This window comes from Salmo salar, chromosome 09 (genome assembly GCF_965601325.2).
Source record: "Salmo salar chromosome 09, fSalSal1, whole genome shotgun sequence".
In the NCBI taxonomy this organism is placed as follows: domain Eukaryota; kingdom Metazoa; phylum Chordata; class Actinopteri; order Salmoniformes; family Salmonidae; genus Salmo; species Salmo salar.
In genome coordinates, this window is record NC_138299.1 from 92,150,912 (window position 1) to 92,205,000 (window position 54,089).

Genomic DNA, 54,089 nt, shown 5'->3' on the forward strand with positions numbered 1-54,089 from the left:
TTTTTCACAATTCCTGACATTTAATTATAGTAAAAATGCCCTGTCTTAGGTCAGTTAGGATCAACACTTTATTTGAAGAATGTGAAATGTCAGAATAATAGCAGAGAGAATGATTTATTTCAGCTTTTATTTCTTTCATCACGTTCCCAATGGGTCACAAGTTTACATACACTCAATTACTATTTAGTAGCATTGCCTTAAAATTGTTTAACTTGGGTCAAACGTTTCGGGTAGCCTTCCACAAGCTTCCCAGAATAAGTTGGGTGAATTGTGGCCCATTCCTCCTGACAGAGCTGGTGTAACTGAGTCAGGTTTGTAGGCCTCCTTACTCGCACCCACTTTCAGTTCTGCCCACAAATTTTCTATAGGATTGAGGTCAGGGCTTTGTGATGGCCACTCCAATACCTTGACTTTGTTGTCCTTAAGCCAAACATAACGATGGTCATTATGGCCAAACAGTTCTATTTTTGTTTCATCAGACCAGAGGATCTTTCCAAAAAGTACGATCTTTGTCCCCACGTGCAGATGCAAACCGTAGTCTGGCTTTTTTATGGCGGTTTTGGAGCAGTGGCTTCTTCCTTGCTGAGCAGCCTTTCAGGTTATGTCGATATAGGACTCGTTTTACTGTGGATATAGATACTTTTGTACCCGTTTCCTCCAGCATCTTCACAAGGTCCTTTGCTGTTGTTCTGGGATTGGTTTGCACTTTTCGCACCAAAGTACGTTCATCCCTAGGAGACAGAACACATTTCCTTCCTGAGCGGTATGACGGCTGCGTGGTCCCATGGTGTTTATACTTGCATACTATTGTTTGTACAGATGAACGTGGTACCTTCAGGCGTTTGGAAATTGCTCACAAGGATGAACCAGACTTGAGGAGGTCTACATTTTTTTCTGAGGTCTTAGCTGATTTCTTTTGATTTTCCCATGATGTCAAGCAAAGGTACACCTCCAATTGATTCAAATAATGTCAATTAGCCTATCAGAAGCTTCTAAAGCCATGACATCATTTTCTGGAAGTTTCCAAGCTGTTTAAAAGGCACAGCCAGCTTAGTATATGTAAACTTCTGACCCACTGGAACTGTGATACAGTGAATTATAAGTGAAATAATCTGTCTGTAAACAATTGTTGGAAAAATGACTTGTGTCATGCACAAAGTAGATGTCCTAACCAACTTCCCAAAACTATAGTTTGTTAACAAAACAATTTGTGGCATGGTAAAAAAAAAGAGTTTTAATGACTCCAACCTAAGCGTATGTAAACTTCCGACTTCAACTGTAGGTCCTGGATGTCAGGAAGCTTGGCCCCAGTGATGTACTGGGCTGTAAGCCCTACCCTCCGTAGCGCCTTACGGTCAGATGCCCAGCAGTTGCCATACCAGGCGGTGATGCAACCAGTCAGGATGCTCTCGATGGTGCAGCTGTAAAACCTTTTGAGGATCTGGGGACCCATGCCAAATCTTTTCAGTCCCTGGGTGGGAAAAGGTGTTGTCGTGCCCTCTTCACAACTGTCTTGATGTGTTTGGACCATGATAGTTTGTTTGTAATGTGGACACCAAGGAACTTGAAACTCTCGATCCACTCCACTTCAGCCCCGTCTATGTTAATGGGGGCCTATTCGGCCCTCCTTTTCCCATAGTCCACGATCATCTCCTTTGTCTTGCTCACATTGAGGGAGAGGTGGTTGTCCTGGCACCACACTTCCAGGTCTCTGACATCCTCCCTATTGGCTGTCTCATCGTTGTCGGTGATCCGGCCTACCACTGTTCGGTCGTCAGCAAACTTAATTATTGTGTTGGAGTTGTGCTTGGCCACGCAGTCGTGGGTGAACAGGGAATAAAGGAGGGGACTAAGTACGCATCCCTGAGGGTCCCCAGTGTTGAGGATCAGCATAGCAGATGTGTTGTTGCCTACTTACCACCTGGGGGCGGCCCCTCAGGAAGTCCAGGATCAAGTTGCAGAGGGAGGTCTTTAGTCCCAGGGTCCTTAGCTTAGTGATGAGCTTTGTGTGTACAACAACAATACACTGAAGTTATAGACTACTTATTAAATCTGTTTGCCATATCCAGGTAGGATGCACAAGTGGCACAAATTGATTTGCAATGACTCCAGTGATATTGTAATTTCAACATATGTATTGTATCAAATGGTAGCCTACAACAGGGGTTCCAAAAGGTTTTCACTTAGGGCCCCCCTCTCAGCATCGGGGAACATCCCCCACACGTGCCACGTCTATTTCTATGGGTACAAGCACTGTTCATGACACAAAATGTTCACACCCCTCTTGTTGGTGGAGAGTTTTGCAGGGTTAAAGCTTATTTCCTGCAGTTCTACACATTTTGCCATGGGTGCAAAGAAAATGTTGCCGTTTTAAAGCTAGTTTTCTTATATATATTTTGCCATGTCTAATGTGTATTCATTTGATATTTGAGTGAGTAAAAAATTACAACAATATCTATGGGCTAATAAAGCTGAATAAAAAAAACCTTAGCTGACATGGGCTAGTTGATCTGGACATTTCTGACAAGTTATAAATAGCTCTCTAATGTATGCAATGACTAACATGACGAGAGGAACTGATGATGCACTACCCAATTTAGAAATGGGACCTTGTGCATTCTACTATTACAACTTCTACTAGCCGGACTGAGTTCCTTGAAAAAAAAAAAAAAATGTGGGGGGGAACCCTCGTGCCCTACAATGGTATATAAATGAATAGGCTACTTGATGGCCAACAGATGCAAATGTATCATTCTCCACATTTAATGTCAGTTTCACTGAGGACTTTTTCCCCAAAACAGAAGCACCCAAGGGAGTTCCATAACTTCCATTTCAAATTTCCACTCGCACATAATGACAAGTTAAATAGCCTACCTACAACTGGTAAAAAGTAATGATGTGAGTGTGTGCTGCTGTCTCCTCTCACTCACATGACTCAGCCAATAGAGGACTAAGCTGCATGCTGCAGTGCTCTCTCAACACAAAAACACACACCTCTGGCCCTCCCCACCACTCACTCACTCAGCAACAGCTTGCCTGATAAATCAAATCAAATAACATTTTATTGGTCACATACACATATTTGGCAGATGTTATTGCGGGTGTAGTGAAATGCTTGTGTTCCTAGCTCCAACAGTGCAGTAGTATCTAACAATTCACAACAATACACACAAACCGGTGCCCCCACACATTGACTCTGTACTGGTACCCCTGCATATAGCCTCGCTATTGTTATTTTACTGCTGCTGTTTAATTATTTGTTACTTTTCTTTTTTCTTTTTTACTTATCTATTTTTTATTTAACACTTATTTTTCTTAAAACTGCATTGTTGGTTAAGGGCTTAAGTAAGCATTTCACTGTAAGGTGTACACCTGTTGTATTCTGGGCATGTGATTTTTTTGTTGTTGATTTGATTTGAAATCTAAAAGTAAAAGAATGGAATTAAGAAATATATATGAGCAATGTCAGAGTGGCATTGACTAAAATACAGTACAATAGAATACAGTATATACATATGAAATGAGTAAAGCAGTATGTAAACATTATTAAAGTGACTAGTGTTCCATTATTAAAGTGGCTAGTGATTTCATGTCTATGCATATAGGGCAGCAGCCTCTAAGGTGCAGGGTTGAGTAGCCGGGTGGTAGCTGGCTAGTGATGGCTATTTAACAGTCTGATGGCCTTGAGATAGAAGCTATTTTTCAGTCTCTCGGTTCCAGCTTTGATGCACTTGTACTAACCTCGCCATCTGGATGATAGCAGGGTGAACAGGCCGTGGCTCGTGTGGTTGATGTCCTTGATGATCGTTTTGGCCTTCCTGTGACATCGCGTGCTGTAGGTATCCTACAGGGCAGGCAGTGTGCCCCCGGTGATGCGTTGGGCAGACCGCACCACCCTCTGGAGAGCCTTGCTGTTTCAGGCGGTGCAGTTGCCGTACCAGGTTGTGATACAGCCCGACAGGATGCTCTCAATTGTGCATCTGTAAAGGTTTGTGAGGGTCTTGGGGGCCAAGTTGAATTTCTTCAGCCTCCTGAGGTTGAAGAGGCACTGATGAGCCTTCTTCATCACACTGTCTGTGTGGGTGGACCATTTCATACTGTCAGTGATGTGTACACCAAATAACTTGAAGCTTTTCACCTTCTCCACTGCGGTCCCATCGATGTGGATAGGGGCATACTCCCTCTGCTGTTTCCTGAAGTCCACGATCAGCTCCTTCGTTTTGTTAACGTTGAGGGAGAGGTTATTTTCCTGGTACCACTCCGCCAGGGCCCTCACCTCCTCCCTGTAGGCTGTCTCATCATTGTTGGTAATCAGGCCTACTACAGTTGTGTCATCTGCAAACTTGATGATTGAGTTGGAGGTGTGCGTGGCTACGCAGTCATGGGGCTGAGCACACACCCTTGTGGGGCCCCTGTGTTGAGGATCAGCGAAGTGAAGTTGTTGTTTCCTACCTTCACCACCGGGGGCGGCCCGTCAGGAAGTCCAGGACACAGTTGCACAGGACGGGGTTCAGGGCCTTGAGCTTGATGATGAGTTTGGAGGGTAGAGGTGATATGATCCTTAACTAGTCTCTCAAAGCACTTCATGATGACAGAAGTGAGTGCTACGGGGCAATAGTCATTTAGTTCAGTTACCTTTGCATTCTTGGGCACAAGAACAATGGTGGACATCTTGAAGCAAGTGGGGACAGCAGATTGGGATAGGGAGAGATTGAATATGTCCGTAAAGACTCCAGCCAGCTGGTCTGTGCATGCTCTGAGGACGAAGTCACGGGTGATAGTTAGTAGCAGTGGTGGAAAAAGTACCCAATTGTCATACTTGAGTAAAAGGAAAGATACCTTTATAGAAAATGACAAATAAAGTGAAAGTCACCCAATAAAGTACTACTTGAGTAAAGTGTAAAAGTATTTGGTTTTAAATATACTTAAGTATCAAAAGTAAAAGTATAAATCATTTAAAATTCCTTATATTAGCAAACTAGACTGCACAATTTTCTTGTTTTTATAATTTACACTCCAACACTCAGACATCATTTACAAACTAAGCATTTGTGTTTTGTGAGTCCGCCAGATCAGAGGTAGAAGGGATGACCAGGGATGTTCTATTGATAAGTGTGTGAATTGGACAATTTTCTGTCCTGCTAAGCTGTCCGGCTAAATGTAACGAGTACTTTTGGGTGTCAGGGAAAATGTAAAAAGTACATTATTTTCTATAGGAATGTAGTGAAGTAAAACTAAAAGTTGTCAAAAATATAAATAGTACAGTAAAGTACAGATACCCCAAAAAAACTACTTAAGTAGTACTTTAAAGTATTTTTACTTAAGTACTTTACACCAATGGTTAGCAGCAGCAGGTTACAGTGAAATATTGTTTTAATATTTATTTATAGAAATTCCATGTTGGCTGCAGTGGAAAGTAGCCCAAAAACCTGCAACCCGCGACCAATACATTTTCACCCGCGACATAGTTTTCAAAGTAGCCCAATTTCAGGAGAACCGCGGACATGGCAACCATGTGGGGTAGGTTCCCTCCTTAACACTGGGCATGGTAAGGATTGAGATAGAGTAAACTGATCCTAGATCAGGAGAGATTTGCCTTAACCCGGCCTAACCCTTCCCCATTTGATAATCTGTCTAAGACAGATGTAGCTGGTATTTACGCAATATTTTTTTCTGGGTTGCCGAGATTACCCATCTGGTAATGGAGGAGGTAAGAGATAATGTGTAGAAGTGTATAATTGAATAATAATTTGGTAAGTGCTTATATTTGTCCTATATCACATGTGTGAATTGGAAATGTGTTTTTTACTCCCCTTGAGACACCCATGGAGAGTGGGGTCACGGCCAGGGTCAGCCATTATCAACAGCGACCCTGGAGCAATGGGGTTAAGTGCCTTGCTCAAGGGCACATTCAATCTGATCATCTGTGAAGTGTGCCTGGCCATGAAAACAACCTATACTAGAACATGCCTTAAATCTCCACCTTCCGAGTTCACAGATTCACAGAGGAACACAAATCTAACTCAAGTAATTTAGTTGAAGGCCCAATGCAGCCGTAAAAAAACAAAAACAATATAAAATATTTTCTGTATAACAATTAAGTACCTTAGTGTAATAGATTTCTATTTAAATGGACAACGATAGCTTTTTAGCAAAAACGACATCTCAAGCAAGAATTTTCCCATGACTGTCTGGGAGAAGTTTGAGTGGGGAGGGGGAAACCGAAAACTAGCTGTTCATGAGGCGATTCGATTAATCTGGCCCTGGCCCGGCCAGGGTAGGCGTGTTTTGCACCAGGGTGAAAGTTGATTGCATTCATTTTGAAACCGGTCTGCCACCCAGGCATTAACCAAGTGCCCGTTCAAAGCCCACGCGAAGTCGGCTCAAAACAAAAGTGACCTAATTAAGCACGAAGTGTAATGAGTAGGATTCTGTGACTACACATGCAAAAGTGATTGCTTTAAATAAAAACCCTTTATCTGCCTTCCCAATGAAAACTATACTGAACACAAAAATAGGCCCACCCACTTGGTAGCCAGGCCCACTCACTGGGGGAGCCAGGCCCAGCCATTTTCCCCCCAAAAAGGTCTTTATTACAGACAGAAATACTCCTCAGCACCACTTTTTGTTCAGTGTAGTTAGAAAACTAAAACATGTATTTTGTAGAAAATAGATGTATGTTTCTGGACGATGCACCATGCTGCCTTGTTGACAACATGAATGAGCAATACAGATTAATGTTCAATTTGAGAAGGGCGCTCCTCCCTCACCGCTCAGCATAATCGAATCCGCCCATTAGCAGAGAGGTTTGGAACTCTCTTTGTTATTGGTCTATTAACTCATTTACTGCATGGTGATGTCACCATGGAAAGCCAAAACTTCTACCCATGCAAACCTGCTAATTAGTTCCTTGGTAGATTGTATTTTCAACCAGTCAACTATCAGGAAATAAATAACACTGATAAATGTTTTAAAAACTTGTCCAGTGTTAGTTTCATCAGCTGTTGTACAATAATATACAAAACACAGGACAACATTTTTTGAACTGCACTGGGCCTTTAATGTTTAAATGTACATTTATAAGTTTTAGATTAGGAATGTACCTTAGCGTAATGTGAGTGCATTTTTTCTCAAGAGCAATGGAAAGCAATGTAAATGTTGAATCTGACAGCAACAAATAGCTTTCCAAGTTTCCTAAGAAGCTTGCTAGGTGTCATGCAGTCTACAGCAGTAATACCGTTCAGTTTTCACCACAGTTTCCTCAGTAAAATGGGGCCACAGATAAAGGGCCCAGACAGGCTACGTCATACTTTTAGGGCGTGGACCTAGTTAGCGAGATAGGCGCTAGCTAGCAGAAAAACACCGACCTGATACCGATGCACAGCTAGCTATACTAGCAATCCTGGTTGTGATAATATTGCCACTGTATCCAAATTAACAGGTAGCTATGTCTATTTTTCAGCGAATATGATTTGTGATATTACCTTTACCTTGTGAGTCCTTGCGGTTTATGCCATCCAATTTGATCAAGCTACTGGTAGTAAGCCAGGTAGCTAACGCCAGGCCTGCCATTTGTGTATGACTGTCTAAGGATCAAATTGTGATCTAATAACGTTAGCCAAATTAACTTAATCTAGCTATTTTGTTAGGTGCAATCATATGTTTCATAATAATGAATTTAGCTACTGTAGCCAGTTAAATTTATTTAACTAACGTTAGCTACTAGCAACAATGCGCTAGCTAAATTCACAATGTGCTCGCATTGTTAGATAGCTACCAGCTAGCATTTGCAGCAATTTAAAAAGTCGAACGTTACGAGACATGATTAGCTAGTTAACTGCATTCACTTACCTAAATGTAAAATACAATTTGGATGGCCAGCTAGCTAACTAGTTACGTAGTTAAATATTATTAGCCAAGTAACGTAGGCTAGCTGAGTAAAGGTAGCTAGTTAATTTACGTTTTTTATTTATTTAACTAGGCAAGTCAGTTAAGAACAAGTTATTATTTACAATGACGGTCAAACCCGGACGATGCTGGAACAATTGTATGCCGCCCTATGGGACTCCCAATCACGGACGGATGTGATACAGCCTGGATTCGAACCAGGGACTGTAGTGACGCCTCTCTCACTGCGATGCAGTGCCTTAGGAGCCCCATTACAAACACACCAATATGCTTCTTTATTTTCCTCAGGTTTAAAATAATACCAACCATGTCTGATGGAGAGGGTTTTGTGGTGCGTGTGAGAGGCCTACCATGGTCCTGCTCTGTGGATGAAATGCAGAGGTTCTTCTCAGGTAACACCTTTACGATAACACCTGTATAGCTTGAAACTACACGTTTATAGCCTCTCACAGCTGAGATAACTGTGAGTCCCTCAAACCTCTTCTTGGTATATAGATTGTAAAATCGCCAACAATGGCACCAGCATCCATTTTACCTCCACACGTGAGGGCCGACCCAGCGGAGAGGCCTTCGTTGAGCTGGAGAACGAGGATGACCTTAAGATCGCTGTGAAGAAGGACAGAGAAACCATGGGCCACAGATATGTGGAAGGTGTGTGTGTGTCTCTGTGTGTGCGTTTTTGTGTCACTGCAAGTCTTGAAGTTTCAATGTTCGCAGCAGAAGCATATGTTCCTTGGGACTTCACTTTGGGCTACATTTCTCAGCTGTTTACATTGTGTAGCACTATCAGGAGTGACTGTATGTGTTGACTTGACTTGTATTTTCTCAGTGTTCAAATCCAACAATGTGGAGATGGACTGGGTGATGAAGCATTCTGGTTCAAGCAGCCCAGAGACGACTGGAGACGGCCTGGTCAGGCTCCGAGGCCTCCCCTTCGGCTGCAGCAAGGAGGAGATTGTCCAGTTCCTCTCAGGTACTAGTAGCTTGGTTCACATGAACAGCCCCATAACATCCTGTAGGACTAGGTAACCGTCCTCAGCCCTCAATGATCCAGGATCATTTACATTTAGCAGACAGTCTTAACCAGAGCGACTTACATTATACAGGCTATAGTTTGTCCAGGATTTCCCCCATCACCTAATTTTCTCTATCACTGCTTTGGTTCCAAAATGAATTATTCTGTACAATAATTTGACCAATCAGGCCTGACATGCTAGTCTCTGTCACTCTCATTGACAGTGGTCCTTTAATTCATCCCATTGGGACAATTATAGAATGGGTGGGTACTAAAGGTAACGCAAGTACCGCCAGAGCCACTCCTTTTCATTCCTTCACACCTACAGTCTCTTCTGTATCCTCTTCTCTCTCGCTCACTCTTTCCTCTCATCCTCCTTTATGTTGCAGTAAAATTAAGTACCATGAATGGTCATTGACTCATTGGTTAAAAACACTCACCAGGTGTGTACATTACATAATGTATGGTTTTCATTATCTCTTAAAAAGTTTTTTTTTAATCTATCATACAAAATAAATAAAGCAACAGCAGAGAAAGCTATCTTTCTGTAACTGGGCATGTGATTTACTGTGTCCCCCACTGGGGTTATCTGTCCTTGGGTTGAAGGGTTGGAAATCGTGCCAAATGGGATAACATTGCCGCTGGACTTCCAGGGGAGGAGTACGGGGGAGGCCTTCGTGCAGTTTGCTTCACAGGATATAGCTGAAAAGGCTCTAAAGAAACACAAGGAAAGAATAGGGCACAGGTGGGGATGGATGGTTGGTTGGCTGGATAAAGTTGCATTTCTTATGGTGTACAACTTACAAACATTAACCACAGGTATAACTGACTGACACTCAACAGAACAGTAAAAAGTGATATCTGTTCATTTAAGACAACACATACTCAGATATTGACTGCAAAGACACATAGTTACAATATTAGATCAAAACACACTAACACTCATTCACTCACAGCAGTCGTTGGGAAAATGAAGCACATTCTTTTTGTTCTTAAACCATTGGGAGATGGATCATATTCTGAGTTTAGTGCCGAGGTGACTTGTAAGCTCTCAGGTTCGTCACTGAGTTTGGTTGAGAGTGCAAAGTAAAAATTGCAGTTTAATTTGGCATATCCATTTTACCCTGATTCTTAAGAGTGAAACTGATTGGATCCTGGGCACTAAACATCAATACAGGTAGCCAATGGACAGACAGATACAATTCTCCCAGGTGTTCTAACTCACTGAGGGCCATTCAACATGAGGACAAGGATCCCGCCCACTGTCACTCACAGGTAATGCTCAGAGAGTGTGTCTCCATGGATAACAACAGGACAATGACCACAGCAGGGACACAGATTGTACTGTAACCTCAGTGTTAACTGTATTGAGTACCTGCAGGTGACCATAAGAAAAGTGTCTGTTGTACTGTCAAGGCTTTATACTACCCAGTATACTGTTACCCACTAGATCAAGTCTCACCTACCTACGGAACAGTAGTGCACATGGCAGCACCTGGCCTGAATAACCCAACTTTATCAGTACCCTCAATGACCAGCAACTACAGAAAAATGTCAACTGAATATTGAACATCCAACTTTATTGGTGCCCTTTCCATTTGAACACACATTGATTCAGCCTTAGGAGCTGTACAGTAGCTAGCTCTAGTCTCCCTCCTCCTGTGTGGTGGGCTCTTCATGGTGTGTGTACTGTATGCATCTCAGGTACATTGAGATCTTCAAGAGCAGCCGTGCCGAGGTGAGGACCCACTACGAACCCCAGAGGAAACCTATGGGGATGCAGAGACCGGGGCCCTATGACAGACCGTCTGGGGGCCGTGGGTACAACATGATGGGGGGCCGAGGAGGGGGCTCTTACGACAGGGCCAGACGCGGAGGCTATGGTGGAGGTGTGTGTAATGTCTTCCTGGTGTAAGAAGACAGTGTTTGTTTTTGATCATCTAAATGGATTAAGAGGGAACGATGATCAGTCAGAAGGGTCATGATTATGGATCATAACATAATGGTCTCCCAGTCATACTCTTCCTAGCCCTCTATGTACATTTCTATCATGATGAGAGACTGTATATGCCTCAATGTCCCAGACCAGTGTCTCCATAACTAAGGTGTGTGTCTAACCTCAGGTGTGTCTGATGGGCGGTATGGTGACAGTAGCTCCTCCTTCCAGAGCACCACGGGTCACTGTGTTCACATGAGGGGTCTGCCCTACAGAGCCACAGAGACTGACATCTACAATGTGAGTTGTAGGGTCTCCTACTAAGAATGGTGTGTGTGAGAGACGGTGAGAATAACACACTGCTCCCTCCCTCTCTCCGTAGTTCTTCTCTCCTCTGAACCCAGTGAGAGTGCATGTAGAGATCGGTCCTGACGGCAGAGTGACAGGAGAGGCTGACGTGGAGTTTGCTACACATGAGGATGCTGTGACAGCCATGTCAAAGGACAAGGCCAACATGCGTGAGTCTGTCTTTGTTTTGAAGTTATTTTGGTTTGAGCTGGCCACAGCTATTATGAAAGGCACTTTACAATGTACCCCCCCATAATCCCTCCATCCCTCTCCTTCCCCACAATCCCCCCATCCCTCTCCTTCCCCACAATCCCCCCCTCCTTGCCCCTCTCCCCACAATTCCTCCCCCCCCCCCCCCGTACCCCCCCCAGCATTCCTTCCTTATTTTCCTACCTTAATATGATTAAATACATGTACTAACCAGCTGTCTGTCCTGCAGAGCACCGCTATGTGGAGCTGTTCCTGAACTCTACAGCAGGGGGCAGTAATGGCTCGTACGGCAGTCCGATGCAGGGGGGTATGGGGAGCCAGTCCTATAGCAGTGGAGGGCTGAGCTCTGGATACTCTGGAGGCTACAGCAGCCAGGGCAGCATGGGAGGTTACAGTGACTATAGTGAGTATCAGCTCTGTCAGCCTTGTATGACTCGAACTATCAAACTTTACTGTGTGTGACTTGTGAACTCCTCGGTCCTATAGTGTCTATCTCTCTCCTGTCAGGTAACCAGGGCGGTATGAGTAGCAGTTACTATAGCGGCGGTGGACGAGGAGACAGGAGTTCCAATGGCCTGGGGGCCGGATGGGGGATGTAGTTCTTTAACCAAGCATGAGTTCGGCTGGAAGGACTGGAATTGTAGTTCTCACCTGGATGTTTTGTTTTAGACTGATCGTATTAATGATTGAGGCCCCTCTGTTTTTTCACCCTCTCCTACTGTTCATGACTGCAGCAACGCAAACTAGGACCGTGGTCTGAATGCTTGTTTCATCATCGTTACCTGGAAGATTCAAATAACCAACTGTGATTATGACCCAGTCTGTTTCTTTAACCTCCTTATGTTGACGTCAACTCAAAGTAAACCAAATTCCAATTCCATATTTTTGTAATTGAAAATAAATTGTCCCCATCCCTGGCAGTTCTCTCTGAGTGGATGAACCAACACTTCTGTAAATAGTCTTCTAGATCTCTTTTCTCCAGTAGCTGCAAAAATATCTGGACTTTGTCTGTCTGAAACCAATGTCAAAATAGCGTGAAGTTAACATGGTGAATAAAGAGCATGTTTTATAATGAAGATTGGAGACTTATTTAGCAAACAAACCTTTAAGTTTTTCTGTTTATAAAGGTTTCTTTCTACTGCCTATTTGGAATTTTCTCTTTGTAGTTCTTGTAAGGTGCACAAGAATAAATACAATTTTAAGATCGATAAACGTCTTTGTCCTGTTTGACGTGAGTGGTGTCGTAGACAGTCAAGAAACACATTCAGGTACATTGTATTAAATTAGATATCTATATAGAAAACATGTTGCTCAAAACAAGCCACAATGACTTGGCAGATATTGGCTGTTTAGTACTAGTCACAATCAATCCACAAAATGATCGTTATTTATATACATTCTAAAATAGACCTTTTATCTTTGTTAACATTCTGTAGTCATTTACAATAAAAAAAAGCCCGTCTAACATCCACAATTGTTCAGGCAGGCAGGTTGAGGAAATGAACAGAAATTAACTTGGTTCCTTTGCTTCAATGGAAGTGAAAGAATCATGTGAAACCATATAAATCGCCTCAGACATTTAAATCAGGAATTTTGAAAAAGGTCTATAATAAGTGAATCAACACAATGATATTATTGAAGGTCAGTTCATCTAACATTTCCCACAATTGTGACATTGTTGCATACTGGGTCATTCATAATACATCAAATACTGACATGTTCCAATACTCTAACGCCCTTCAACTATCATTTTAAATTCAGCATCCTGGAGGAATATGGAGTTAGTTCGTAACATAATGACAATTAGCTGGCTAACTAATTGTCTTCTTTGTGAAATCCTCCCAGGGGAGTTTAAAAGATGAGAAAAGGCAGTATTAGCCCACAAAGCAGAGGGTTCAACAGTCAACCATGCCCAAACATCCTGAATTTCAGGTTAGTGGCGAAACAGAACTTTACAAACATAGATATTGCCTGTCCCTGCTCAAATTTGATTAAAATGTTCTCAGTGACCTTGAGCACAGTGAGGGAAGAAAGATTATTAGTGAAGTGTGTGTGTGTTCCGTCAGGAGGAAGAAGAGGTGTGTGTGTGTTCCGTCAGGAGGAAGAAGAGGTGTGTGTGTGTGTGTGTTCCATCAGGAGGAAGAAGAGGTGTGTGTGTGTGTGTGTGTGTTCCATCAGGAGGAAGAAGAGGTGTGTGTGTGTGTGTGTGTGTTCCATCAGGAGGAAGAAGAGGTGTGTGTGTGTGTGTGTTCCATCAGGAGGAAGAAGAGGTGTGTGTGTGTGTGTGTTCCATCAGGAGGAAGAAGAGGTGTGTGTGTGTGTGTGTTCCATCAGGAGGAAGAGATGCTCCTCTGCAGCAGTAGTGAGTGACAGATGTCACAGACTCGTACAGGTCGAGGGTAGGAGGGCAGGGCCAACTCATTAGTAGAACAACTGTTACAGTAGATATCTCCACAGTTCCTACAGTGGTGCTGCAGACAGACAGACAGACAGACAGACAGACAGGGAAAAAACAGGGACATTTAGTATAACTGTATTTGTAACCCTTGTGGCAAATGACAGCATTTCATACAAAGGCCTTTCTAAACCTTCCTTTACATCTGACACAGACCAGAGTCCACAACTGAAGGAAAGACGGAAGAGATGGATGGACAGAGCCTTACTTTTCTGCGAGCGATGGAGAAGTCCTTCTGACAGTGTTTACACTGTGTAGCCTCATCATCTTTCAGCCAGGCTTGGCCCTGACGGACACGGACGGACAACAATGCTCAATCACAAATGATTACAGAAATGAGTGTGTGTCTGTGTTGTGAAGGTGGGTGTCATAGACTTCGCCTTGTACCTGAAGGACCCTATGACCAGCGGTGAGTGCCTATGTCTCATCTGTTCTTCACTAGTAAACTCCGTAGAGACTTGGTGTAACGGTGGGCTAGGGGAAGTCTTAATGTAGGACAGGGAACACCTTACCTTCAGGGCTTTGTTGACCTCTTTGAAGTCCTCCATCTTCAGTTTAGACCTACGAGAGAGATGAGTCACACAAAGATAAAACAGATGGAACACAGGAAGGGAGAGATGTAAATAGGCCCATCTCCTGTTAGGCCGTCTAGTACAGTACTCACTGGCTGAGGTGTAGGCCCATCTCCTGTAAGGCCGTCTAGTACAGTACTCACTGGCTGAGGTGTAGGCCCATCTCCTGTAAGGCCGTCTAGTACAGTACTCACTGGCTGAGGTATAGGCCCATCTCCTGTAAGGCCGTCTAGTACAGTACTCACTGGCTGAGGTGTAGACCCATCTCCTGTTAGGCCGTCTAGTACAGTACTCACTGGCTGAGGTGTAGGCCCATCTCCTGTAAGGCCGTCTAGTACAGTACTCACTGGCTGAGGTGTAGGCCCATCTCCTGTAAGGCCGTCTAGTACAGTACTCACTGGCTGAGGTATAGGCCCATCTCCTGTAAGGCCGTCTAGTACAGTACTCACTGGCTGAGGTGTAGACCCATCTCCTGTTAGGCCGTCTAGTACAGTGCTCACTGGCTGAGGTGTAGGCCCATCTCCTGTAAGGCCGTCTAGTACAGTACTCACTGGCTGAGGTATAGGCCCATCTCCTGTAAGGCCGTCTAGTACAGTACTCACTGGCTGAGGTATAGGCCCATCTCCTGTAAGGCCGTCTAGTACAGTACTCACTGGCTGAGGTGTAGACCCATCTCCTGTAAGGCCGTCTAGTACAGTACTCACTGGCTGAGGTGTAGGCCCATCTCCTGTAAGGCCGTCTAGTACAGTACTCACTGGCTGAGGTGTAGGCCCATCTCCTGTAAGGCCGTCTAGTACAGTACTCACTGGCTGAGGTGTAGACCCATCTCCTGTTAGGCCGTCTAGTACAGTACTCACTGGCTGAGGTGTAGGCCCATCTCCTGTAAGGCCGTCTAGTACAGTACTCACTGGCTGAGGTATAGGCCCATCTCCTGTAAGGCCGTCTAGTACAGTACTCACTGGCTGAGGTATAGGCCCATCTCCTGTAAGGCCGTCTAGTACAGTACTCACTGGCTGAGGTGTAGGCCCATCTCCTGTTAGGCCGTCTAGTACAGTACTCACTGGCTGAGGTGTAGGCCCATCTCCTGTAAGGCCGTCTAGTACAGTACTCACTGGCTGAGGTGTAGGCCCATCTCCTGTAAGGCCGTCTAATACAGTACTCACTGGCTGAGGTGTAGGCCCATCTCCTGTAAGGCCGTCTAGTACAGTACTCACTGGCTGAGGTGTAGGCCCATCTCCTGTAAGGCCGTCTAGTACAGTACTCACTGGCTGAGGTGTAGGCCCATCTCCTGTAAGGCCGTCTAGTACAGTACTCACTGGCTGAGGTGTAGACCCATCTCCTGTAAGGCCGTCTAGTACAGTACTCACTGGCTGAGGTGTAGGCCCATCTCCTGTAAGGCCGTCTAGTACAGTACTCACTGGCTGAGGTGTAGACCCATCTCCTGTAAGGCCGTCTAGTACAGTACTCACTGGCTGAGGTGTAGACCCATCTCCTGTAAGGCCGTCTAGTACAGTACTCACTGGCTGAGGTGTAGGCCCATCTCCTGTAAGGCCGTCTAGTACAGTACTCACTGGCTGAGGTGTAGGCCCATCTCCTGTAAGGCCGTCTAGTACAGTACTCACTGGCTGAGGTGTAGACCCATCTCCTGTAAGGCCGTCTCCTGATCCTGACAGGTCTGCTGGAGCTGCTTCTTCTCCTGACGAACATCCTGCAGCTCCTAGACACACACAAACCAGCTCAGAAGAAAAACAGGAGGTAGACTTCTCTTTTCTCTGTGTGTGTGTGTGTGTGTGAGACGCTGACCGTGTGTAGCCCCTGTATCTGCTGTAGTTGGGTGCGCAGCTCGGTGCTGTTGTCCTGTTCTCTCTGTAAAGCTCTCTGAATGGTCTGTCTCTGCTCCTTCTCACTGCACAGATCACTCTCCAGACCCAGCCTAGGGAGACGGGAGTGGGTCACAACGTGTGTGTCTGTGTGTGAATGTATATCCTTGTGCTTACGTACCTCAGTGTGTCCAGGTCAGACAGTTGTTTCTGTAGGGAGTCTACTCTGCCCTCCAGCTCTGTTCTCATGACCCTGTCCATCTGGTCCCTTTGTCTGCGATCACGCTCAGAGTTCTGCAGTCTGAAAATACATGGACTACAATTAGCATTCAATCATGTTAAAACAAAGAAACCATCATGGAAACCACCCTGTACCTACCACACACACACACACACACACACACACACACACACACACACACACACACACACACACACCACACACACACACACACACACACACACACACCCACACACCCTCTGCTCCATCTCCTTCATGGTGGTCTTCATCTGGTTCATCTTCTCCTCCAGTTGTCCCTCTTCCTCCTGCTTCCTCTGGGCCTCACGCTCACAGTCCTGCACACACATTCTGTCAAGAGGTGTGTACTCACGAGGGTGTTGCTGCGTAAGTGAGAGTGTGTGTGTGTGTGTCCGTGTATATCTGTCTGTGTGTGTTACCTGTGTCTTGTGGAACATCTGCAGGTTGAGGGTTTTGACCTGGTCTAGTTGTTGTCGGAGGGCTTGCAGTGTTTCCTGTTTCTCATGTGTGTCTTTCTCCAGCAGCCTCATGGCCATCTCCATCTCCTGCTTTAGTCCTACCTGCAGCTTCAGCTCCCTCTCCAACTCCTACACACAGGAATACAAGGTACAGGAACACACACACCTATTGTAGAGGCAGTATAACACGTTAGTTAGCTAGGATCTCTTTAAGAAATGTAGAGCTAGTTGTTCATCTTGCTGTTTCTCACGCACACACACACCTGTCTGATGCGTTTCTCCTCCTGGTACTGTTTCCAGACCACACTGTACATCTCATCCAGGCCCTGCCGTGTCTGTCTGTATGTCTCCAGCTCTACTGCACTGTCCTCCAGGGTCGCCTAGGAAATCACACAGGACGTGAAATGCCAGCTCTTCATGTTGTCTGAGTTAGATTAAAGTTACACAGACTAAAAACAGAGTCCTGACCTCCTCTTTCTTCTGGCTGCAATGGACGATGGTCTCATTCTCATGTCTCAGTGTTTCCTGTTCCTCCCGTAAAGAGTTAATTCTGTCTGTCGCTGCCATCAACTGTAGGGTTATAACACATCAATAAGCACTATGTAGGGTTAGAACACATCAATAAGCACTATGTAGGGTTATTTTCCATTCATCTCATTGTCTGAAAAGTGTTAAAATACACTGAAAACATTAAATAAATCTATACAGCTCAAATCTACCATGCCATGTAAAAACAAGTTGACACTGAGGTTAAAGAAAGTCTGCTTTTCTCAATTGACCTAATTTTACTAACCGTTACTTTAGACAAAATCAAGACGTGAATATTCTTGTAATGTTTTTGGTATGAAAAATCTTAAACTACAGTTCACACTGATGCTGCGATTAACTCGATCAATAAAAGAATTGACAGCCCTAGTTAACACATCCATAAGCACTATGTAGGGTTACAACACATCTGTAAGGACTACATGGTTATAAACATCCATAATCATTACATATAGTTATAGAACACATCCATAACAACTACATAGGGTTATAGAATACATCCACAAGCATTATGTAGGGTTATAACTAGAGATGTACATCTCTACCTTTCAAGACGATTCCATGTACCTAGATACATGGGCTCCGATACGTTTTAGTTTGAAACGATTCTGTGCCATTCGTTTTAATTAGAGGAACGAATCGATCCGATTCAGTATTATACGATTCGAAGAACTAACATTTGTTGCATAAACACATTGTAAAGTGTTGGTCTCGTGTTTCATGAGCTGTCTCAGCCTCCAGTATTTATGCTGCAATAGTTTGTGTTGGGGGGCTAGGGTCAGTCTGTCATTTCTGGAGTATTTCTCCTGTCTTATCCGGTGTCTGTGTGAATTTAAGTATGCTCCCTCTAATTCTCGCTCTCTCAGAGGACCTGAGCCATAGGACAATGCCCAGGACTACCTGGCGTGATGACTCCACCTGGTCGTGCTGCTGCTCCAGTTTCAACTGTTCTGCCTGCGTCTTCCCGGAACCCTGACCTGTTCACCGGATGTGCTACCTTGTCCCAGACCTGCTGTTTTCTACCCTCTCTCTCTCTACCGCACCTGCTGTCTCTAATTCTGAATGATCGGCTATGAAAAGCCAACTGACATTTACTCCTGAGGTGCTGACCTGTTGCACCCTCTACAACCACTGTGATTATTATTATTATTATTATTATAATAATTATCATTATGATGACCCTGCTGGTCATCTATGAACATTTGAACATCTTGGCCATGTTCTGTTATAATTTCCACCCGGCACAGACAGAAGAGGACTGGCCACCCCTCAGAGCCTGGTTCCTCTCTAGGTTTCTTCCTAGGTTCCTGCCTTTCTAGGGAGTTTTTCCTAGCCACCATGCATCTACATCTGCATTGCTTGCCGTTTGGGGTTTTAGGCTGGGTTTCTGTATAGCACTTTGTAAGATCGGCTGATGTAAGAAGGGCTTTATAAATACATTTGATTGATTGATGAGCTGAAATAAAAGATCCAGAAATGTTCCATATGCACAGAAAGCTTATTTATCTCAAATGTTGTGCACAACAGTGTTTACATCCCAGTTAGTGTGCATTTCTCCTTTGCCAAGATAATCCATCCACCTGACAGGTGTGGCATATCAAGAAGCTGTTTAAACAGCATGATCATTACACAGGTGCACCTTGTGCTGGGGACAAAAGGCCACTAAAATGTGCAGTTTTGTCACACAACACAATGCCACAAGTTTTGAGGGAGTGTGCAATCAGCATGCTGACTGCAGGAATGTCCACCAGAGATGTTGCTAGATAATTTAACGTTAATTTCCCTACCATCTTTTGTTTTAGAGAGTTTGGCAGTACGTCCAACCGGCCTCACAACCGCAGACCACCTGTAACCACGCCAGCTCAAGACCTCCACATCTGGCTTCTTCATCTGTGGGACCAGCCACCCGGACAGCTGATGGAACTGTGGGTTTGCATAACCAAAGAATTTCTACACAAACTGTCAGAAACCGTCTCAGGGAAGCTCATCTGCGTGCTTGTCGTGCTCACCAGGGTCTTGACCTGACTGCAGTTCAGCATCATAAACGACTTCTGTGGGCAAATGCTCACTTTCCATGGCCACTGGCATGCTGGAGAAGTGTGCTCTTCATGGATGAATGCCGGTTTCAACTGTACCGGGAAGATGTCAGACAGCATCTATGTCATTGTGTGGGCGAGCGGTTTGCTGATGTCAAGCTTGTGAACAGAGTGCCCCATGGTGGCGGTGGGGTTATGATATGGGCAGGCATTTTTTATTTATTTAAATTGAACCTTTATTTAACTAGGCAAGTCAGTTAAGAACAAATTCTTATTTACAATGACGGCCTACCCCGGCCAAACCCGGACGACGCTGGGCCAATTGTGCACCGCCCTATGGGACTCCCAAACACGGCCGGATGTGATGCAGCCTGGATTCGAACCAGGGAATGCAGTGACGCCTCTTGCACTGAGATGCAGTGCCTTAGACCGCTGCACCACTCGGGAGCCCATTGCATAAGCTATGGACAACGAACACAATTGTATTTTATTGATGGCAATTTGAATTCAAAGAGTTACCGTGACGAGATCTTGAGGCCCATTGTCGTGCCATTCATCTGCTTCCATCACCTAATGTTTCAGCATGATAATGTATGGCCCCATGTCGCAATAATCTGTACACAATTCCTGGAAAGTGAAAATGTCCCAATTCTTCCATGGCCTGCATCCTCACCAGACACGTCACCCATTGAGCATGTGTGGGATGCTCTGGATCGACGTGTACGACAGCGTGTTCCAGTTCCCTCCAATATCCAGAAACTTCGCAGAGCCATTGATTTAAGAGGAGTGGGACAACATCCTCCCACAATCAACAGCCTGATCAACTCTATGTGAAGATGTGTTGTGCTGCATGAGACAAATGCTGGTCACACCAGATACTGACTGGTTTTCTGATCCTACCTTTTTCTTTTTTAAACAGATGCATATCTGTATTCCCAGTCATGTGAAATCCATAGATTAGGACCTAATTAATTTGTTTCAAGCGACTGATTTCCTTATATGAACTGTAACTCAGTGAAATCTTTGAAATTGTTGCATGTTGGGTTTATATATTTTTGTTCAGTCTTTCGTGTATATAGCACAAATTTGGATTTCCTCCCGTCTTATAATCGAATGGTTTGACTGTTTGGAAGTCTTGACAACTCAGAGTGAGCTTCTCTTCTTCTCCTGCTTCGACCATGCAGCGCGGTAGCAAAAGTGATTGCTGTCCTCGTTATGAAATTATTAACTCTGTGTATATACAAATTACCATATATAATGTTGAAGAATCCTGCCAACTAATATCAACACATATTTGGTTTTATATACAGATTTTATTTATTTATTTTTTTAACTTATTTTAGTAAATACCTTAACACTTTTTCTTTCTTAAAACTGTATTGTTGGTTAAGGGCTTGTAAGTAAGCACTTCACTGTAACCTGTTCTATTCGGCGCATGTGACAAATAACATTTGATTTGAAACATTGAATTTGGCCTTACTGCTATCATCCCATAGAAACACTGAATAACAGCTTCATACATGGTTAAACAGATGGTTTTTTTTACTATCTAAAGGAAGTCGTTCTGAAGTGTCTATCTGTGTTTTGCTCCGTTCATCTGTGTTTGTGAGAGACTAACCATTCCACAGAGGGGTCATACGAGTGTGTAGCCCAAACTATTCGGACGCTACAGACAGAAGTTGGCAGATCAGCTGTACCGACTTCAGGACGAGTCGTGTGATGATTGTGGGGGTTGTAAAGCAAAACGGAGAACACCATCATGTTCGTGAGTCTCATGTTTCTTTGTAGGTCAAACCGTTCGCATGCTACAGACGTTTCTGTGAGAAGAACAGTTTTCAGGATGTCACATGGTCTGACAAACACCATTCTAGCTCTGCCACCTTTCACCTCAGATGCAGAAGGGAAACATCGTCAGATGCGGAAGGGCAACGTCGGCGGATGCAGTGGAAAAACATACGTCTAGCTTAAACTGACGGATTTATGGGAATTTTGTATTATGCTAATTTGATTTCCGCAGGCATCGACTCTAGGGGGTTAATAAACACCACAAAGGATTAAAACTCATAAGCTCCTCTAACCTCCTCAATGAGCTTGCCGTTGGTCTTCTCTATGGAGTCCATCTTGGCCTGCAGGTCAGAGACAGTGCAGCTCAGGTGTCTGTTCAGCTCCTCAATGTAGTGCTTCTGGTCCAATATGGCCGTCATCTTAGTATCACTGACAGAGGAGAGAAGGAGAGGTTACAGGAGAAGAGAGAAAGTATAACAGAGAGAGAGGAGTGTGGTTTATCTTTGTATCACAGAAAGAAAGAGAGGAGGTTGTTAAAGGAAAGAAGAATAGGAAAAAACAAAGAGAAGAGTGTGTTTGGGGTGAAGGAGGAAAGACAGACACATAAATCAAATTGTATTTGTCACATGCGCTGAATACAACAGGTATTAACCAACAATGCAGTTTTAAGAAAATACAACCAAAAAAAAAAGTATGAGATAAGAATAAAAAGTAATTAAAGAGCAGCAGTAAATAACAATAGCGGGGCTATATACAGGGGTACCGGTATAGAGTCAATGTGCAGGCTATATACAGGGGTACCGGTACAGAGTCAATGTGCAGGCTATATACAGGGGGTACCTGTACAGAGTCAATGTGCAGGCTATATACAGGGGGTACCGGTACAGAGTCAATGTGCAGGCTATATACAGGGGGTACCGGTACAGAGTCAATGTGCAGGCTATATACAGGGGGTACCTGTACAGAGTCAATGTGCAGGCTATATACAGGGGGTACCTGTACAGAGTCAATGTGCAGGCTATATACAGGGGGTACCTGTACAGAGTCAATGTGCAGGCTATATACAGGGGGTACCGGTACAGAGTCAATGTGCAGGCTATATACAGGGGGTACCGGTACAGAGTCAATGTGCAGGCTATATACAGGGGGTACCTGTACAGAGTCAATGTGCAGGCTATATACAGGGGGTACCGGTACAGAGTCAATGTGCAGGCTATATACAGGGGGTACCGGTACAGAGTCAATGTGCAGGCTATATACAGGGGGTACCGGTACAGAGTCAATGTGCAGGCTATATACAGGGGGTACCGGTACAGAGTCAATGTGCAGGCTATATACAGGGGGTACCTGTACAGAGTCAATGTGCAGGCTATATACAGGGGGTACCTGTACAGAGTCAATGTGCAGGCTATATACAGGGGGTACCTGTACAGAGTCAATGTGCAGGCTATATACAGGGGGTACCGGTACAGAGTCAATGTGCAGGCTATATACAGGGGGTACCTGTACAGAGTCAATGTGCGGGGGTACCGGTGTTGAGGTAATTGAGGTAATATGTATATGTAGGCAGAGTTATTAAAGTGACTATGCATAGATAATAATAGAAAGTAGCAGCAGCGTTCTGGGGGGTGGGGGGGCAATGCAAATAGTCTGGGTAGCCATTTGATTAGCTGTTCAGGACTCTTACGGGTTGGGGGTAGAAGCTATTTAGGATCCTTTTGGACCTAGACTTGGCGCTCCGGTACCGCTTGCCGTGCAGTAGCAGAGAGAAAAGTCTATGACTAGGGTGGCTGGAGACTTTGTACTTACTCCTTAGTGGTCTCAGTGGTCATAGGGTCCTTCAGGTACAAGGAGAAGTCTATGACCCCCACCTGGGAGTCCAGGTCCTCTCCTTTGATACAGAGGTTAGCATCAATGACGTTTAGCCCCACCAGCATCCCTCCTATCACTGTCCCCTCCTCCTCCATCATCAACGCTCCTGGATCATAGAACTCACTGTAGGAGGAAGGAGGCAGAGAGAGATTTACTAAGTTAGATACAATAACTACTGTAAACGTGAATAGGACAACATGTTTACCGGTGTTACATGTTTATTACATACTTATTACACTGATTCAGTTCTAGCAACAGAGCCTTAAGCTGTACTCACACCAGGAGGTCCTTATGGTCCAGCAGGGCTTTCAGGTAGTCAGACAACTTCTTCTGCATCAGGGCCAGATGCAGCCAGGCCCGAGCCCGACCCAACCCAGTCTTTAGCCCTGGCAGGTCTCTGGCACTGGTGGTAATATCAGTAGAATCAGGACACAGCTTCTGAACCAGCTCCAGAGGACCCCAGATAGACTTATTCTGATTGATGAATGACTTCTTCACTACAGAGAGAGAAGAAAGGTGAATGTTTAGGTAGTGTTCTTTAAAGGGCGAAAACTACTAAGTCTCCAACTTGGTTGTGCAGGCTTTCGCTCCAGCCCCGCAGTAACACACCTGATTCAGCTAATCAAGACCCTGACAAAAGTCTGAAACAGACCTAGTAGTGCTCCAGGCTGAGGGTTGTCCGGTCACCCTGTTCTAGAGCAAGTCTCACCTTTCAGTCCATGTTTGAGGCACTGCTCCAGAACCACAAAGAACTGCTGCAGAGGAGGGTAGTCAGAGTCCAGGGTTCTGCCCAGACTCAGAGAAGACTGGATCAGGCCCTTAATACTCAGCTTCATCATACTGAACAGGTTGGAGCGCTCCACAGCCATATGGTCCTTCACTGCTACAAATAGAGAGGGACAGACAAAAGAAAGAGAAATTAAGAGAGAAGACGGGGGGGGGAGCGAGAAGGAGAGAGGAAAAGAGGGGAGTTTCCAGTGCAAAAGTAATTTAAAAAAAGAATATTAAGAAATGACCACGGACAAATATAGACTGTTAGAATACAGTCGTCTATATTTATGATGTTGGAACATGCCATTCTGATGTATTGTGTTTACAGTTAGTGACGGTTGAGATACAGAAGAGGGAAGTCACTGGTTCAGCACTAAACTACCTTCTAAGTTTATATACCTCCACATTGGCGTACAATACAATAGTCTTGTTACGTACCTGGTAGGTATTGGTTAGCGTTGGTGTCATTCTCGGTAGAGTTTTGTTTAGTCGGACACGTCGGAGAGCTCGTAGCAGATCCCGAAGATGTGGCGTTTCTGAAAGCTGCACCGTAGCTGACCCCACTGCTGATGGTCTCCGTCGCCTTCCGTGCCAGTGACAGGATCGGTGTTGACCAGTTGCTCTCGGTCGCCGGTTTGTCTTTTGAAGTCTCTTCATCGCTGCTAACGCCAACAGGGTGGCTGTCTGGAAGAACTTCCAAAACTTTGGGGTCCTGTTCTTTGGCGTCGCTTTCCTCGGCAGCTGTGTTTGTTTCACTTACTCCGTCGGCCATGTTTTCCTAATGGGACACGTGACACAAGGCCCGAGCAGTCGCCTATGATGCTTGAGAAAAGGCCAAAGTAATCAATTTATGATTCTCGGTGGGTTTTTTATTCACTTGGCATTGTTTGAAGTGTTTCTTTCTATATTTAGTATTTGTATTTTCATTATTATTATTATTATTATTATTTTCATTGCAACAATAATACCAGTATTACGCATGAATACAGGGACATTCATGTGTATATAATGAAAAAATGCAATAAAAATAAGCTAAGTATTGGTGACAACAGCTAATGTTTACGAGGTTCTAGATGTGCAGCCATTTCACACCACAAGATGTCACTATCGATATTGTCCCGTGTCCTTCAGGTGTGTCTCCATTGCGTGTGAAGGCCTATGTTGAAACAGCTGAAGTCACAGACCTAGAAGTCCATTCAGATCAGTGGCTTTTGGTTGACATCATAATATTATTTAAACCACTTTGAAACATGTTTAGCTGTTTTCTCGGTTATAGATTAAGTCTTGTCCTGACGAAGTAGATATTTCAATAGATAATCTTCATTGAACATGGATTTTAGTCCAGGACCAGGCTTATTAAACTGTGCCTGGTAAACTGACCCTAAATGTCATAATTTGCATGCGTTTTCTATTAATGTAGTCACAGGTCTAATGAATACCTTTCGTAAAATCTTTATTCACTTTCATTCAATTGATACAGAAAGAGACACAATATGATCAGCAATATAATGTTAAGCAATACACTTTTTATGTTATTTTTCTAAGTAAAATGCCTAAAGAGTCAACAAATTAGACACATTTTCATTTAGCCTACATTAGTTTGTTGTAACTGTATAACCCATGTATATGGTTTCAACCACTCTGTAAGTATTAACCATTATAATAAGGTGTATAGCATATAAACATGTTGCAATAGATATGTGACAGTATAGGCGTGGTCGAGGCAGTCTATATAAACCGTGACGCCTCTAGTCTGGCGTTCCTTCCACTCTTCCCCAATAGGCAAAGGCTGTGTTTGAGTGCGCAACGGCTACCCGAGACGCGCCCGGCATCTTGAATAAGAAAGTCGCACTGAGAACCGAAGGAATAGGCCTACCAGGAACGTTTGAGGAGAACAAATATTGACTACGTGGACAAGAGAAAGGAAAACGACATACAGTGCTTTTTGCAGAATTACAGTTGGTGGTGATTGAAGTTTGAAGACATGAGGATTCTACGAGTTGCGCTCCTGCTCGTCCATGCCTTTGGTAAGTGTCAAATTACACTTGTATATATCAGGTCAGATTATATAGTTCCTTTTCTGTAACGTTTATACTTGAATAAACTGTTGGTGGTAATAGTTTATCCTAGACTTGATTCCTCCTAAATGCTCTATTTCTTATTCATAAGAGATGTCTTGTAGTTCCACTTGTTGAGTGTAAAAGACTGTGAACCTCTCAAGCATGACCTTCTGAGCAACTCTCCTAAACTTTTAAATGAAGAGTCAACGATTTTCATAAGGTGTAGGCCAGCCTATGCTATTCAAGAACGAAGTGTGGTCATCTTTCTATTTTAATACATGCTTTATGTAACTGGATATACTTATTTTTAACTCATATTCTTGTACATTAGCTAACTGTCTGTCTATGCAACATTTTGTGTACCATGGCCAAGCAGGATTATAGTCTCCCCTGTACAGAATACTGTACATGCATGATGTTTTTTGGTGTCTCACAGTTCTTGGAACTGAAATGTAACTATCCAGTTTTATAGGTTCACCTGGAGGGGCCATGGGGCCTCATGCAGGGCTCTCAGTCTAGAGACATGTTTCAACCTGCCCACTCAAACCCCTCCATTTTCTTGGCTCCTGAATAAATTACTGTGTTGGAAAGAAAAGCTTGTGTTTCCAGTGAGCAAAAACTGCTTGAAAAGATGTCATTTCAACCAGTTTTGCCATTGAAATGATGTATTTTCACCCAGTGTTGCTCCCTGGGTTAACTCCTCACAGTGTGAGTCAGAATCTACATCTCTGAACTACAGATATCTGAATGGTGTAGCATCAACAATGGCCAAAGTTTAATCTTGTGCTTCCTTGTGTTTTCCAGTGGTGTCGAGGTTGGTGAGTGGAGCTGTGGTGGACCGGTATGAGAATGAGAGGTCGCAGCACACAGCAGTTATAAACCTGTTGGATGTCCTGAGCGACAGAAGGATGGAGGGAGGGATGGAGAAGAGTAAGCACGGAGGGGAGGGTCCAGTGTTGGAGGATGGAAGCGAGGAAGAGGATGAGGAGTACTATGATTACTACCATGAAGACGACGAAGCTGCATCAGGGGACTATGGGGTGGAATTACCTCGAGGTATTTAATAACTCGCTGTGATTTATGTTTGTTTATTGCGCTGTCGTAAATCACCATCCTATTGTTTATAGGTTCTGGAATCCTCACTGACACATATTAGAATACACCTTATAAACATGATTTATGGCACTATCATTCATTGGCTTAACTGGTAGATTGTCAGTTCCATTTTAACAACTGTTCCTATGCAACCAATAGTTAAATGTACTTTATGGACCAGGTAGCCTAGTGGTTAGAGCGTTGGGCCACTAACCCTAATTTGCGGCAGAGGCGCTGTACTACTCTGGCTGACCCTGTAAAACAACACATTTCACTGCACCTATCATACTACTATGGCTGACCCTGTAAAACAACACATTTCACTGCACCTATCTGTTGTATGTGACAATAAAACCTGTATTCTATGAGATGTGTAGATCCATGGATTCAGTTGATTAACATTTCTTGTCTGTGCTCTTTTCTTTTTTTAGTTGCATTGTCGACTAAACCTAAAGACCCATCGGCCATCCTGGAAGCTGAGAGGAGTGAGGGGAAGAGGAGGAGAGGAGGAAAGGGGAGGAAGAAGGGAAAAGGAAAAAAGAGGAACCCTTGTCTGAAGAAGTATAAGAACTTCTGTATCCATGGCAGCTGTCATTACCTGAGGGACATCAAAGTTCCATCATGCATGTAAGAAATACCTGTCTATGGCACTTTCTCTCTCAATCTCTCCCTTTCTCTAACTCGCTCTGTCACTCTCTCTGTCCAGAATAACAATATGCCTGCTGTACTGTATGTTGCATGAATCACATCTCACCCCTGTCCCTCTCCATCTCTCTCCCTCTTTCGATCTCCTTGTACAGATGTCGTCCCAGTTACTCAGGGGAGCGGTGTCACCTGTTCACGCTGGCTTCAGAGGGGAGGGACGTGGGAGGATACAGCAGGACCACAGCTCTGGCTGTGGTGGCAGTGGTGTTGTCTTCTCTCTGTCTAACCATCATAGGCCTGCTGCTGGTGCTCAGGTCAGTAGAATCAGAGCAGCTGTATAACACAGGGGGTGTATAGAAGAGCAGCTGTATAACACAGGGGGTGTATAGAAGCAGAGCAGCTGTATAACACAGGGGGTGTATAGAAGCAGAGCAGCTGTATAACACAGGGGGTGTATAGAAGCAGAGCAGCTGTATAACACAGGGGGTGTATAGAAGCAGAGCAGCTGTATAACACAGGGGGTGTATAGAAGCAGAGCAGCTGTATAACACAGGGGGTGTATAGAAGCAGAGCAGCTGTATAACACAGGGGGAGTATAGAAGCAGAGCAGCTGTATAACAGGGGGTGTATAGAAGCAGAGCAGCTGTATAACAGGGGGTGTATAGAAGCAGAGCAGCTGTATAACAGGGGGTGTATAGAAGCAGAGCAGCTGTATAACACAGGGGGTGTATAGAAGCAGAGCAGCTGTATAACACAGGGGGTGTATAGAAGCAGAGCAGCTGTATAACACAGGGGGTGTATAGAAGCAGAGCAGCTGTATAACACAGGGGGTGTATAGAAGCAGAGCAGCTGTATGACACAACACACATTGCATTATGCTGCAGCTGAAGATAGACAAAGTCTGTATTGGCACTGTATTTTGGAAATGGGCCAACAGGAAACGAATAGTAAACAACCTAATTGATTGTAGGGGAAAGCGAGTTGAGGCTATAACAAATATATGACCGGTTAGTTCAACATGGTCATGGATCAACATGGTCATGGATCAACATGGTCATGGATCAACATGGTCATAGTTTAGCGTTATTGTTCCCACCACATGGTGTTCTTGTTGTTGTTTCAAAACAGTTCCAGGATCTACAGGTCTTAACGCTGTTGTTTTTCTACAGGTTTCACAAGCGAGGAGCGTACGACGTAGAGAATGAGGAGAAGGTGAAACTGGGGTCAGCACCCAACCACTGAAGAGCTGGAGAGAAGGGTGAGTTACCAGGGAAACCCAGGGAAAGACAAAAATCCTCTCTTTTCAAGTCCTGAACTGAAATGTTATTTCCTCTCCTAAATTGATAGGAGTCAGACAAAGTGAAACCTCAACATTACAGTATGAATGTGAAACATAGACTGGCTCTAGATTGATGAAAGATTAGTTTTGTTTTTGTTTTCACACGGTCTGTGTTGAAGGAAACTTGATTGCTCATTGTTTCTCCCTCTTTTTTATTTCAGGACAGGATAGGGAAATTCTACCTCAAAATAGAAAAGAAGAAGTGGAAAAAAAGCCAGGAGTGAACCCAGAGAGACTTGGAAGGTATGGAAGAGAAGGGGGACTGGATGGGCGTGACCTGTACATATAGCCCCATCCCTTCTCACTGATGGACAGATGTGATTGGGTAGCTCAGGATTCTGAGGTAGTCCCTGCCACCTATCAGGAGAGAGCCTGCCTAAAACTGGAACTCTGATTGGCTGGGAGAAAAGACTGAAGTGGTGATGAGCATATGGAAGCTGAGAGGAAAAGGAGGAACGTTTCTGGGCCCGGATCCACAAAGTGTCTCAGAGAAGGAGCCTTTAGATCATAATGAATATGATTATATGAACAGACCTTAGATCAGCACTCCTTCTCTGAGATGCTTTGCGGAAACGTCCCTGGACTCAGTGCTGCTTCTTAAAAAGACTACCAGGAGTCTCAGACTGTAAGGACACCATCTTTTCTTCATCTGCCAGAAACAGAGAGAACCCTGGTCTTTCTTCAACAGGAGTGTTGTTTTTACCAATCAACATTTGTATTTTCCTGCACATGTTCGTTCGTTGTCATTTTCTAGTGTACTGTAAAACTTTTATTTATACCATATACTTCTCTTTTAATGTATTTATTGATGTGTTGTTGCTGCTGTATTTATGCAGATATTTAACTGCTTCGTCCACCCAAGATGCACTGCCAGTTTGTAAAGATTATCTATAAGGTCATCATTGTGTTTTTATATTTAAATGTTAAACCATATTTATTGATAAAAATGTAAGATAAAAGTATTTAACAAATGTACAGTAATTTTGGAGAAATAGACATTTCAAAGTAAGCGTCCTCTTGGTCTCATAGGGATACCTGATTGCTGACTTTGATATATCGGCACTCTGGTTACAGGCTGCTGAGAACACACACCACTGTGGTTGGTTGGTTGCTTGATTGACTTATTCATTGATTGATTAAACAGCTCAGTGGTGTATTCCACCAATGGACCACTGACAGGTCTCTCTTTCTGTACCATTATGACGTGGTTGCATTGGTCTTCTGTGTTTGACTCTGTGAAGAAGACATCCAGACATCAAAGTGAATTTAATAGAACCTACTCTAGAATCCCAAAATATAGGAAATATGTAAAATGAATGTTTAAAATCTAGAATCCAGTTTAGATTTTTCTGTATTACAATCAGGATGTGGAACAGATCCAACGTAAACTCTGGTGCCTTGTCGAGTCCAGCCACTGTAGCGAATGTTGGAACATAGAAACACACACAAATGGTGAAGTTTTTATTGTCTTTGAGAAACGAGTTGGACATTAATCTCCAGAAATGTTATCTCCAATTTCAGTTATTTATGTTACCATGCCAGTTAGTTGTGTTGTCTTGTTTTAGCATGATGGGTGTGGTTAGGGATATACTCAGTGATTTACTGTACAGTAATATACTCTGCGATCCATGCTAAATTCATGATAAAATGTGAATTCATTTTAAAAACAAATGACTCTCCTCAAGAAAAACATACTGGAAACAACCTGCAGTTTTGAAGTGATGTCTAGTCAAAAAGTGTTCGTATTTTTTTCTCTGAAAATAAAGTGTTTTTTTTCTCAGAATTCACAAAGTCATTGTATTTATTATGCTTTGTCTGTGTCACTAAGGCTGCATTTACACAGGCATCCTAATTCTGATATGTTTTCCATTAATTGGTCCTTTGACCAATCAGATCAGATCTTTTACCAATAATTGGGCAATAGATCAGAATTGGGTTGCCTGTGTAAACACAGCCTATAGCTCATATCCATCCATATCAGCTGCTATCTATACACTGAGTGATTTAAACTCAGAATCATGACGCAAGAACACTGATCTGATGTCACTTTAGGGTCAGTTGTTTTATATTGAAAGAATGTCATCTAACTCAAGATCTGAGGTGTTTTAAGATGTTTTTTTTTTTTTACCTCAATCTGTTATTATAGATAAATAACATTTCTATATCAATGTCCTTCACCTTGATAGTTAAGGTCACCATTTATATTGCTATCTGGTTAACTTCCTGTATGAGTGTGTCAGCGTTGGCTCATATTGTAGTGATACTTAAAAAGAGAGACCAGGTCTGGGACGACAACACTACTGTGTCCTTTAGGCCTTTCAGTCACTGGCTGTAATTATAGAAAGGATAATATTTGTCTTCCCCTCACCCTCCCTTTCACCCCTCCTCTCCTCCTTCCTTTCCCCCACCCTTCAGCTACACCTTTCAACCAGAGCACCTGTATCCTGGCCAAGGGTCACCTTCAAGATGTATAGCCAGCCCTTGCAAGCGTTCTGAAGAGTTCCCACTTAAGTAATTTCTTAAGTAACTTAAGTTTAATTTAAGAACATTTTCTCTTGCCATGAATCGTCTCCACATGTGTTCATGCCAATGACAGAAGAGCTGGCAAAATCACAAGCAGACCTGGCTACCCACCTGGAAAGCTACCCAGCTAGAAAGCTACCCAGCTACAGTAATCTAGTATATTCACAGTTGTTCTCCCTCCGATCTACAGTAATCTAGTATATCTACAGCTGTTCTCCTTTGATCTACAGTAATCTAGTATATCTACAGCTGTTCTCCTTTGATCTACAGTAATCTAGTATATCTACAGCTGTTCTCCTTTGATCTACAGTAATCTAGTATATCTACAGCTGTTCTCCTTTGATCTACAGTAATCTAGTATATCCACAGCTGTTCTCCTTTGATCTACAGTAATCTAGTATATCTACAGCTGTTCTCCTTTGATCTACAGTAATCTAGTATATCCACAGCTGTTCTCCTTTGATCTACAGTAATCTAGTATATCTACAGCTGTTCTCCTTTGATCTACAGTAATCTAGTATATCTACAGCTGTTCTCCTTTGATCTACAGTAATCTAGTATATCTACAGCTGTTCTCCTTTGATCTACAGTAATCTAGTATATCTACAGCTGTTCTCCTTTGATCTACAGTAATCTAGTATATCTACAGCTGTTCTCCTTTGATCTACAGTAATCTAGTATATCTACAGCTGTTCTCCTTTGATCTACAGTAATCTAGTATATCCACAGCTGTTCTCCTTTGATCTACAGTAATCTAGTGTATTATCGGCTGTTCTCCTTTGATCTACAGTAATCTAGTATATCCACAGCTGTTCTCCTTTGATCTAGAGTAATCTAGTGTATTCTCGGCTGTTCTCCTTTGATCTACAGTAATCTAGTGTATTCTCGGCTGTTCTCCTTTGATCTACAGTAATCTAGTGTATTCTCGGCTGTTCTCCTTTGATCTACAGTAATCTAGTGTATTCTCGGCTGTTCTCCTTTGATCTACAGTAATCTAGTGTATTCTCGGCTGTTCTCCTTTGATCTACAGTAATCTAGTGTATTCTCGGCTGTTCTCCTTTGATCTACAGTAATCTAGTGTATTCTCGGCTGTTCTCCTTTGATCTACAGTAATTGAGTGTGTTCTTAACTGTTCTCCTTTGATCTACAGTAATCTAGTGTATTCTCGGCTGTTCTCCTTTGATCTACAGTAATCTAATGTATTCTTGGCTGTTCTCCTTTGATCTACAGTAATCTAGTGTATTCTCGGCTGTTCTCCTTTGATCTACAGTAATCTGAAGCTTTAAGACTATGTAGTTATGATGACAGGACCCCATCAGGCGCTCTGACAGATCATCAATCAGACGATACATTACTAAGTGGCTGGTTACAGTGGGTGGGTGGGTGGGATATGAACCTGCTGCACTCTAGCCAGGAAAAGGAACAGGAAGCCTTTGGGGGAGATGAAGTTGGGACACCTGATCTGAGAGTACACCGCATCATTCCACTACACCACCACAGCATTAGTCACACAGCCAACAGATGGCATGCTCAGAGACGCTGCCTACTAATGTAACATATGAGCAACTCTGCTACACACACACGCACGCACGCACGCGCGCGCACACACACACACACACACACACACACACACACACACACACACACACACACACACACACACACACACACACACACACACACACACACACACACACACACACGTGTGCAACTATACTATAACACTTAATCCTTCCACCACTGAGCACCCCTGAATACCAACACCCACAGAGGTGATGTAGAGCTCACACCAGCCCCTTACAGTAAATACCCTGTGGCTAAACAACAATGCTGTGGTGCTGTGAAACCTAACATCGCCTGGCTTAATGGTCTGGTTTAGTCTATGGACTCATAGCCAGACTCAACCAACTGTTACTCAGACAGTGAAATCACCTCCTGTCCGGATGCTGATGCTGCTGCTGGTGGTGTGTGTTAGTTTTACTAGACTGTATGTCTGTGCGTGTGTGCGTGCGTGCGTGTGTGCGTGCGTGCGTGTGTGTGTGTGTGTGCGTGTGTGCGTGTGTGTGTGTGTGTGTGTGTGTGTGTGTGTGTGTGTGTGTGTGTGTGTGTGTGTGTGTGTGTGTGTGTGGGCGACCTGCTTCCCCCAGCCATGGGCCTGGCTGTTTGATGTGGGGTCTTTGTTGGCTTAGGGACCCCCTCTGGAATGCAGTGAGGGTGAGAGGGTCGGAGAGATGAGAGGGGTGGTGGTAAATGGTTAAATGGGTCCCCTAACAGTCACTTGTTGCTGGATCTGAAATTGACGACCCAAAAGTAAAATAAAAACAGCCTTGTCTCGGTGAAGTTAATTGTTAGTACACTTCACACAGTAAAAGGTCAAAAGATTCCCATTGTCTTTTTCTTCTGACTCTTTTGGCAGAGATACTGAGGGAGGGAGAACTGGTTGAAGCCAGAAATTCAGCTGCAACATGCTGGGCGTGTCTCAAGAGTGTTCTGCTTAAACCATATGTTGAGCAATAGGGAGAGTGCTGTGCCCCGTTTGGAATCGATGCAGACTTGGAAACTGGAACAACCACTTCTAAGAAGGATGCAGTGCCATATAGCTGAGGCTGTAACATCTGCTATCGTTCTTAAACTGTAAATGGCTTTGACAGATTTTTGTCAAACTATTGCTGAGTAGTACGGTGATTATTCAGTGTGTGCGTGTTTGTGTGCGTTATCATGTACAGTAGTGGAGCCTCCCATAAGCCTGTCCTCACAGAAATAGTTGAGTGTAGTCATGGTCACATAGTTAGCTGCTATTCCAGGGACTGACAGACAGGCAGGCAGGACAGACACACGCTCCCAGAGAGAGAGACAGAACTAGAGAGAATCTTCTACGGCTTCTCTATGTCTCAGAACACTAATGAGTGAACGTCATGACATAATGCATGGGTTGTCTAGTCCTGAACGAATGATGTTTATCCACCTCCAGTTGAATCAGGTAAGTTAGTATGGTGACACACAAACAGCTACAGCACCTGATGTTCCCACAACGTTCCTTGTTTACGAGGGTTCTGAGACGGTTTCTCTCAGATACATTCCAGGAGAATCTAGCCACATTTACAGGTGACAATCCTGTATCCTAACAATGCCTCTCTGTTGTGCCAACATGATTATCCCATGCTTCTCTATGTACCATTAGAAGCAACTGATCAATTTCAATGCTCAGGGATTTTTCTCTCTATTGAAAGAACAGTAAACTAACGAGGTGTATGATAGGGTGGACCCTGTGGTAGACATTCCAATCCTCCCAGTCCTATGTCATCTTGGTCAGTCTTAGCCACAGTCACAGTCCTGTTGAAATTACTAAGTTACCAAACAAGCAAGTGTGGTTGATTAATCGGGTTCAGGAAATTCTTGTGTGTGTGTGTGTGTGTGTGTGTGTGTGTGTGTGTGTGTGTGTGTGTGTGTGTGTGTGTGTGTGTGTGTGTGTGTGTGTGTGTGTGTGTGTGTGTGTGTGTGTGTGTTTCAAGTTGGGTAGAATAGCGATTAAGAGCACAGAATACAATGCAATAACAATAATAACAACAATAATAATAATAATATAGATAATAATAGAAAATAGAATACAACATTTAAGTAAGAATAAAACCACACAAGAACTACGATGAGAGTTGAAGAAACATGAGAATGCAAATATATACAGGTCAGTATCTTATTCAATATGCAGGGGTCCTGGAGTGGTTGTATATACAGGTCAGTACCTTATTCAATGTCCAGGTGTCCTGGAGTGGTTGTATATACAGGTCAGTACCTTATTCAATGTCCAGGGTTACTGGAGTGGTTGTATATACAGGTCAGTACCTTATTCAATGTCCAGGGTTACTGGAGTGGTTGTATATACAGGTTGTATATACAAACCTTTTGTTATGGCAAGCCTAAATACGTTCAGGAGTAAGTCACACAAGTTGTATGGACTCACTCTGTGTACAATAATGGTGTTTAACATGATTTTGAAACCACTACCCCATCTCTGTACCTCACACATACAATTATTTGTAAGGTCGAGCAGTGAATTCTAAACTCAGATTCAACCAAAAAGACCAGGGAGGTTTTCCAATGCCTCGAAAAGAAGGCCATCTATTGGTAGATGGGTATAAAAAAACAAACAGACATTGAATATCCCTTTATGCATGGTGAAGTTGTTAATTACACTTTGGATGGTGCGTCAATACACCCAGTCATTACAAAGATACAGGCGCCCTTTCCTAACTTAGTTGACGGAGAGGAAGGAAACCGCTCAGGAATTTTGCCATGAGGCCAATGATTCAAACAGTTACAGAGTTTAATGGCTGTGATAGGCGATAACTGAGGATGGATCAACAACATTGTAGTTACTCCACAATACTAACATCAATTACAGAATGAAAATAACAAAGTCTGTAGAGAATAAAAATTTTCCAAAACATGCATCATGTTTGCAATAAGGCACTGAAGTAATACTGCGAAAAGTTTTTGTCCTGAGTACAAATCATTATGTTTGGGGCAAATCCAACACAACACATCCCTGAGTATCACTCTTCATATTTTCAAGCATGGTGGTGGCTGCATCATGTTATGGGTATGCTTGTCATCGGCAAGGAACAGGAAGTTGTTTTTATTTATAAAAAGAAACGGAATAGAGCTACGCACAGGCAAAACCCTAGAGGAAAACAAGTTCACCTTTCAGCAGGACAATAACCTTAAACACAAGGCCAAATATACACTGGAGTCGATTACCAAGAAGACAATGATCCTGAGTGACCTTGCCACAGTTTTGACTTAAATTGGCTTGAAAGTCTATGGCAAGACTTGAAAATGGTTGTGTGGCAATGATCAACAACCAACTTGACGTAGATTGAAGAATTTAGAAAAATTATGGGCAAATGTTGCACAATCCAGGTGTGGAAATCTCTTAGAGATTTATCCAGAAAGACTCAAATCTGTAATCACTGCAAAAGGAGATTCTAACATGATTGACTCAGGGGTGTGAATACTTATCTAATCAAGATATATTACACAGGAGGTTGGTGGCATCTTAATTGGGAGAGAAGGGCTCGTGGTAATGGCTGGAAAGGAATGGTATTAAATACATTACAAAGTCCAAAAGTTATGGGCGGAGCTAGAAAGTTGGCTGTCAGAAGTATTACAATGTATACTTTTAATCTGTCTGTCTGCATATTTCAAGACATGGCATATGGGGGTGTAGTGAGATACCCAATGGGCTGAACGATTCTCTTCTCATCTTGAAAAACTTATACTAAAAACATGGAAATCTATCAGGTTTCAGGTAAGACCTAAGTGCCAACTGTGTAGAAGTAACAATGTTTATTGTAACATGGGCATGCAAAACACAGGTCAAGGCAGGCAGGGGTCGATAATCCAGAGTAGGGGCAAAGGTACAGGATGGCAGGCAGGCTCAGGGTCAGGCAGAGTGGTCAGGCAGGCGGGCTCGGAGTCAGGACAGGCAGGTGTCAAAACCAGGAGGACGAGAAAAGAGAGACTGGAAAAAGCAGGAGCTGAGACAAAACGCTGGTAGGCTGGAACAAACAAGATGAACTGGCAACAGACAGACAGAAAACACAGGTATAAATACCCAGGGGATAAGTGGGGAAGATAGGCGACACCTAGAGGGGGTGGAAACAAGGACAGGTGACACAGATCAGGGCGCGACAGTAGCCCCCCCTTCTAGGGATGCCACCTGGCGTCCTACCTGGGTGCATACCTGGTTGAGCGGGGTGCCGGCGCTGGAACTCAGAGATGAGGCCTGGGTCCAGGATGCCCCTAGCGGGGACCCAGCACCTCTCCTCCGGGCTATAACCCACCCATCCAGCCCTCTAACACCCATGGGAATGGAGAGGGTTTGAATGGGGATGCCCAGCTTGGACGCCAGGGTAACATCCATGAGACTCACATCGGCCCCCGAGTTGATGTGTATCTGGAGAGACTTGGACTGGTCGCCCCACCGCAGGATGGCATGGAGAGTGGGGTAAGCAAGGGGAGACGAAAAATGATCTTTAAGGCCCACCAGAGTACTCACTCCAACGAATGAGCTAGGTCTCTTGAAGGGACAGGTAGACACATAATGACCGGTAGTACCACAGAACAGACAACTCTGGATCTCAAGTCTGCATACGCGTTTGGCTGGAGACAACCTTGCCCTGCCGAGCTGGGGGTGTGGCCAGGCACTAGGTATGGGGGTGTGGTCAGGCACTAGGCATGGGGGTGTGGTCAGGCACTAGGGATGGGGGTGTGGCCAGGCACTAGGCATGGGGGTCTGGCCTAGCGCTGCCGAGCTGGGGGTGTGGCCAGGCACTAGGGATGGGGGTGTGGTCAGGCACTAGGGATGGGGGTGTGGTCAGGCACTAGGGATGGGGGTGTGGTCAGGCACTAGGGATGGGGGTGTGGCCAGGCACTAGGGATGGGGGTGTGGCCAGGCACTAGGGATGGGGGTGTGGCCAGGCACTAGGGATGGGGGTGTGGCCAGGCACTAGGGATGGGGGTGTGGCCAGGCACTAGTGATGAGGGTGTGAGCATGCGGGACTAGGCAGAGGAGATGTAGTTGTTGTTTGTGTGTGTCTATAAGTTGTTGTTTGTATGTGTATGTTAGTGTTTGGTGTGGGAAAAAATGGAAACAAAAATATTATAAAACTAAAAAGGTAACAAACACGTTTTCCATGTGTTGGATGCCTTTCCATTCACTCCATTCCAGCCTTTGTTATGAGCCATCCTCCCCTCAGCTACCTCTTGTGATATACTAGTGGTTTATTTTCCTTAATTTTATTTTTTAAACGTTCAAATTTTATTCCACTTTGACATTATTTTGTGTAGATCGATGACAAAAAAATGACAATTAAATACATTTGAATCCCACTTTGTAATTCAAGGGGTGTAAATACTTTCTGAAGGCACTTTAAATGCTTATGGTAGTATACTAATGGTAATATAAACATGTAAACAGGTGCAGTAGTGACCAGTAGCAGAATAAATAGATAGATACTAATGGTAATATATACATGTAAACAGGATTAATAGTGACCAGTAGCAGAATAAATAGATAAATACTCATGGTAATCAATAATCAATGAACAGCAGCATAATGGAATAATACATCTAATTTATAATCATTTTAGCAGCAGCTTAGGTTGTGTCTGAGTAGGTAGAGACCTGTGGATGGGCACAGAGTATGTGTGGATGTCACGTCCTGACCAGTAATAGGGGTTATTTGTTATTGTAGTTTCGTCAGGACGTGCCAGAGGGTATTTGTTTTATGTGGTTCGTGCTGGTTGTGTCAGTAATGGGGTGATTGATTTATTATTTCTGGGTTTTGGTTTATGTTCTATGTTTTGTATTTCTAGGTTCATTCTAGTTCTTTGTATTTCTATGTCTAGGTAATTGGGTGTTGGACTCTCAATTGGAGGCAGGTGTTTTCAGTTGCCTCTGATTGAGAGTCCTATATATAGGTATGTGTTTTGTTTGTAGTTTGTGGGTAGTTGTATTTCGCACTGCTGTGAGTATCAGCCTGTGAAACTGTCGTGCTTTGTTTTTCTGTGTTCACATTTATTTAATAAAATATAATGATGAACATGCAACCCGCTGCGCCTTGGTCCTCTCTACCCAACGACAGCCGTTACAGTGGATAGTCTGTGGGAGATGGAGAACAGTAGATGATGGCCAGGGGATAGAAGCTGTTTAGGAGTATGTTTGTCTGAGCCTTGATGCACTGGTACCGGCTGCCGGATGGGAGCCTGGAGAACAGTCCATGTCTTGGGTGGCTTGAGTCTTTGGCCATTTTTATTAGAGTGTGTGAGTTGTTCAGGCAATGCTTGGAGTATGTGTGTCAAGGAGTTGTTGTGAAAGGTGCTTCCTGTCTCAGCAGCCGAGCAACAATGGGTCGTTTCCACAGCGATATGGAAGTGCGCACACCGACACCTGGAAAAGTAATCATTCTCTTACCGGATTCGATCAACAGGAACACATTAAGACTTACCTGGATTCAGTGATTAGTGATATGTGTGTGTGTGCGTACGTGCGTGAGTGTGTGCGTATGTGCATGTGTGAGAGATTGCCTGTGTATGTGTGCCCGTGTCTGTTTGTGTATGCATGTGTGGGTGTGTGTGTGCATATGTCCATGTGCTTGTGTTGGCATGGCGTGCCCCAGCTGCTGGGGTCCTGAGGTAACTGCCAGTCTCTCTGTGCCACTCAGAGTCTGATGGATGAGGTGGTGACACAGCCATTATGAGTTGACAATCAGAAGCTGTGAAAGTCACTGTGCTATACACAACCACTACCACTACAGTACACTCCGTATACACTGAGTATACAAAACATTAATTATACTATATACATTACCACTATGCTACAGTACACTATATATACTACCACTACAGTATACTATATATACTACCACTATCGCTACAGTATACTATATATACTACCACTACAGTATACTATATATACTACCACTATCGCTACAGTATACTATATATACTACCACTACAGTATACTAAATATACTACCACTACCACTACAGTATACTATATATACTACCACTATCGCTACAGTATACTATATATACTACCACTACAGTATACTATATATACTACCACTATTGCTACAGTATACTATATATACTACCACTATCACTACAGTATACTATATATACTACCACTATACTACAGCATACTACAGTGAGGGAAAAAAGTATTTGATCCCCTGCTGATTTTGAACGTTTGCCCACTGACAAAGAAATGATCAGTCTATAATTTTAATGGTAGGTTTATTTGAACAGTATTTGAGACAGAATAACAACAACAAAAAAATCCAGAAAAACGCATGTCAAAAATGTTATAAATTGATTTGCAGTCCGCAGTTTGAAGTCCGAAGTTTACATACACCTTAGCCAAATACATTTCAACTCAGTTTTTCACAATTCCTGACATTTAATCCTAGTAAAAATTCGCTGTTTTAGGACAGTTAGGATCACCACTTTATTTTAAGAATGTGAAATGTCAGAATAATAGTAGAGAGAATTATTTATTTCAGCTTTTATTTCTTTCATCACATTGCCAGCAGGCAAGAAGTTTACATACATTCAATTAGCATTTGGTAGTATTGCCTTTAAATTGTTTAACTTGGGTCAAACGTTTCAGGTAGCCTTCCACAAGATTCCCACAATAAGTTAGGTGAGTTGTGGCCCATTCCTCCTGACAGAGGTGGTGTAACTGAGTCAGGTTTGTAGGCCTCCTTGCTCGCACACGCTTTTTCAGTTCTGCCCACAAATTTTCTATAGGATTGAGGTCAGTGCTTTGTGATGGCCACTCCAATACCTTGACTTTGTTGTCCTTAAACCATTTTGCCACAACTTTGGAAGTAGGCTTGGGGTCATTGTTCATTTGGAAGACCCATTTGCGACCAAGCTTTTAACTTCCTGACTGATGTCTTGAGATGTTGCTTCAATATATCCACAACATTTTCCTTTCTCATGATGCCATCTACTTTGTGAAGTGCACCAGGCCCTCCTGCAGCAAAGCACCCCCACAACATGATGCTGCCACCCCCGTGCTTCACGGTTGGGATGGTGTTCTTCGGCTTGCAAGCCTCCCCCTTTTTCCTCCAAACATAACGATGGTCATTATGGCCAAACAGTTCTATTTTTGTTTCATCAGACCAGAGGACATTTCTCCAAAAAGTACGATCTTTGTCCCCATGTGCAGTTGCTAACCGTAGTCTGGCTTTTTTATGGCGGTTTTGGAGCAGTGGCTTCTTCCTTGCTGAGCGGGCTTTCAGGTTATGCCGATATAGGACTCGTTTTGCTGTGGATATAGATACTTTTGTACATGTTTCCTCCAGCATCTTCACAAGGTCCTTTTCTGTTGTTTTGGGATTGATTTGCACTTTTCGCACCAAAGTATGTTCATCTCTAGGAGACAGAACACGTCTCCTTCCTGAGCGGTATGACGGCTGCGTGGTCCCATGGTGTTTATACTTGCATACTATTGTTTGTACAGATGAACGTGGTACCTTCAGACGTTTGGAAATTGCTCCCAAGGATGAACCAGACTTGTGGAGGTCTACATTTTTTTTCTGAGTTCTTAGCTAATTTCTTTTGATTTTCCCATGATGTCAAGCAAAGAGGCACTGAGTTTGAAGGTAGGCCTTGAAATACATCCACAGGTACACCTCCAATTGACTCAAATGATGTCAATTAGCCTATCAGAAGCTTCTAAAGCCATGACGTAATTTTCTGGAATTTTCCAAGCTGTTTAAAGGCACAGTCAACTTAGTGAATGTAAACTTCTGACCCACTGGAATTGTGATACAGTGAATTATAAGTGAAATAATCTTTCTGTAAACAATTGTTGGAAAAATTACTTGTGTCATGCACAAAGTAGATGTCCTAACCGACTTGCCAAAAATATAGTTTGTTAACAAGAAATGTGTGGAGTGGTTGAAAAACTAGTTTTAATGACTCCAACCTAAGTGTACAGTATGTAAACTTCCGACTTCAACTGTAGCTATGTACTGTACATATACAGTAAGTAGGGGTAAAGTGACTAGGGAATAGGATAGATTATAGACTGTAGCAGCAGCGTATGTGATGAGTGTGAAAAGTGTGTGTGTGTGTGTGTGTGTGTGAATGTGTGGCGTCAGTATGCAGTGTGCGCGTGTTATGTGTGTGGGCATATGTAGGTGTGTGTGTGTGTGTGTGTGTGTGTGTGTGTGTGTGTGTGTGTGTGTGTGTGTGTGTGTGTGTGTGTGTGTGTGTGTGTGTGTGTGTGTGTGTGTGTGTGTGTGTGTGTATGCGTGTGTTGGGGTGTCAGTGTATGTGTGAGTGTGTGGGTAGAGTCTAGTGTGTGTGCATAGAGTCAAGAAAGTTCATGCCCAATGCAACGAGCTGTACATAAGCAAACAAGAAAATGCTCACCCAGAGGCGATACTCCTAGTGGCCAGGGATTTGAACGCAGGAAACAGTACCCAATTTCCACCAGCATGTCACCTGTGCAACTAGAGGCGAAAAAAACTCTAGGTCTCCTTTACTCCACACACAGAGATGCATACAATGCTCTCACTTGCCCTCTATTAATCTGACCACAACTCTATCCTCCTGATTCCTGCTTACAAGCAAAAACAGGAAGTACCAGTGACGTACTCAATACGGAAGTGGTCTGATGAAGCGGATGCTAAACTACAGGACTGTTTTACAGACTTTAATATATTCCTGCATTCATCCGATGGCATTGAGGAGTTTACAACATTAATCACTGGCTTCGTTAGTAACTGCATCGATGATGTCATCCCCACAGTGACCGCACGTTCATATCCCAACCAGAAGCCATGGATTACAGGCAACATCTGCACTGAGCTAAATGCTAGAGCTGACACTTTCAAGGAGCAGGATAGTAATCCGTACGCTTATAATAAATCCCGCTGCGCTCTCCAACGAATCAAAGCATCAATACAGGACCAAGATCAAATCCTACTATACTGGCTCTAAAGCTCGTCAAATGTGGCAGGGCCTGCAAACTATCACGGATTACAAAGGGAAACCCAGACAGAAGCTGCCTAGTGACGCAAACCTACCAGACGAGCTAAATGCCTTCCATGCTCCTTCGAGGCAAGCATGAAACCACCAGCTGTTCTGGATGACTGTGTGATCATGCTCTCCGTAGCTGATGTGAGTAAGACCTTTAAACAGGTTAACATTCACAAGGATGCAGGGCCATGGAGTACCAGTATGCGTACGCAGAGCATGCGCTGACCAGCTCGCAAGTGTCTTCACTGACATTTTCAATCTCTCCCTTAGCCAGTCTGTAATACCTACAGTGCCTTGCAAAAGTATTCATCCCCCTTGCCATTTTTTCTATTTTGTTGCATTACAACCTGTAATTTAAATTGATTTTTATTTGGATTTCATGTAATAGACATACACAAAATAGTACAAATTGGTGAAGTGAAATTTAAAAATAATACTTGTTCCAAAAAACTATTTTAAAAAAACTACTGAAAAGTGGTTCGTGCATATGTATTCACCCCTTTGCTACGAAGCCCCTAAATAAGATCTGGTGCAACCAATTACCTCCAGAAGTCACATAATTAGTTAAATAAAGTCCACCAAAGTGTCACATGATCTGTCACATGATCTCAGTTTACATACACCTGTTCTGAAAGGCCCCAGAGACTGCAACACCACTAAGCAAGGGGCACCACCAAGCAAGCGGTACCATGAAGACCAAGGAGCTCTCCAAACAGGTCAGGGACAAAGTTGTGGAGAAGTACAGATCAGGATTGGGTTATAAAAAATATCAGAAACTTTGAACATCCCACGGAGCACCATTAAATCCATTATTAAAACATGGAAAGAATATGGCACTGCAACAAACCTGCCAAGAGAGGGCCGCCCACCAACTCTCACGGACCAGGCAAGGAGGGCATTAATCAGAGAGACAACAAAGAGACCGAAGATAACCCTGAAGGAGCTGCAAAGCTTCACAGCGAAATTGGAGTATCTGTCCATAGGACCACTTTAAGCCGTACACTCCACAGAGCTGGGCTTAACGGAAGAGTGGTCAGAAAAAAGCCATTGCTTAAAGTAAAAAATAAGCAAACACGTTTGGTGTTCGCTAAAAGACATGTGGACGCATCCTCAAACATATGGAAGAAGGTACTCTGTTCAGATGAGATTAAAATTGATATTTTTGACCATCAAGGAAAACGCTATGTCTGGTGCAAACCCAACACTTCTTATCAACCCGAGAACACAGTGAAGCATGGTGGTGGCAGCATCATGCTGTGGGGATGTTTTTCATCGGCAGGGACTGGGAAACTGGTCAGAATTGAAGGAATTATGGATGGCGCTAAATACAGGGAAATTCTTGAGGGAAACCTGTTTCAGTCTTCCAGAGATTTGAGACAGGGACAGAGGTTCATCTTCCAGCAGGAAAATGACCCTAAGCATACTGCTAAAGCAATACTCGAGTGGTTTAAGGGGAAAACATTTAAATGTCTTGGAATGGCCTAGTCAAAACCCAGACCTCAATCCAATTGAGAATCTGTGGTATGACTTAAAGATTGGTGTACACCAGTGGAACCCATCCAACTTGAAGGAGCTGGAGCAGTTTTGCCTTGAAGAATGGGCAAAAATCCCAGTGGCTAGATATGCCAAGCGTATAGAGATATACCCCAAGAGACTTGCAGCTGTAATTGCTGCAAAAGGTGACCTCTTTTTATTTGCACTGACTTTCTTGCACCAGCTCTATGCACACTAACCGGATTCTACCCACACCCTCACATATACTACACTCCAACACACACACACACACACACACACACACACACACACACACACACACACACACACACACACACACACACACACACACACACACACACACACACACACACACACACACACACACACACACACACACTGTTTAAGTGTGTGGGTAGTGTCCAGTGTGTGGGTAGTGTGGGTAGAGTCCAGTGTGTGGGTAGTGTCCAGTGTGTGGGTAGTGTGGGCAGAGTCCATTGTGTGGGTAGTGTCCAGTGTGTGGGTAGTGTGGGTAGAGTCCAGTGTGTGGGTAGTGTCCAGTGTGTGGGTAGTGTGGGTAGAGTCCAGTGTGTGGGTAGTGTTCAGTGTGTGGGTAGTGTGGGTAGAGTCTGGTGTGTGGGTAGAGTCTGGTGTGTGGGTAGAGTCTGGTGTGTGGGTAGTGTCCAGTGTGTGGATAGAGTCCAGTGTGTGGGTAGAGTCCAGTGTGTGGGTAGAATCCGGTGTGTGGGTAGTGTCCAGTGTGTTGTTAGAGTCCAGTGTGTGGGTGGTGTGGGTAGAGTCCAGTGTGTGGGTAGTGTGGGTAGAGTCCAGTGTGTGGGTAGACTAGTGTGTGGGTAGTGTGGGTGGAGTCCAGTGTTTGGGTAGAGTCCAGTGTGTGGGTAGTGTCCAGTGTGTTGTTAGAGTCCAGTGTGTGGGTGGTGTGGGTAGAGTCCAGTGTGTGTGTAGTGTCCAGTGTGTTGTTAGAGTCCAGTGTGGGTAGAGTCCAGTGTGTGGGTAAAGTCCAGTGTGTGTGTGATAATGTGGGTAGAGTCCAGTGTGTGTGTAGACCAGTGTGTGGGTAGTGTGTGTAGAGTCCAGTGTGTGGGTAATGTGGTCAGAGTCCAGTGTGTGGCTAGAGTCCAGTGTGTGGCTAGAGTCCAGTGTGTGGCTAGAGTCCAGTGTGTGGGTAGAGTCCAGTGTTTGGGTAGTGTGGGTAGAGTCCAGTGTGTGGGTAGAGTCCAGTGTGTGGGTAGAGTCCAGTGTGTAGCTAGTGTGGGTAGAGTCCAGTGTGTGGGTAGTGTGGGTAGAGTCCAGTGTGTAGCTGGTGTGGGTAGAGTCCAGTGTGTAGCTAGTGTGGGTAGAGTCCAGTGTGTAGCTAGTGTGGGTAGAGTCCAGTGTGTAGCTAATGTGGGTAGAGTCCAGTGTGTGGGTAGTGTGGGTAGAGTCCAGTGTGTGGGTAGAGTCCAGTGTGTAGGTAGTGTGGGTAGAGTCCAGTGTTTGGGTAGTGTGGGTAGAGTCCAGTGTTTGGGTAGTGTGGGTAGAGTCCAGTGTTTGGGTAGTGTGGGTAGAGTCCAGTGTGTGGGTAGTGTGGGTAGAGTCCAGTGTGTGGGTAGTGTGGATAGAGTCCAGTGTGTGGGTAGTGTGGGTAGAGTCCAGTGTTTGGGAAGAGTCCAGTGTTTGGGTAGTGTCGGTAGAGTCCAGTGTTTGGGTAGTGTGGGTAGAGTCCAGTGTTTGGGTAGTGTGGGTAGTGTGGGTAGAGTCCAGTGTTTGGGTAGTGTGCGTAGAGTTCAGTGTGTGAGTAGTGTGGGTAGAGTCCAGTGTTTGGGTAGTGTGGGTAGAGTCCAGTGTGTGGGTAGAGTCCAGTGTATGGGTAGAGTCCAGTGTGTATCTAGTGTGGGTAGAGTCCAGTGTGTGGGTAGAGTCCACTGTGTCGATAGTGTGGGTAGAGTCCAGTGTGTGGGTAGAGTCCAGTGTGTGGGTAGAGTCCAGTGTGTCGATAGTGTGGGTAGAGTCCAGTGTGTGGGTAGAGTCCAGTGTGTGGGTAGAGTCCTGTATGTAGCTAGTGTTGGTAGAGTCCATTGTGTGGGTAGACTAGTGTGTGGGTTGAGTCCAGTGTATGGGTAGAGTCCAGTGTGTAGCTAGTGTGGGTAGAGTCCAGTGTGTGGGTAGATTCCAGTGTATGGGTAGAGTCCAGTGTGTGGGTAGATTCCAGTGTATGGGTAGAGTCCAGTGTGTGGGTAGAGTCCAGTGTGTGGGTAGAGTCCAGTGTGTGGGTAGAGTCCAGTGTGTAGCTAGTGTTGTAGAGTCCAGTGTGTAGGTAGTGTGGGTAGAGTCCAGTGTGTAGGTAGTGTGGGTAGAGTCCAGTGTGTGGGTAGTGTGGGTAGAGTCCAGTGTGTGGGTAGTGTGGGTAGAGTCCTGTATGTAGCTAGTGTTGGTAGAGTCCATTGTGTGGGTAGACTAGTGTGTGGGTTGAGTCCAGTGTATGGGTAGAGTCCAGTGTGTAGCTAGTGTGGGTAGAGTCCAGTGTGTGGGTAGAGTCCAGTGTATGGGTAGAGTCCAGTGTGTGGGTAGTGTGGGTAGAGTCCAGTGTGTGTTCATAACTGCAATAAAGGATAAATGCACGTAGTTCAGGTAGCCATTTGATTAGCTATTTAACAGTCTTGTTTAGCAGTATAATGGCTTGGGGGTAGAAGCTGTTCAGGGTCCTGTTGGTTACAGACTTGGTGCACTGGTAACGCCTAGGAAGACAAGGAGAGGGAGGTGCAGAGAGGGGGAGTGAAAAAAGAAAGAAGTGAGTGGGTATAGTGAGACACAAACAAAAAAGATGGAGAGTGGGTCAGGGTGAGTAATAGAGGGTAAAAATAGAGGGTAAAAATAGAGGGCAAAAATAGAGGGTAAAATTGTGAGTGAGAAAAAAGATGAGAGAGAAGGTCGATAGAGTGATAGAAGTTGAGAGAGGTACGGATAGAAAGAGGATGAGAGAGAGAGGATGAGAGAGAGGTACGGATAGAAAGAGGATGAGAGAGAGAGGATGAGAGAGAGGGTGGGAGAGAGAGAGGATGAGAGAGATGGAGAACTGGATGAGAGAGAGGGAGGGATAGAGGTTGAGAGAGAGGGAGGGATAGAGGTTGGGAGAGAGGATGAGAGAGGGATGGAGAGAGAGTTGGCAGCAGAGGTGCTGACTAGTCTTTGCTTCTGCCTGTGGCTCAGAGAGATTAAAGAGTTAGAGGAGAGAACTGTCTCTGTCTGTCACTGCTCTCCTCTCCTCCCTCCTCCTCCATCTCTCCCCCACTCCCCTCCTTCCTTCTGTCACCACTCTCTTCTCCTCTATCTTCCTCCCTCTCTCCCCCACTCCTCCCCTTCCTCTCTGTCTATCATAGATATATCTACCTAATACCCTCTATCCCCCCTCTGTAGGACCTCAGTGACCTCGCCTCCCCTCCTCCCCCTCTGTAGGACCTCAGTGACCTCTCCTCCCCTCCTCCCCTCTCTGTAGGACCTCAGTGACCTCTCCTCCCCTCCTCCCCTCTCTGTAGGACCTCAGTGAACTCTAAACTCCTCCTCCTCTCCTCTCCTCCTCCCCCCTCTGTAGGACCTCAGTGACCTCTCCTCTCCTCCTCCCCCCTCTATAGGACCTCAGTGACCTATCCTCTCCTCCTCCCTCCTCTTCTCCTCTCCTCCTCCCTCCTCTTCTCCTCTCCTCCTCCCTCCTCTTCTCCTCTCCTCCTCTCTCTCTCCAGCCGTCCCCTCTGTGTGTTCCTTGGTGTTTCTGCATGTTCTCCGCTGAGCATAAATAGCCATGGCATACAGCTCCTCTCCCACTATGTGTATGTGTGACTGGGTAGAGATGCCAGCAGATTCCCCAGGGCTGATCTCATGGTGTTGGACAGACACTTGTTATGTATCTTGATCACACTATTACATTCTCAGTATATTTAAGCCTGCAGAAGCTCCTCAAAGACTCACATTACAGTGGTGGAGAGGAGGAGAGAAGAGAGGAGAGGAGAAAGGGGGAGAGGAGGGAGGAGAGGGTGAAAGGGGAACAAGGAGGAGAGGGGGGAGAGAAGAAAAGAAGAGAGGGGAGAGGAGAGAGGGAGGAGAGGAGGAGAGGAGTTAGGGGGGAGAGGAGGAAAGAGAGGGAGAGGGAGGAGAGGAGAGAGAGAGAGAAGGAGAGGAGAGAGGGGGAGAGGGAGGAGAGGGCCGAGAGGAGGAGAGGAGAGAGGGAGCGAGGGGGAGAGGGAGGAAAAGAGAGATGGGGAGAGAGAGGGGAGAGGAGGGGAGGAGAGAATGGGAGAGGAGAGAGAGGAGAGGAGAGAGTAGGGAGAGGGAGGAGAGGAGAGAGAGGAGGAGAGGGAGAGTAGAGGGGAGGGAGGAGAGAATGGGAGAGGAGAGAGAGGAGTAGAGAGGGAGGAGAGTCAAGAGGCGGAAGAGGGGAGGAGAGGGAGGAGAGGAAAGAGGGGAGGAGTGGAGGAGAGGAGAGAGGGGAGGAGAGTAGGATAGGAGGGGGAGAGGGGGAGAGAGGGGGAGAGGGAGAAAAAGAGGGAGAGGAGAGAGGGGGAGAGGGTAGACAAGATGACTTTTGTTTGACTCATTTGTTTTCTCTGCCCCTTAGGTTGCAGTGACTACATCCTCTAACCCTCCCATATCCGCCTGGCCAAGTGTGTGTGTGTGTGTACTGTGGTTTGTGGGGACCAGCCTAACGTGTGCTGGCTGGTCTGCAGAATGACAGAGTAGAGCCTGGCAAAAGACAAGCAGACGGATGTCAGGAGAGAGAGGGGTGGAGGGATGAGAAAGAGGGATGGAGGCTGTGGTTAGAGCGAGCAGGAGGGAGGAGATTTTTTAAAACCCCTTTTCTTCTGTGGTTAACGCAGTTTGATGTCAGTGGAACAAACAATCTGATAGTAGAAATATACATTTTTTTCTTCTCCTTTTGCAACAGCAAAGCTATGCTCACTAAGTCTGTACATAGTCAAAGATTTCCTTAATTTTGGCTCAGTCACAGTGGTCAGGTATTCTGCTACTGTGTACTTTCTGTTTAGGGCCAAATAGCATCCTAGTTTGCTCTGTGTTCTGGTAAATTCTTTCCAATGTGTCAAGTAATTATCTTTTTGTTTTCTCATGATTTGGTTGGGTCTAATTGTGTTGCTGTTCTGGGGCTCTGTTTGTGTTTGTGAACAGAGCCCCAGGACCAGCTTGCTTAGGAGACTCTTCTCCAGGTTTATTTCTCTGTTGGGGAAGGCTTTGTTATGGAAGGTTTGAGAATTGCTTCCTTTTAGGTGGTTGTAGAATTTAATGGCTCTTTCCTGGATTTTGATAATTAGCAGGTATCGGCCTAATTCTGCTCTGCATGCATTATTTGGTGTTTTATGTTGTACACTGAGGATATCTTTGCAGAATTCTGGATGCAGTCTCAATTTGGTGTTTGTCCGATTTTGTGAATTCTTGGTTGGTGAGCGGACCCCAGACCTCACAACCATAAAGGACAATGGGTTATATAACTGATTAAAGTATTTTTAGCCAGATCCTAAATGGTATGTCAAATTGTATCTTCCTTTTGATGTCCCTTCTTGTCTTGTCACTCAGATCATTCACAGCTTTGTGGAAGTTAACTGTGGCGCTGATGTTTAGGCCGAGATATGTATCGTTTTTTTGTGTGCTCTAGGACAACGGCGTCTAGATAGAATTTGAATTCGTAGTCCTGGAAACTGGACCTTTTTTGGAACACCATTATTTTTGTCTTACTGAGATTTACTGTCAGGGCCCAGGTCTGACAGAATCTGTGCAGAAAATCTAGGTGCTGCTGTAGGCCCTCCTTGGTTGGTGACAGAAACACCAGATCATCAGCAAACAGTAGACATTTGACTTCAGATTCTAGTAGGTTGAGGCCGGGTGCTGCAGACTGTTCTAGTACCCTCGCCAATTTGTTGATATATATGTTGAAGAGTGTAGGGCTTAAGCTGCATCCCTGTCTCACCCCCTGGCCCTGTGGAAAGAAATGTGTGTGTGTTTTTTTTGCCAATTTTAACCACGCACTTGTTGTTTGAGAACATGGATTTTATAATGTCGTATGTTTTTCCCCCAACACCACTTTCCATCAATTTGTATAGCAGGCCCTTGTGCCAAATTGAATCGAAAGCTTTTTTGAAATCAACAAAGCATGCGAAGACTTGGTTTGTTTGTTTGTCAATTAAGTTGTGCAGGGTGAATATGTGGTCTGTTCTACGGTAATTTGGTAAAAAGCCAATTTGATATTTGTTCAGTACATTTATTTCGCTGAGGAAATGTACGAGTCTGCTGTTAATGATAATGCAGAGGATTTTCCCAAGGTTGCTCTCTCTCTCTCTCTCTCTCTCTCTCTCTCTCTCTCTCTCTCTCTCTCTGTGTGGCCTGCCCCAGAGCCCTCAGGCAATTACTGGGGGTCTCTGACCTCCGCAATACTTTCCCCTCCCTCTCTCTTCTTCTCCTTTCTTTCTCTCTGTTCCTTCTCTCCCGCTGAGTTGAGACAGTGTGGGATCTCTGGTCAGAGAGAAGGAATGTGGAGGGAGAGGAGGAGATGAAGAGAGGAAAGGAGAGAGGGAGAGGAGAGGAGGAGAGGAGAAGGGGATTTTTCCCTCGATGAGGTCATGGATGATGGCTTTTCTCTGAACAAGAGCCTCGTGGCAGACTTCCCCCCGACCTCGCCCTGACATGTTTCAGATACACACCGCACACGCACACCACACGCGCCACACACACACACACACACACACACACACACACACACACACACACACACACACACACACACACACACACACACACACACACACATGCGCACACACATACACACACACGCATCCGAGAGTGTTTGGGCTCTCCTCTGGCTTCACATGTGTATCGTTACACCACTGCTGTGTGTGTGTGTGTGCTGAATGGGGACTGCAGTAGTAATCAGTTCCATGTTGTCTGTGTGTGCTGAATGGGGACTGCAGTAGTAATCAGTTCCATGTTGTCTGTGTGTGCTGAATGGGGACTGCAGTAGTAATCAGTTCCATGTTGTCTGTGTGTGCTGAATGGGGACAGAGTTGAGTAGGGCTTACTGCATGGACCACTAACTGTCCCTCAGGGGCCTGCCGGCTCTCACTTGGTTTAACTTGTGCCTCGTGCTGCACACACACACACACACACACACACACACACACACACACACACACACACACACACACACACACACACACACACACACACACACACACACACACACACACACACACAAAAACACACTGTGACAAACACACATCTCTGATTGAACAGCAATATCCTGACTCAGTGAGTAGTCCCATAAAGGGCGGCGGGTAGCCTAGTGGTTAGAGCGTTGGACTAGTAACTGAAAGGTTGCAAGTTCAAATCCATGAGCTGACAAGGTAAAAATCTGTCTTTCTGCCCCTGAACCCACTGTTCCTAGGCTGTCATTGAAAATAAGAATTTGTTCTTAACTGACTTGCCTAGTTAAATAAAGGTTACATAAAGAAAGCTATCAGATAGGCTACTACAGAAGCTCTGTGTGAGTGTGGTTATACTGTGTTACTGTACAGTTTAGTAGAGGTGTTGGTTGGGACCGGGTGGTTATAGTGATTACTCAGAACCTTTTCCTCTCTGGGTGAGAAGCAGTGAGTCAGAGAGAACTGCTTTTTGTGCTTCATTGTGGAACTCTCTCCCTCTCTCTTTCTGATCCCCTCTCCCTAACACCCATGTCCGGAATCAGACGCAGCACAAAAGGAGGGAGGGAGACAATGACGTTGTTGTTATCACTCTCTCACCTCATAGTCACAGACAAACAGCCAGACAGACAGGCAGACAGGCAGACAGACAGACACACTGATAGACAAACAGACACACAGACACACAGACAGGCAGACAGCCAGACAGACTGACAGTCAGACCCACTGATAGACAAACAGACACACAGACACACACACAGACAGACAGGCAGACAGCCAGACAGACAGACAGTCAGACACACTGATAGACAAACAGACACCCAGACACACACACAGACAGACAGACACATTGACACACGGACTGACAGACTGACAGACTGACAGACAGACAGAGAAATACCGACAGACAGACAGACAGACAGACAGACAGACAGACAGACAGACAGACAGACAGACAGACAGACAGACAGACAGACAGACAGACAGACAGACAGACAGACAGACAGACAGACTATCATAGCCCAGATTGACAGACATGGATTAATCTAGTCAGCACTTTCTAGGGCCCTGATTACCTTACACACAGGGCTTTTCTGAGATAGCACACTGTTCCCTTCAGTGCGCTAGTGTTGACCAGATCACATGTACCAGGTATTGCATTAGGGAATAAGGTGCCATTTCACGCGCACGCACACATACACACACACGCACGCGTGAAGAATTTGAGTATTGGACATTGGCCAAAACCACCCTATGGTGCCCCACTGCTCTACGACGGAGGATCAACTACCCTGCAGAGACCTGAACCATAGAAGAAGAACGGGCATTCCATGGAACCATAGAAGAAGAACGGGCATTCCATAGAAGAAGAACAGACATTCCATGGAACCATAGAAGAAGAACAGGCATTCCATAGAAGAAGAACAGACATTCCATGGAACCATAGAAGAAGAACGGGCATTCCATAGAACCATAGAAGAACAACAGGCATTCCATAGAACCATAGAAGAAGAACGGACATTCCATAGGACCATAGAAGAACGGACATTCCATAGAACCATAGAAGAAGAACGGACATTCCATAGAACCATAGAAGAAGAACGGGCATTCCATAGAACCATAGAAGAACAACGGACATGCCATAGAACCATAGAATTACGGACATTCCATAGAACCATAGAAGAAGAACAAGCATTCGATAAAACCATAGCTCAAGATCAAGCATTCCAATTCAAAGCAATGTTTTATTGGGTGTAGGGCAGGGGATGTTCTTACCAGCCATTCTACTCAGTGTGTTGTGGTGATGATGTCATCACCTTCAACTCCCGGCCTGGCTGGCTGGCTGTTTGATGTTGGATGTAAGGTCTTTGTTGGTTTAGGAGGGAGTTTCAGACCTCACTGGAATGGAGAGAGGGATTCGAGGAAGGGGGAGATGAGAGGAGAGGAGAGGCATGAGAAGAGAGAAGAGGGGAGGAGAGTACATGCATTGCTCTGGAGATTAACCAGCCGCCACATTAAATTTGATTAGATTAACAAACCTTTAAAGTAAATACGATTAGATTAACAAACCTCTACAGTAAATTAGATTACATTAACAAACCTATACAGTAAATGAGATTAGATTAACAAACCCCTACTTTTAGCTAGATTAGATTAACAATCCCCTACAGTAAACTAGATTAGATTAA

At 44.5% G+C, this 54,089-nt stretch overlaps 3 protein-coding genes across 4 annotated transcripts; 2 read left to right on the plus strand and 1 right to left on the minus strand.

Moving 5' to 3' along the window:
* The first annotated feature begins 7,288 nt into the window (after positions 1–7,288).
* Positions 7,289–12,629, plus strand: LOC106612133 (heterogeneous nuclear ribonucleoprotein H). Its single transcript, XM_014213037.3, has 10 exons — positions 7,289–7,441; positions 8,197–8,300; positions 8,404–8,559; positions 8,738–8,881; positions 9,530–9,668; positions 10,628–10,812; positions 11,047–11,159; positions 11,242–11,377; positions 11,647–11,820; positions 11,925–12,629. Exons 2-10 carry the CDS (start codon positions 8,216–8,218, stop codon positions 12,014–12,016), a joined length of 1,224 nt encoding a protein of 407 aa, XP_014068512.3. The 5' UTR covers positions 7,289–7,441; positions 8,197–8,215; the 3' UTR covers positions 12,017–12,629.
* A 47-nt stretch (positions 12,630–12,676) lies between these two features.
* LOC106612134 (RUN and FYVE domain-containing protein 1) lies at positions 12,677–24,795 on the minus strand. Of its 2 annotated transcripts, none has more exons than XM_014213040.3 (15): positions 24,430–24,795; positions 23,930–24,100; positions 23,498–23,717; positions 23,158–23,343; positions 21,642–21,777; positions 17,450–17,551; positions 17,245–17,361; positions 16,943–17,110; positions 16,743–16,840; positions 16,446–16,565; positions 16,248–16,377; positions 16,067–16,161; positions 14,385–14,433; positions 14,081–14,158; positions 12,677–13,888 (listed from the first exon to the last, which is right to left on the minus strand). In XM_014213040.3, exons 1-15 carry the CDS (start codon positions 24,761–24,763, stop codon positions 13,748–13,750), a joined length of 2,145 nt encoding a protein of 714 aa, XP_014068515.2. In that variant the 5' UTR covers positions 24,764–24,795; the 3' UTR covers positions 12,677–13,747. The 2 variants fall into 2 exon arrangements, with proteins under 2 accessions (XP_014068515.2, XP_014068514.2); XM_014213039.3 differs by having other exon boundaries at positions 23,930–24,103.
* Positions 24,796–25,738: 943 nt separating this feature from the next.
* LOC106612135 (proheparin-binding EGF-like growth factor) lies at positions 25,739–30,913 on the plus strand. Its single transcript, XM_014213041.3, has 6 exons — positions 25,739–26,018; positions 26,856–27,107; positions 27,578–27,773; positions 27,947–28,105; positions 28,961–29,049; positions 29,292–30,913. Exons 1-5 carry the CDS (start codon positions 25,976–25,978, stop codon positions 29,031–29,033), a joined length of 723 nt encoding a protein of 240 aa, XP_014068516.1. The 5' UTR covers positions 25,739–25,975; the 3' UTR covers positions 29,034–29,049; positions 29,292–30,913.
* Positions 30,914–54,089: the final 23,176 nt, after the last annotated feature.

What these genes read in the sequence shown, in the direction of transcription:
- LOC106612133 (XM_014213037.3), top strand. Translation starts at nt 8,216, where the DNA reads ATGTCTGATGGAGAGGGTTTTGTGGTGCGTGTGAGAGGCCTACCATGG. An exon ending in AATGCAGAGGTTCTTCTCAG is followed by an intron (nt 8,301 to 8,403) that starts GTAACACCTTTA and finishes CTTGGTATATAG; the next exon opens with ATTGTAAAATCGCCAACAAT. An exon ending in GATTGTCCAGTTCCTCTCAG is followed by an intron (nt 8,882 to 9,529) that starts GTACTAGTAGCT and finishes CTTGGGTTGAAG; the next exon opens with GGTTGGAAATCGTGCCAAAT.
- LOC106612134 (XM_014213039.3), bottom strand. Translation starts at nt 24,763, where the DNA reads ATGGCCGACGGAGTAAGTGAAACAAACACAGCTGCCGAGGAAAGCGAC. An exon ending in CCTCAAACATGGACTGAAAG is followed by an intron (nt 23,718 to 23,929) that starts GTGAGACTTGCT and finishes CTCTCTCTGTAG; the next exon opens with TGAAGAAGTCATTCATCAAT. An exon ending in GACCATAAGGACCTCCTGGT is followed by an intron (nt 23,344 to 23,497) that starts GTGAGTACAGCT and finishes TTCCTCCTACAG; the next exon opens with TGAGTTCTATGATCCAGGAG.
- LOC106612135 (XM_014213041.3), top strand. Translation starts at nt 25,976, where the DNA reads ATGAGGATTCTACGAGTTGCGCTCCTGCTCGTCCATGCCTTTG. An exon ending in ATCAAAGTTCCATCATGCAT is followed by an intron (nt 27,774 to 27,946) that starts GTAAGAAATACC and finishes CTCCTTGTACAG; the next exon opens with ATGTCGTCCCAGTTACTCAG. An exon ending in GGCCTGCTGCTGGTGCTCAG is followed by an intron (nt 28,106 to 28,960) that starts GTCAGTAGAATC and finishes GTTTTTCTACAG; the next exon opens with GTTTCACAAGCGAGGAGCGT.